Source organism: Hyla sarda, chromosome 12 (assembly GCF_029499605.1).
Source record: "Hyla sarda isolate aHylSar1 chromosome 12, aHylSar1.hap1, whole genome shotgun sequence".
Classification (NCBI taxonomy): Eukaryota; Metazoa; Chordata; class Amphibia; order Anura; family Hylidae; genus Hyla; species Hyla sarda.
In genome coordinates, this window is record NC_079200.1 from 21,671,179 (window position 1) to 21,743,267 (window position 72,089).

At 45.6% G+C, this 72,089-nt stretch overlaps 1 protein-coding gene across 4 annotated transcripts; it reads left to right on the forward strand.

Moving 5' to 3' along the window:
• Nucleotides 1-19,352: 19,352 nt before the first annotated feature.
• Nucleotides 19,353-36,354, forward strand: LOC130296310 (keratin, type I cytoskeletal 47 kDa-like). 4 transcript variants are annotated; one of them, XM_056547706.1, is made up of 9 exons: nt 19,353-19,413; nt 31,615-31,743; nt 31,881-31,963; nt 32,981-33,137; nt 33,888-34,049; nt 34,182-34,307; nt 35,005-35,225; nt 35,957-35,991; nt 36,164-36,354. In XM_056547706.1, exons 1-9 carry the CDS (start codon nt 19,363-19,365, stop codon nt 36,304-36,306), a joined length of 1,107 nt encoding a protein of 368 aa, XP_056403681.1. In that variant the 5' UTR covers nt 19,353-19,362; the 3' UTR covers nt 36,307-36,354. The 4 variants fall into 4 exon arrangements, with proteins under 4 accessions (XP_056403681.1, XP_056403679.1, XP_056403682.1 ...); XM_056547704.1 differs by lacking the exon at nt 19,353-19,413 and adding an exon at nt 26,903-27,154; XM_056547707.1 differs by lacking the exon at nt 19,353-19,413 and adding an exon at nt 28,741-28,790.
• Nucleotides 36,355-72,089: the final 35,735 nt, after the last annotated feature.

Below are 72,089 nucleotides of genomic sequence, written 5' to 3' on the forward strand. Positions count from 1 at the left end.
TGGGGAACGCCGGACGTGGACCTGTTCGCGTTACGTTGGAACAGGAAAGTCCCTCTCTTCGTGTCCAGGCTGCGTGATCCCCTGGCGCTCGCAGCAGACCCCTGGACCTCCTTCACCTTTCCCTACCTCTTCCCTCCTCTTCCGCTTCTTCCCCGGGTCGTCCGGAAGCTCAAGGCGGAGGGGGTCTCGGCCATTCTGGTGGCTCCAGACTGGCCCCGTCGCGTGTGGTACGCAGACGTGGTCTGCCTCGTGGCAGACGTTCCCTTCCGTCTTCCGGACCGTCCCGACCTTCTCTCCCAGGGACCCCTCTGCCACCCCAATTCACTTCCGCTGCGTTTGATGGCGTGTCGGTTGAGACCGCGGTTTTGAGGGCTCGCGTTATCCGGACTATGCTCCGTGCCCGTAAGCCCTCGTCCTCCAGGATTTACCACCGCACCTGGTGGGCGTATTTCCGCTGGTGTGAGGCCCGTTCACTTTCTCCCACTTCCTTCTCTCTGGCTAATCTCCTGTCCTTCCTACAGTCTGGACTGGAGACGCGCCTTGCCCTAAGTTCCCTTGAGGGGCAGGTTTCAGCCCTGTTGGTCCTCTTTCAACGCCCTCTGGTGTCTGACCTTCATATTCGCACCTTTTTGCAAGGTGTGGCCCACGAGGTCCCTCCTCTTCGGTCCCCCACTGCGCCTTGGGACCTTAACCTTGTTTTGGATGCCCTTCAGCGCACTCCGTTTGAGCCTCTGGCTCAGGTTTCTCTCTGTTTTCTCTCTTGGAAGGTGGCCTTTCTGGTCGCAGTCACTTCTCTGCGCCGTGTCTCGGAACTAGCCTCCTTCTCCTGCCGTTCCCCCTTTCTGGTTCTTCACCAGGACAAGGTGGTTCTTTGGCCGGTGCCCTCTTTCCAGCCTAAGGTGGTGTCTGCCTTCCACCTGAACAAGGATATCGTGTTGCCCTCCTTTTGTCCGTCTCCCTCCCATCCGAGAGAGCGCCGCCCTCACAAGTTGGACTTGGTCCGGGCTGTGTGGACCTATTTGTCGGTCACCTCTTCCTTTCGGCGTAGTGAATCCCTGTTTGTGCTCCCCGATGGGAGGCGCAAGGGGCCACGAAGTCCACGATCTCCCGCTGGATCCGTTCCGCCATTTCAGAGGTGTACCGCTGCAAGGGTCAGGTGCCTCCCTTCCACGTGACGGCTCACTCCACCCGAGCGGTGGGGGCCTCCTGGGCGGTCTGTCACGGGGCCTCGGCCCTGCAGGTGTGCAAGGCTGCGAATTGGTCATCCCTGCATACCTTTACCAAGTTTTACAGGGTTCATACTTTTGCGTCCTCTGATGCAGGCCTGGGCCGCAAGGTTTTGCAGGCAGCAGTTCGGGATTCAGCCTGATCCTTCTTCCTTTGGGGTTGGTTTGCCCTACCCAGGGACTGCTTTAGGACGTCCTAAACTTGAACTTACCGTAAATTCTCTTTCTCTGAGCTTCTATTGGGGGACACAGCACCCACCCACTGTTTTGTTCGCGGCCAGCTGGTTTCCGCCTTTCTGGGGCGGGGGTGTCTCCCTTTTTGGTCAGTTTTCCCTTCTCTGGATGTTGTGTTCAACTGTTTTCGGGGTTGGCTCTCCTTCTGCTTTGGGACTAAAACTGAGTTGCTCAGAGCCAGGAGGCGGGTATATCCTGCCGGGAGGAGCCAGTCTTCTTTTGTTTTTTGCTTATGTCAGCCTCCTAGTGGCAAGCAGCATATACCCATGGTCCCATGGTCCTGTGTCCCCCAGTAGAAGCTCAGAGAAAGAGAATTTACAGTAAGTTCAAAATTCAACTTTTTCCATAGACATATGTACTCAACATATGATGGTTTCAACATACAATGGTCCTCCCGAAACCAATTACCATCATATGTTGAGGGACCACTGTATATATATATATATAGGAAAATACCTTACCTTATATTCTTGACAGTAGTTAGATATGCATTATCTATCATTATTATAATTATTATTATTAGCATGTTTATGTTGTCAGCATACCATTTGTAACCAATTTAGTTGTCCTGCATCTATAAGGCTGCATTCACACCACATTTTTGCAATACAGTTCCTGTATCAGCTTTTTGATGAAAAACAGATTCCTCAAAACCTGACTAAACTGTATCAAATGTGTGTACACATTTTAACCCTTGTACAGTTAAAAACCATATACGTTTTGAAAAATAATGTCCGGTTGCATCCGTTTTTAAGAAAAAACGTATACGTTTTTAAATTTTCACTCCATTATGAATAAAGTTCCACTTGTTTGATTGAAATTCCAAGAAAAAAAAACTGTGCAAAGTCAAAAACCATATGGTGCAAACCAGATGGAACTGTACGCACATACGGTTCTTTACGGTTCCCATTGACTCCCATGTTTAAAAAATACGCGTATACGGTTTAAAACAGTTTTCACCCGGACCAAAAACCGTGGTAGGCTATGATTTTGGGTACAGGGAAAAAAACGGACAAAACCGTACAGGATGCAAAACGGATGCAACCAGATGCATCGTTTGGCATACGGTTTTCAATACGGTTCCATACGGTTTTCACATTGAAAACGTATACGGGAACTGTATTGCAAAAACGTGGTATGAATGCAGCCTAAGTTAGCATGTATGTAATCTGGTGGCCTGATGGCATGAATAGAGTCTACAGTTATGTCTTATCTAATAGATTTAGATAGATAGAACTGTAAGTCTAGACAATTTACTGATGATCTATTCATTAGTTAAACTCAGGAGGGACCATTAATTTCAGATTGAAGACTTGGGAAAATCCCGAGATGTCTGTTATGAGTTTATGCTATATGTTGAAATCTAATCCAGCAAACTATATTTATTGGCCATTAGTTGGAGAGATTAATTGACATGATGGGGGAGATTTATCAAAACCTGTGCAGAGGATAAGTTGTCCAGTTGCCCATAGCAACCAATCAGATCGCTTATTTCATTTTTTACAGGCCTTCCTAAAAGTGAAAGAAGCGATCTGATTGGTTGCTATGGGCAACTGGGCAAATTTTCCTCTGCACAGGTTTTGATGAATCTCCCCCGATATATCTATATCTTAGGTAATGGCTGCAAATTTTTCAGAAAATATTTTAGCAACTCATAGACAAGAGTGCCCTCTCTGGTCAGTGAAATAATTACATCTGGGCGAGACAAGAGCCTAGTACGTTTTTGTTCTAGAGACATGATTGGTTAATTTCTTATCTGATCAAGATAAGGGAGCCTTCTTTAACCCCTTAAGGACCCGGGGTTTTTCCATTTTCGTTTTTTCCTCCTTACCTTTAAAAATCATAACTGTTTCAATTTTGCACCTAAAAATCCATATGAGGGCTTATTTTTTGCGCCACCAATTCTACTTTGTAATGAAATCAGTCATTTTACCCAAAAATCTAATGCGAAATGGAAAAAAAAAATCATTGTGAGACAAAATTGAAAAAAAAAATAAAAAATACGCCATTTTATAACTTTTGGGGGCTTCTGTTTCTACACAGTACATTTTTCGGTAAAAATGACACCTTATCTTTATTCTGTAGGTCCATACGGTTAAAATGATCCCCTACTTATATAGGTTTGATTTTGTCGTACTTCTGAAAAAAATCATAACTACATGCAGGAAAATTTATACGTTTAAAATTGTCATCTTCTGACCCCTATAACTTTTTAATTTTTACGCGTATGGGGTGGTATCAGGGCTCATTTTTTGCGCCGTGATCTGAAGTTTTTAGCGGTACAATTTTTGCATTGATAGGACTTATTGATATTCATGATATAAAAAGTGACCAAAATGCACTATTTTGGACTTTGGAATTTTTTTGCGCGTACGCCATTGACCGTGTGGTTTAATTAACGATATATTTTTATAATTCGGACATTTCTGCACGTGGCGATACCACATATGTTTATTTTTTATTTACACAGTTTTTTTTTTAAATGGGATAGCTATAACAATGCACACACTGATCTTTTACATTGATCACTGGTTTCTCATAGGAAACCACTGATCGATGATTCTGCCGCTTGACTGCTCATGCCTGGATCTCAGGCACTGAGCAGTCATTCGGCGATCGGACAGCATGGAGGCAGGTAGTGATCCTCCGGCTGTCATGTAAGCTGTTCGGGATGCCGCGATTTCGCCGCGGCGATCCCGAACAGCTCCCTGAGCTAACCGGCATGGTTATACTTTCACTTTAGACGCGGCGTTCAACTTTGAACGCCGTATCTAAAGGGTTAGTAGCGTGTAGCACCGCGATCAGTGCGCTATTAGCCACAGGTCCTGGCCGTTGTTAGAGGCCGGGTCTGACCCGCTATGACACGGGGCCACGCCCTGGGTACGCACACAGGTACACCCTGGGTCCTTAACAGGTTAAACTGTAGTGGTGAGGCGAGGGGGGATCATCATCCTTGGTTCCTTCTTTGGAGAGCATCCCGGATTATCTTTCTGTGACTGCTGAGTGAACAGGCTGATCCCATCCAACTTGCTTGACCCACTGGCATTTCTACTTTGTGGTAACTATAAAAGAACTTTAAAGAGTAGCTCCCACCATCCTATTTTTTTTTTTCTGTCCCTGCCTATTGCCAATCTATCCCTAACCCCCTCCCTGCTTTTAATTTTAATTTTTACTATATTAAAAATGCTTTTTGTCTGCCTGGCAGTGTGCTCACTACCAGGCAGACTTCCCCAGCAGGCCGCCCTTAGTTCATCTGCACAGGGTGCCTCCAGCTGTTTCATCACTACAACTCCCAGCTTGCCCTGACATCTATTGGCTGTTAGGGCATGCTGGGAGTTGTAGTATTGAAACAGCTGGAGGCACCCTGTGTAGATAAAATATTAGTTACATGCGGCGCTAGCCCGTCCCCTCCGTCTCCCTCCCCCCCCCCCCCCGCGCCATACCCCGTTCCTTCCATCACAACCCCCCCCCCCCATTACACTTACTGCAGAGTCCGGCAGTGGGCGTGCAGGGACAGCGGCGGCGACGAGGCGGAGGCGGCGATGAAAAAGGACCGATGCCCGGCCGCATCAGTCCTTTTTCAGGCGTGACGTCACGCCAGGCTGCAGCCGGCCACTAGGAGGGAGACCCCTAGTGGCCGGTTTTCAAATGTAAATGAAACTATTTTAATAAAAAAAAAATAATAATAATAAAAGTATATTAGAGATATGTTGTAGTACATACGTACTACAACATATCAAAAAATAAAGTTGGTGACAGTGCCCATTTAATATCTTTAGATTTTTGTTGGCTATTCTATAGCAGGGAGAGGTTGTACTTAGGTTAATTTATATTTTCCTACCCATAACTTGTGGATGAATTTATAGATTTCTGTCCAGGTATAACTTTAGTGAATCTGCAGACACTGACATCTATCTGAACAGAAACATTTTAATTGTACTTTTGATTTATATTTCAAAGAAATAGCCCCAAATTATAGAATTAGTAAGGGAAATTCCCCTCTGCATAGCCACCAATAATTTATATGTTATCATTTATCATGGCAAAGTTTCATTCATAATATCTCTAAGCGAAAAAATCACTGTTGCATGTATTAACATATCTTGTATTTAATATCCTCATTCCTTATGTATATCAACTGCATATATACTATATACTGTTGATATCTCTGCTGCCATCTTGTGGTAAATTTTGAATACCGTTGTGAACTAGGGCAGTATACTCCCATCTAGTGGTCAAATTTAGGTATTACTGGGACTTTGTATTGTATAATGACATCATATTGAGCTGCATATTCCATCATATTTTATATTTCTATATTTTAATTAATAAATTGTATATCTATTTTTACATATTTTATTGTTGATGTCTTATTTGTGCAACGATATTCTATCTTCCAAATCTTAATGAATAATAGAGGTATTTATTGTGTCGGCCTCTGAGGATCTCACTTGTTTAAATTTTTTTTATCCACGGTCCTCATATTTTTATTTTTGGAGATAACGTTTATTACTTTATCTTCCTCGCGTATAAATTATACGATAAAAGGATAGGAGATACGATGTCTGATCACGGGGGTTCCGCCGCTGGAACCCCAACAATCTCTGTGCAGCACCCAGCGTTCGTTTAGAACGCTGGGTGCAGGCAACTTGGGTCGTGATATCACAGCCACACCCCTCGTGACATCACACCACACCTCCTCAATGCAAGTCACCACCCACCACAATGCAGAACCCAGAATCAGACCCCACTATAATACAGACCCCAGAATCACCACCCACTGTAATACAGACCCCAGAATCACCACCCACCATAATACAGACCCCAGAATCACCACCAACCATAACACAGACCCCAGAATCACCATCCACTATAATACAGACCCCAGAATCACCACCCACCATAATACAGACCCCAGAATCACCACCCACCATAATACAGACCCCAGAATCACCACCCACCATAATACAGACCCCAGAACCACCACCCACCATAATACAGACCCCAGAATCACCACCCACCATAATACAGACCCCAGAATCACCACCCACCATAATACAGACCCCGGAATCACCACCCACCATAATAAAGACCCCAGAATCAGACTCCACCATAATACAGACCCCAGAATCACCACCCACCATAATACAGACCCCGGAATCACCACCCACCATAATACAGACCCCAGAATCACCACCCACCATAATACAGACCCCAGAATCAGACCCCATCATAATACAGACCCCGGAATCACCACCCACCATAATGCAAGCCCCAGATTCAGACTCCACCATAATACAGACTCCAGAATCTGACCCCTCCAGAATCAAATGCCACCATAATACAAACCCCCAGAATCAGACTCCACCATAATACAGACCCCAGAATCAGACTCCACCATAACACAGACCCATGAATCAGACCCCACCATAATACAGAATCACCACCCACTGTAATACAGACCCCAGAATTAGACCCCACCATAATACAGACCCAAGAATCAGACCCCACCATAATACAGACCCAAGAATCAGACCCCACCATAATACAGACCGCAGAATCACCACCCACCATAATACAGACCCCAGAATCAGCCCTCCTTATATAAAAAAAGATGCTAGAATCAGACCCCACCATAATACAGACCCTCCCCGCCCTTACATGATACAGACCCCATGCAGGTAGGTAGCTATATAGGTAAGTAGCCAGGTGGCTAAGTAGGTGGGTATGTCACCAGGAAAGTAGTAGCCTGAGAGTAGGCTTTAGAGTAGCTTAAAGGATAACACCAGGATGTACAACTTATCTCCTATCCTAAGGATAGGGGATAAGTGTTAGATCGCGGGGGGTCTGACCACTGGGTCCCCCAGCGATCTCCCGAACGGCGCCCCCGCTCCCTGCATGAAAAGAGCATTTTTGACCACGCAGAAAGCGGCGGCCAACATGCCCCTTTGTCAGAACATATGGGCCAGAATTATTTTAAACAATCATACTGTATGGCGTCCATTTTAATTGTTCAAGCCAAAAACTCCATGTTGTGTAAAGTTGATTCTCAGTGTTAAATTCCAGAATGTCACATGATGGCTTCAAGTGTGACGCGTCCCTTTGTCTGCGTTTATAGAAACTACTTTATGGCTCAGATAAGGACATTGGAATTCAGGTCACATTTAACTCAGGAGTATATGTTATATATATATATATATATATATATATATATATATATATATATGAAAATACTTTTCCTTATATTCTTAATAGTAATTAGGTATGCTTTATCTATCATTATTATTATGATTATTATTAGTGGCATGTTTATGTTATGTGGTCAGTATACCATTTATAACCTATTTTGTTTTCCTGCATCTATAAGTTAGTATGTATTTAATTTGGTGGTCTGATTTCATCCCATGAATAGAGTCCACAGTTATTTCTTATCTGACAGATTTATAATTGTAAGAATAGACAGGACTGAGATTCTATTCATTATTCTAAACTTGGGAGAGATCATTAATGTCAGATTCAGATTGAAGACTTGGGAAATCCCGAGATGTCTGCTGTGAGTTTATGCTACACGTCAAAATCAAATCCAGCTAATTATATTTATTGGCCATTAGTTGGAGAGATGACATGATATATCTATATCTTAGGTAATGTCTGAAAATTTTAGGAGAATATTTTAGCAACTCATGGACAAGGGTGCCCTCTCTGGTCAGTGAAATAATTACATCTGGGCGAGACAAGGGCCTAGCACATTTTTGTTCTAGAGACGTGATTGGTTGGTTTCTTATCTGATCAAGATAAGAAACTTTGTTTTAAACTGAAGTGTAAAGGGAGGATGGGCAATTGATTGTTCCTTTTTTTTTTGGAGAGATTCCTGGATTATCTTTCTGCTGAGTGAACAGGCTCATCTTATCCAATCTGCATATACCCACTGGCATTTCAACTTTGTGGTAACTATAAAAGAACTGTAATATCTTTTTGATTATTGTTGGCTATTCTATAGCAGGGAGAGGTTGTACTTTAAGGTAATTTATATCTTCCCATCCACAAATTTTGGATGAATTTATAGATTTCTGTCCAGGTACAACTTTAGTGAATCTGCAGGCACTAACATCTATCTGAACAGAATCATTTTTATTATATTTGTGATTCACATTTTCCAAAAGAAATAGCCCCAAATTATAGAATTAGTAGGGACATTCCCCTCTGCATAGCCACCAATAATTTATATGTTATCATTTATCAAGGCAAAGTTTCATTCATAATACTGTATTTATCGGGGTATACCACGCACCGGCCTATAACACGCACCCTCATTTTACCAAGGATATTTGGGTAAAAAAAGTTTTTTACCCAAATATCCATGGTAAAATGAGGGTGCGTGTGTGCGCGTGTATACCCCGATATACCCCCAGGAAAGGCAGGGGGAGAGAGGCCGTCGCTGCCCGCTTCTCTCCCCCTGCCTTTCCTGGGGTCTAGAGCGCTGCTGCCGGCCCTTCTCTCCCGCTGGCTATCGGCGCCGCTGCCCGTTCTGTCCCCCTGACTATCGGTGCCGGCGCCCCATTGCCGGCGCCGATAGCCAGGGGGAGAGAAGGGGCAGCGGCACCGATTGCCGGCGCCGCTGCCCCGTTCCCTCCCCCCATCCCCGGTGGCATAATTACCTGGTTCGGGTCCGCGCTGCTGCAGGCCTCCGGCGTGCGTCCCCGGCGTCGTTGCTATGCGCTGCACGGCACGGCGCATGACGTCAGTGCGCCGCGCCGTGCATAGCAACGACGCTGGGGACGCACGCCGGAGGCCTGCAGCAGCGCGGACCCGAACCAGGTAATTATGCCACCGGGGATGGGGGGAGGCAACGGGGCAGTGGCGCCGGCAATGGGTGCCGCTGCCCCTTCTCTCCCCCTGGCTATCGGCGCCGGCACCGATAGTCAGGGGGACAGAACGGTCAGTGGCGCCGATAGCTAGGGGGAGAGAAGCGGGCCCCAGGGAAAGCAGGGGGAGAGAAGCGGGCAGCGACGGACTCTCTCCCCCTGCCTTTCCTGGGAGTGTATCGGCGTATAACACGCACATAGACTTTAGGCTAAAAATTTTAGCCTAAAAAGTGCGTATTATACGCCGATAAATACGGTATCTCTAAGCGGGAAAATCACGGTTGCATGTATTAACATATCTTGTATTTCATATACTCATTTCTTAATGTATACCAACTGCATATATACTATATACTGTTGATATCTCTGCTGCCATCTTGTGGTCAATTTTGAATACCATTGTGAACTAGGGCAGTATACTCCCATCTAGTGGGCAAATTTAGGTATTATTGTGACTTAGTATGGTATAATGACATCATATTGATCTGCACATTTTATCGTATTTTATTTTTTTATATTATAATTAATAAATTGTATCTATTTTTACATATTTTATTGTTGAAATCTTATTTGTGCAACGATATTCCTATCTTCCAAATATTAACGAATAATAGAGGTATTTATTGTGTCGGCCTCTGAGGATCTCACTTTTTTTATTCACGATCCTCATTTTTATTTTTGAGAGATAAAGTTTATTATTTTATCTTCTTCTTGTATAAATTATACGACACCTTCCATGCAGCTCTATGGGAGAGTCGGAGCGCCGCTTTCAGCAATCTCCGGCTCTGCCATAGAATTGCATGGAGGGGGCCGCAGCTTCGTGCTGTGGGCGAAAACGCTCATTTGATGCAGTAAGCCGGGGCTCCATGCGGCAGATCACAGGGGGCCCCAGTGGTCGGACTCCCCGCGATCTAACACTTATCCCCTATCCTTAGTATAGGGGATAAGTTGTACATCCCGGAGTTATCCTTTAAAGCGGCGCTCGCTTGGAGCCCCGCGTGCCACTCTCCGCCCGAAGCCCCGCATGCCACTCAAAAGCACCCCGCGTGCCAAGGGTTGCCGACTCCTGTCCTATACCTATAAGAAGACCTATACATATTCAGAGGAGAAGGTACATTTTTGGAGACTTTGCAGAGAAAGGCAAGAAGAAGGGTTAAATCTCAGTTCTAATGATGGGTTGGTAAGGACTGGATGTTTATCAGTTAGAAGAGATGAGAAGTAGTTGGTACTCAGAATCGAGGCCACAGGTGGTTGGATGGATTGGTCAAAGGAACATAATGAGATTTTTGGAGAATCACATTCCAAAGATAATGGGATCCACTCTGCTCCGGAGAGGGGATCATTGTCCTGTATATGTGGAATAACGTCATCCATCCCTCCGCACTTCATACAGAGCCTGGAGTTACAATACGATAATATAGTATAACTTAATAATTACAAAGTCTGAAATAGTCTCAACCCAAGTGGTTGTATCGTATCTCGTATTTCAGATATGAGATGAGGAGGACTGAGAGCGCAGTGATATGTCACATGCTGGGATCAAGTGTCCCTATCATAAACATCTTTAGGTCAGGTTTCCACACAGGTTTTTTTCTGTCATTTTTTGAAAAATTGCCACTGCAGTTTTTGTGCCAAAGCCAGAATGTGGTGTCCCAGCACCAGAGGCTGTCCCGTGGTTTTGGACTGTGTCAGGCAGCCTGGCAGCACAAGGTGTTGGGCCCACTAAAGTTCTGTTACATCACGTCTCCAGTCATGGACACCCGCAAGTTTCCGACACTGGAGACACAGCCCTGGATCCCGGAATACTCAGTCCAGAGGGCAAGAGCGGGTACACTGAAGAAAAGGTCAGTGATGTACGAATACTCAGTCCAGAGGGCGAGAGCGGGTACACTGAAGAAAAGGTCAGTGATGTACGAATACTCAGTCCAGAGGGCGAGAGCGGGTACACTGAAGAAAAGGTCAGTGATGTACGAATACTCAGTCCAGAGGGCGAGAGCGGGTACACTGAAGAAAAAGTCAGTGATGTACGAATACTCAGTCCAGAGGGCGAGAGCGGGTACACTGAAGAAAAGGTTGGGCAGCAGCAGGAGGTGAGGCCTGTGCCTCCTGCTGTTGCATAAGTGCAACTCCCAGCAGGCACAGCCAAAAGATATGCTGGGAGTTGTAGTTATGCAACAGCTGGAGACACACAACTACAACTCCCAGCATGCTCTTTGGCTGTCTGTGCATGCTGGGAGATGTAGTTATGGAAGAGCTAGTGGCACTTTTTTCCACTCGCTCTTGCATAACTGCAACCCATAAAATGGGGTTACAAATTTTGGGGGGAATTTTCTCCTATTACTCCTTGTAAAAAGGAAAATTTGGGGTAACACCAGCATTTTAGTGAAAAAAATGAAATTTTTCATTTTCACGTCCCACTTTAACGAAAGTTCATCAATCACCTGTGAGGTGTTAAGGCTCACTGTAGCCCTTGTTACATTCCTTGAGGGTTGTAGTTTCCAAATAGTGTGCCATGTGTTTTTGTTTTTTTGCTGTTCTGGAAGCATGGGGGCTTCCTAAATGCGACATGCCCCCCAAAAACCATTTCAGCAAAATTTGCTCTCTAAAATCCCATTGTCACTCCTTCCCTTCTGAGCCCTGTAGTGCACCCACAGACCACTTTACATCCACATATGAGGTATTTCCATACTTGAGAGAAATTGGGTTCCAAATTTTGGGGGGCTTTTTCACCTTTTACAGTTTGTACAAATCAACAAAATGGGGCTACAAGAACATGTTAGGGTGGTTTCACACCACGTTTTGTACTTACGGTTCCTGTATACGGCTGGGAGGTGGGGCTTAATCGAGGAGCCCGCACTCAGCCGTATAGGGGAACCGTATTTAATGCATGTCTATGAGCCGACCGGAGTGAACCGCAGCCTCTGGTCGGCTGCATTTTCAGCCGTATGCGGTTTCCAGACCGTAGGCAAATACGCGGTCGACCACGTTTTTGCCTGCGATCGGGAAACCGCATACGGCCAAAAACGCGGCCGACCGGGGGCTGCGGTTCACTCTGGTCGGTTCATAGAAATGCATTAAATACGGTTCCCCTATACGGCTGAGTGCGGGCGCCGCGATTTAGCCCAGCCGTATACGGGAACTGTAAGTACAAAACGTGGTGTGAAACCACCCTTAGTGTAAAAAATTAAGATTTTGCGTTTTCTCCTCCATTTTGCTGCTATTCCTGTGAAACACCCAAAGGGTTAACAAACTTTCTGAATGTCATTCTGAATACTTTGAAGGGTGCAGTTTCTTTCTTTTTTTTTTTTTTAAGTATTTATTTAATTTTTGGCATTTTAAGTAACAAACATCACCAGTAAGGTGAGAAACAATGTGAAACACAAACAACAGCCCCCACAGGTCCCAGAGACCGATTCCAGCAAAGTGACAGGGATTCAAAGTATGCACAAACATTCGCCAGTAGGACAGAAGGTTGCGTCCGAGACCCAACCGGAGGAAGCCCAATGCAGACAGACAAACATACACACCCAAGCACACAACCCATCAGGGAGCAAAACTGCACCTGAACCACATGCCGAAGCTGAAGATACCTATAAAAGGCATTTCCAGGGATGCTATTACATTCCTTCATGTTCGAAAAGGATAAGAAAATCTGATCCTCCCCAAACAAGTGGATCACAAACTTGACTCCATGAGAACCCCAGAAACTGGCCTCCTGTAACCCATGTTGGTGAGGTAAATGTACATTCCACCACAAGGGTGCCCTAGGAGATACCAGAGGCTGCGGAAATTTACTCGACACTACGGACCACACTTTAACTATAGTTGGAAGGAGAATAGGAAAGGAAGAGTGATAGGGATACCTGTAGAGTGAGTTAGTGAAAGCTTCATAGGATCCCACAATTGCTCCAGCCAAGCATGTCGCAGAGTTTGACAGATCCAGATCGATCCACTACGCTGCATAGACCAGTTGGGAGGCAAGAAAATAGTTACATACATCAGGGTCAGCTTAGCCGCCACGCCGTTTAGGAGCCTGAAGAAGAGCCCGACCAAGTCTGGGAGGTTTTCTCTGCCAGTAGAAGGATTCCAGAGCACCACATAATGTATTGAAATATTTCCTAGGGGGGATCAGGGGAGCTAAGTGAAAAATATAAAGGAATTTAGGGAGGTAAATCATTTTAAATATATTGATCCTGCCAGCTAGGGAGAGAGGGAGCGAGGACCATGCAGTCAGCCTCTCTTCACAGTGGAGCATAAGAACGGATCTAAGTTTAGGGACATATAGTCCACCAGGAATGCAGTCACCTCCACCCCAAAGTATCTAAAACGAGCTACCACCTGCACCCCTGCCGGAAAAGAGGAGGGAAGGGGGACACTAGACGAGAGCACCATTAGGGAGGACTTAGCCCAGTTGACCTGAAAGTCTGAAATCGAACCAAACCGGTCAAGTAGCTCAATAAGGGACAGGAGAGAACCCCAAGCATCCGCTAAGTACACCAGTGTCATCTACATAAAGGGAAACCTTCTCTACAATAGACCCCTGGGAATACCACAGATAGTAGGGTCCCTACAGATGGCTGCTGCCAAAGGCTCCACCGGCAGCGCAAAAAGGAAGGGAGATAGCGGGCATCACTGCCTTGTCCCACGGCCCAGGAGAAAGGGAACAGAAACATCCAAGTTAGTTTGAATACGGGCTCTAGGGCTATCATATAAAAAGCGAACCCAAGCACAGAATCAGGGACCAAACCCAAACACCCCTAGCACCTCCCACCGACAGGGCTATAGCACAGATAGGGCTACAGCACTACAATCAATGCCTCCTGCATAGAGTCTGGAAGAAAATCTGCAACAGCTATCGAGTGAAACAATTTTAGGAGTATAGGGGCCAGTCGCTCCTCATTCATCCTATACCAATCGATTATCATCCCATCTAAACCCAGGATCCTCCCATGAGGAAGATCACGTATGGCCTGTTCCACCTCTTCAACTGTAAAGGGGGCATCTAACGCCTCTGCCTGAGTGCGATTAAGCATGAGAAGGAATAGGTCATGTAAAAAACAAAAGTTCCCCTTGACAGGGTTTAGAAGGGGCAGTGTACAAAGAGGAGTAAAAGTCCCTGAAGAAAAAATTAATCAACTGGGGATCATTCACCACAGAACCATCCCGGCCCCTTATACAAGGGATAGAGGCAGCAGGACGACTAGCCCTCACCAAATACACCAACAGTTTACTATTCTTGTCCCCAAACTCAAACAGGGCAGCTTCCCTATCCGCCAACCGCAACTGGACCCTATCCCTCTGGACCACCAAAAGAAACCTCTGAGCTTTGGCCCACGCCCTCTCACTATCAGGAGCTGGATCCCTAATATATGCCACCTACAAGGCACTAACTTCCTGCAACAGCCTACCCTCCATAGCCGACCTAATTTTCCTCTGACCCGCAACACCTGCTATAAAGGCACCCTAACCGTGACTTTGTATGCACCTCATTGAACTAAGGGGTCAGGATAAGAAGCATTATGCTCCCAATACTCGGCATGGGCAACCCCCAGAGCCTCCACAACTGCCTCGGCCGGCAGCCAGCCAGGGTGCATGCGCCAAATACGGGAAGGGGGGACTAGGACCTAGGTGGAGAACTACCAGTACTGCAGAGTGGTCTGAGATCCCCCTAGTGGTGGCAGCAGCGGTGTCCCCAGGCTCACTTGTGGCCATCATCCTACCATCATCTCGGCACCAGCCTATAAGTTTCATCTTGCCTCTTTGCTGAGTGCCATATCTGGGCTCCTATTCCTATCACTTCTTCAACACCAGCTTACAGCACCATCCCTTACATGAGTAGGATACATCATTGGCCCGGGTTTTATGTATTTTAGCCCTTCCTTTTTGCAGTCCTTATCTTCATTCATGGACTCTATGTACCTTCAGGCCTCTGCCTTGTAGGATTAGAGGACTACATCTGGTTGCCACGCTCGCAACAGCTTGCTACGATTGTCGGCGTGAATCCCTCACAGAAGTCCAATCAGGGTTACATTTACATAAGGCTATACAATCAGTATTATATATGAATTTATGTGTGCAACCCTTCCTCTGTCGCTTGTGACCTACTTTGTGACTCAGTGACCCACTCGGACAAAACACTGACGTTGACCGTGGTCTACACATCGCTTTATACGTCAGACTGGCTGACACCTACCAACCCAGTGTACTAACACTGCATTAACATAATTAATATCATTTGTTTGTATATATGCATTGTTTTCTCTAATACGATTATCTTATGTACCCTATTATGGTCTCCTCTTACTCCCTGATGAGCCCTTGCAACAATGGGCGAAACGTGTTGGCAAGAGAGGTTCGCCACTTCACTGTGTATATGTATATAATTTACTTGCATTATATCGAGAGCCTAACTGGTGACTTTCTACTTATACTTGTATTTACATTTATTCACCAAGGGATACTTTATCAAATTGTGGTGTAGGAAACATCACTTACCATCTGGAGGAGGTCCTCGGACGCCAGAGCGAGATCAATTCGAGAGAACGACCTATGGGCCGCAGAGTAAAAAGAAAAGGAGGACGCAGTAGGGTACTTCTACCTTCAGAGATCGGTCAGGCCCAACGCCAAGCGCCAGGTATTAAATGAGGAGGAGCCAGGGTCAAGCATAGGATCAGGAATCACATTGAAATCACCTATGAAAAGGATAGGATCAGAGGGAAAAGACAACAATTTGTTAGTAATGAGCTCCAGCACAGAGACCTGAAAAGGAGGGAGGCACAAAAACAGAAACAAGAACAAAGGAGAAAGAACCCAGAGAACAATGTAATACCACAGATCCCCCAAAGTGGTCACATGCTGCCTAGCATAATAAGAGTAGGAGGCATGGTAACCCTTCGCTATCCAAACCCTTTTCAGGGCAAGAACTTTCTGACCCATAATATGAGTCTCCTGTAGACAAATAATGTGAGGAGACTGGCGTTTCACAAAGTCTAGACATAAGGCCCTTTTAAACTTAGAATTAAGGCCCTGAACATTCCAACTAACCACTATCAGAGTCCCCATCATGAAAAATAACACTATAGACGAACATGAAAAACCAAAGGAGGACCAGGACAAGGAAGGGCAGAGCCCCGGGACCACACACACCACACGCAACCAACAAAAAGACAAACAGGGCACAGACGCAAAACATGTAGACAAAGGCAACAAGGCATAACCAAAACATTACCAAGAAAACTCTGTCTAACACTAAATGAGGCATAGTAAACACCTATTCCCTAACACAGTGCAGACCTAGACCCTAAATACAACTACTACGGAACATAAAAAAAAGCCAATATTTACCTAGTTGGCACAAGGTGTTGTCATAATTGTTCTATGTATATATGTTTAATATGTTATTGTGCCTTTAAGAGTGCTACCCATGAGACCCTGCAGTGAACCCCATGTGACCCTGCCTGCCAATGAGACCCCAAAAGTCTCCCATGTATTGTGAGATACAGGGGAGGAGCTAGTCTCTAGTTTAGTGGCTCCTGAGCAACAGCTTGGCTCAAGTGTGCTGTGTGTTGTGTGCTCTGAGGAGAGGCCTACTTCTACTTTAATCTCTATCCTGGTCATCCTGCAAGAAAATACGTGTAAGAAATTCATGCCTCTGCGGAGAAAGCTACAGTATATTGGCAGGACCCTAGCTACCAGAATTCACTCATTAAACTACTACAAGTTTCAGAACAGCAACAGGGCTCCCAAAGGGTTGCGCTGCACTCTTGCACCAAAGGCCAGTTGTCTATGCAATTCCACCTGCATCTGCTCAGTAAAGACAGTTATCCGTAACCTGACGTCTGTGTATTTATTCGCTCATCGGGTCTGGCCCAGGAAAAGCTGCCTCCAACATCAGACCGTGTATAGGATAATGGTGCCCTGGCGTCACAAAGTCATCAGGTATTTCCACCAACACCACCCCGTGTCTCCACAAGAAGTGTATTCAAAAGTAATGGGAAATATAGAGGAATGACTTATACTTCTCCTTTATACTGGATCCACTTCTGACTTTGGCTCAAAAAATGCCAGAAAAAACCTGTGTGGAAACCTAGCCTAATATTGACTACCAAAAAGAACTGATCATGCGCACTTATATGACTTCACCTGACCTATCAAAACCACAATCAGTCAGTTGTCCATATCATGACTTGGAACACTCCTGTGCCTTCATAGCAACCTATACATTTTGGAGGTAGAGGATAAGAATAAATTGATAACTAATGGACCTTAGACATCTTATCCCCTATTCAGAGGATAGGGGATAAGATGTCTGATCGCGGGGGTCCTGCCGCTGGGGATTCCCACAATCTCCCTGCTGCACCCGGCGTTCGTTTAGAGCGTCGGGTGCAGCGCTGTAGGCTCTTGACGTCACAGCAGCACCCCCTCAATGTAAGTCTATGGGAGGTGGCATGAAGGCGGGGCGTGACTGTGACGTCACAAGCCTCCACCCCGCATCGCCAATCATCTGGCACGGAGCAAAGTTGGCTCCGTGCACCGGATGTTTGGGATGCCACAGCCGAGATTGCGAGGGTCCCCAGTGCACAACTGGAATCCCAAGACAAGCAAAGCAATTCCCTAAATATAGAAACAAATTCTAAACTAAAATCAGCAATATTATGTCTAACAGAACTACAGTGACCCCCCGACATGCGATGGCCCCGACATATGATAAAATCGACATACGATGCTTTTATATGTCGGGGCCATCGCATTAACTGCTATCCGACAGCGCAAAATGCTTAAGCTGCTGTCTGATAGCAGTGTAATGTGCCCCAGCAGGTTCGCTTACCTATTCCCGCTGCTCCTGGTCCACTTCGCGATCCTCCGCATCTTCTCCAGGGTCCGGGCCTTGCTTTCCGACGTCGTTATTACGTCACTACGCACGCCGCGCTGGTGCAGCAGCGTTATAACGTCACCAGAAAGCGAGGCCCGGACCCTGCAGAAGATGCGGAAGCAGCCGGAGGATCCCGAAGAAGACACCGTAGCAGCGGGACAGCATCGGGAGCCCCTTGGACAGCATCTGGAGTGGTGAGGACCTGGTCCGGAGTGGCGGGGACAGGTGAGTACAGCTTCCTATACTTTACATTGCACGGATCCCTCAACATACGATGGATTCGACAAACGATGGGTCGTTTGGAACAAATTACCATCGTATGTTGAGGGACCACTGTATTGTCTTCTAAGTTTGATAAACAAACCAAAAGACTAAAATATAACTATTATTGTAATTATAACAAGGTCTCATCTTTAATGGCTATGAGGGTCAAGGGTTTGAACATGAAAACTAGAATTCCCCACTTAATTCACCCTCAAACGAAAGGAAAAATTCAACACCCACAGAATATAGCGGATGCCTTTAGTAAATATTACGAATCACTATACAACTTGTCAAAAGATGACCTAACACCTCAACCCAATTCTGAAAACATAGACTCCTCCTTGAAAGAGTGCAACCTACCTAAATTGCCTCCTCAATGCATTGAAGATTTAACCTCTTCAGGACACAGGGCGTATGGATACGCCCTGCATTACGAGTCCTTAAGGACCAAGGGCGTATCCATGCGTCCGTGGGAAATCCGGTCCCCACCGCTAGCCGGTTGGGGACCGGAGCCGCATGCCTGCTGAAATCATTCAGCAGGCACCCTGGCACATCGCCCAGGGGGGTCCTGAGACCCCCCCATTTCGGCGATCGGAGAAAATCGCATGTCAATTCAGACATGCAATTTTTCTCCAATTCCGGGCTGATTGCTGGTCTCTGGTGACCCGATCACCCGGAAAATAGGGCTGATCAGAGCTGTCAGCAACAGCCCCGATCAGCTTAAAGGATAGGAGTGAGGTCGCAAAGCTGCGATCTCCTCCTATCCCCTGCCATTACTCAGAATGGAGTTCTGACCAATGGCAGCGCAGGACAGGGGGTTCCCATGGCAACCCCCGTTCTGCCCGCCCCTGGATGTCAAGGGGCTCTGGGAAGAAGATGGAGGCCGTACCTGCAGGAGAAGATGCCTGGGGACACAGGGATCTTCGCTGGAGCCTGCTGTATCTTTGCTCAGGTAGGGAATCAACAGTGGGGGGGGGGGGGGGGAATTGAAAGTGAAAGTAAATCGAGCTTTACTGTGGCAACCACTAGGGGGGCCAAACTGCAACTCTCAGCATGCCCAGACAGCCAAAGGCTGTCTGGGCATGCTGGGAGTTGTAGTTTTGCAACATCTGGAGGGTCACAGTTTGGAGACCACTGTTACAGTGGTGCCCAAACAGTAGCCCTCCAGATGTTGCCAAACTACAACTCTCAGCATGCCTCGACTGCCCAGGCATGCTGGGAGTTGTAGTTCTGTAACATCTGTCTCTTCAGATTTAGCAATTTTCATGACATTTTTGAAAATTGCTGCTCTACTTTGAAGCCCTCTAATTTTTTCAAAAAGCAAAAGTCGGTCCATTTTATGATGCCAACATAAAGTAGACATATTGTGTTTGTGAAGAAAAATAAAATTTATTTGGAATATCCATTTTCCTTACAAGTAGAGAGCTTCAAAGTTAGAAAAATGCAAAATTTTCAAAATTTTCATGAAATTTTGGGATTTTTCACCAAAAAAGGATGCAATTAACGCCGAAAATTTACCACCAAAATAAAGTAGAATATGTCACGAAAAAACTATCTCAGAATCAGAATATTCGGTAAAAGCGTTTTCGCGTTATTAATTCGTAAAGTGACGGTGGTCATAATTGCGAAAAAGGGCTCAGTCCTTAAGGTGAAAAAGGGCTGCGTCCTTAAGGGGTTAAACAAACCCATATGCTCAAAAGAGATCTCTGAAGCTATTGCCTCCATGAAACTAAACAAATCTCCTGGCCCTGAGGGCTTCACCTCAGATTACTATAAAACATTTGAACCTGTAATCCTCCCCCACTTAGAACAGTTAATTAACGAAGCTAAGATAAAGGGATCCTTTCCTAAGGAATCCCTGGAGGCCATCATAGTTACACTCCCAAAACCAGGGAAAAACCCAGATTGGCCAACCGACATTGCGGTCTATAAAACGGTGCGCATGTGCGTGGTCCTTCTGTCGATGACCTTGGCGGTGCACGCTGCAAGCGGAACTCGCTGGCTGAAAGTCTGCAGTGTGAATAAGCCCTAACAGAGAATCTGTCAGTCTGTATTATGCTTTGAGTCGCAGACGTGGGCATAGAAGGCGATTAAACAAACGATATCTGTCTCTTAGCTGATGTCTGTTTGCAAAGATATAAAATCATGTTTTCTTTCTAAGTTCAAGTGTCATAGAGGCTGCATTAAATACTGTGTGTGCGCGTTACCTGACGTTTTTCCATGAAGTTCCATTGAACTGAAAAACAACAAAAAGAAGGCTGTTCTTCAGCAATCTTTTATGCCATAAAATGGCCAAAATACTGCCGTTCTTTGGTACCACATGTATTATGAGTTTAAAGGTGAACTCCGCCCCTAGACATCTTATCCCCTATCCAAAGCATAAGGGGATACGATGTCTGATCGCAGGGGACCCCTGTGATCTCCCTGCTGCACCCAGCGTTTGTTTAGAGCGTCGGGTGCAGTGTCGGAGGCTCATGACATCACAGCCGCACCCCGCTCGTGACATCATGGCCATGCCCCCTCAATGCAAGTCTATGGTAGGGGGTGTGACTTGTATTGAGGGGGTATGGCCGTGACATCATGAGTGGGGCGTGGCCACCATAAGCCTCCGCCCCTCATCGCCAGTCATCCGACATAGAGCAAACTTCGCTCCGTGCACTGGAAGTCTGGGGTGTCACAGCCGAGATTGCGGGGGTCCCCAGCGGCAGGACCCCCCGCGATCAGACATCTTATCCCGTATCCTGTAAAGAGGAAAAGTTGACCAGTTGCCCATAGCAACCAATCAGATCACTTAATTTTTTAAAAAGGCTCTGGAAAATGAAAGAAGAGATATGATTGGTTGCTATGGGCAACTGGTCAACTTTTCCTCAGCACAGGTTTTGATAAATCTCCCCCAAGATGTCTAGGGGCGGAGTACCTCTTTAAGAGCACAACACTTCTTTCTTTTTTTATTTATTTTTTATTATTCTTTATAATTTTTTTAATTCTACTGGTGCCAGAAAGTTAAACAAATTTGTAAATTACTTCTATTAAAAAATCTTTACCCTTCCAGTACTTATTAGCAGCTGTATGCTTCAGAGGAAATTCTGTTCTTTTTGCATTTCTTTTTTTGTCTTGTCCACAGTGCTCTCTGCTGACACCTCTGTCCATATCAGGAACTGTCCAGAGCAGGAGAAAATCCCCATCGAAAACCTATGCTGCTCTGGACAGTTCCTGACATGGACAGAGGTGTCAGCAGAGAGCACTGTGGACAAGACAAAAAAAGAAATTCAAAAAGAATAGAATTTCCTCTGTAGCATACAGTACTGGAAGGGTAAAGATTTTTTAATAGAAGTAATTTATAAATCTCTTTCAATTTCTGGCACCAAAAAAAAATAAAAAAGTTTTCCACCGGAGTACCCCTTTAACTAAGGTTGCACTGTATAAGACAGTTTATTTAAGCTGGTGTGAACACTGGTCTAAGTATTAGTATTAGTAAATCCCTCCCAATGAGTTTTTCCCTACATGTCTACCAGATGCTTATGAAACTAGATTAGATAGGAATCATTCAGGTTCATCCAGTTCCTGTTACCGGAACCCATTACTTAGGTGGAGTCACCTTCTCAGACCCCTTACTATGGGAGATGCCTCCAGGCCGCTTACAGATTCCTACATGCATTGTGCTTCTAAGGCTTCGTTCACACTATGAGCATTCATCCGTTATATAATGTCTGTTTTCTGTGTAAAAAACGGATTTATAACAGATGAAATAACGGGTGCTAACGGATGAATAAATATCCGTTCCCTCATGTACGGCCATAACACCTCTGCCTACAGACTCCCACAGCCAGGACTACTACTCCCATTATGGAACAAACTTGTTTCCATGATGGGAGTAGTAATTCCCCGGCTGCGGGAGTCTGCAGACAGCTGGGGAGGTTACATTAGTGTTTGTACTACTACCCCCATCATGGAACAGAGTCTGTTCCATGATTGGGGTTGTAGTACAGGGGGTGAGGGATTGATCACACAGGGTCTCACTTCTGAGACCCGATGCGATCAGAAGTTATTAAGCAGGGGAACGGGCGGTATGCTCTGCAACCCTGTGATGTATGATGTGTTTTAACTTCCATTTTATATAGCTCTGCAGGGGGGGGGGGGAGACATATAGCCTATATATCTAGCCCCCCACAGAGCATTAATAAAGATATGACCCCCCACCAGCGCATTTATAAATATATATTCCCCGCCGGCGCATTAAATATATATCCCCCGCCGGCGCATTAAATATATATCCCCCGCCGGTGCATTAATAAATTAACGGATGTTTCTAACGGATGTTTTGACTGATGAATTTTATAGTGTGAAAGGGGCCTAAGAGATGTTCAGGGTAGCTGCCTTTTTGTTGTGTATCCTGTTCGTCTAGTAATTCTTGTACCGTCTGAATAGCCTCTCCCTCTCAGATTGTGAGTTGAAGCTACCAGTGTCCATTCCGGTATGTCTGGAACGAAGTTTAAAAAAAGAAAAGAAAAAAAAAGCAGTTTCCTGGTGAAGCGGGACAGCCTTGGGACAGTATTTAGCCTCGGCACAGTATGGTAGCCCAAGACTCAATACCTCCAGCTGTTCTCTAGGTAATAAAGCAACAGTAACACTTTAAAGAAGTACTCCGCCGGTAGACATGTTATCTCCTGTCCAAAGGATAGGGGATAACATGTTTGATTGCAGGGGTCCGATGGCTGGGGCACCCTAGTCTCCACCGCTGCACCTAAGTCATCCGGTGACGGAGTGAACTCCGCCCCGTGCTGGATGACTGGCAATCACAGGCGCCACGCCCCCTTCATTCATGTGTACACAGCCGTCACATCCCCTCCCTTAGACATGAATGGAGGTGGCATGGCGTGACGTCACGATCGCGGACAACCTAACAACCAAAATTATAGTCCCTGGATAAGGGAAAGGCACCAGACATAACAGTCAACAAACTACCCTAAGGTACTGTAGCCTCAAATACCCTAATCCACCCTAATGCCCCAGGTTTCCGTGACAGCAACGCCACAGCATCGGCCTGGAGATCGGCCTGGGGGGTCCCCCCGCAATCAAACATGTTATCCTCTATCCTCTGAATAGGGGATAACATGTTTATTGGCAGAGTACCGCTTTAAAGGGGTTATTCCAATACGAAAATGTATCTGATCGCTGGGACCACCCCCAATCATGACAAAAGAGGGACCTTACCCCTCTAGTGAATGAAGCAGCAGCCAATATGTATGCTATATTTGGAAATCCTGATAAAAAGTAAATGGAGGGATGACCAAATTATGATTTTTCCCCAATTCAGCATGCACCTGGTATGACAGTTTTTCAGGTGTTTCCCTATAGAAAACAAAAAAGACAAATGAGGTGAAAGAGGGTCACAGGAGTATTGCCACATGTGGCAGAAATTCGGCAAATTTTTCACAACAGAAAATCCTCATTTAGGTGTTTTTTGTATTTTGCCACCCATTTCAATGGGTCTGCAAAAAAATCCACAATAATGGCAGATTTGCCATATTTCTGCGAACCCATTGATATCATGCGTAGCAGAATTTGCTGTGGATTTCCATCATTGTGAAGTGGAAGCTGTCCTTGTTAGTGTAACCTAAGGACACATTCACACTACGTACCGTATATACTCGAGTATAAGCCGAGTTTTTCAGCATGATTTTTCGTGCTGAAAACGCCCCCCTCGGCTTATACTCGGGTGAACTCTCCATCTGTCAAGTGGTCTTCAACCTGCCATCGGCTGTCCGGGCATGCTGGGAGTTGTAGTTTTGAAACACCTGGAGGTCCACAGATTGAAGACCACTGCGGCCTTCGTCATCATCCAGACCCCCCTCTTTAGTTTTCTACTCACCTCCCCTCAGTGGGAAGGAAGGGTGAGCTGGTCCGGGCCATCTATGCTGCAGGGACCGTGTGGTGTGGAGGGTTCGTCTTTCCAGGCTGTCCATTTTCCCCCGGAGGCCCTCTTCTCAGCTGCGGGCCGGCCCCGGACTAGTGACGTTGCCTTGACGACGACGCACAGGGACGTCTGTGCGCAGCAGACGTGCCTGCACATGAACGTCCCCGTGCGTCGTCGTCAAGGCAACGTCATTAGTCCGGGGCCGGCCCGGAGCGGAGAAAAGGGCCTCCCGGGGAAAATGGACAGCCCGGAACGACTATCCCTCCCCACCGGATGGTCCCTGCAGCATAGATGGCCTGGACCAGTTCACCTTTCCTTCCCACCGAGGGGAGGTGAGTAGAAAACTAAAGGGGGGGTCTGGATGATGACGAAGGCCGCAGTGGTCTTTAACCTGCGGACCTCCAGGTGTTTCAAAACTACAACTCCCAGCATGCCCGGACAGCCGATGGCTGAATGGATTGACAGGCGGTGATGATGAAGGGGGGGGGGGGGATGATGACAGGGGGTGAAAATGACAGGGTGATGATGACAGGGTGATGACATCCGTCACGCCCCCTCCCATAGACTTGCATTGAGGGGGTGTGGTGTGACGTCATGAGGGGGCGGGGCTATGATGTCACAAGCTCCCGGCGCCAGCTCCAGCGTTCGGAACAGTTTGTTCCAAACGCTGAGCAGCGGAGTACCCCTTTAAATGTGGTCCGGGCCGGCATGAGATTGTCCAAAAAATTTAAATGATAATTTAAAAAAAGCCACTGACCACCGCAGAAAGCTAACCATACCATACTACATTCAAGTTATAAGTCTAAAGGAGATGGGCGAAAACTGTGACTTTTTTCACCCATTGCGCACATTTGCAACAATTTACTACCAAAAAGCAGGGTAAGACCAATGATAAATTCCTTTTGGCACTCCCAATAATGGATGCGGACACACGTGAAAGGGGACAAAACACTCCCAATAGGGGACAACCAGGCTTATGTGCTGGCCCTACCTTGTACAAAGGGTACAACCAATACTCAAATAAGGGGCCCAGGCCACCTTTGCACCCCCCTGTGGCAGCCCCACCACAGAAGCAGAAGACCGCTGTTTAAATAGTAGTTTCCTGCTTCTGTACGTCCGGCCACATCACCCCCCCCATCCCCCTGTGCCATTTCTTTCCCCCTTTTATCCCACCTGTGCAATTTAATCTCCCTTTATCCCTGCAACTTTATTCACCCCTGTGCCTTATCATCCCCCCTGTGTAGAGGAAGAGTGGTGCACCTGAGCCTGCTGGCCAGGTAAAAAGAAGAACAGGGGGAGGAGGGAAGGGGAAAAGAGGTGAGGCACAAGGGGTGAGCGGGGGATGATTTGGAACAGGACACAGGGGGATAAAGGGGAAATGAAATGGCATGGGGCAGATGAAATGGCACAGGGGGGTGGTAAAGAGGGTGGGATGAATTTGCACAGAGGGTAATAAAGAGGAAAGGAAATGGCACTGGGGGGGGGGTTAAAGGGGAAATAATGTGGCACAGGGGCTAAGGAGGGGATGATTTGACACAAGGCACAAGGTTCAAGGAGGAGGAATGAAGTGGCATGGAGGGATCAAGAGGGGGGAATAAAATGGTAAGGGGGGGGGGGGGGGACAAGAGGTGATTAAATAGCACTGGGAAATTCTACTGTAATGTCGCTTTTGATCATGTTTTATAGGTAATTACACTCTGGAGTAAGTACAGGACAGTATTCCGTCATTTCCATCCCTTTTTCCCCCTCTCTGTCCCTGCCTATTTCCCATCTATCCCTAACCTCCTCCCTGCCTAATTGTTTTTTTTTTTTTTTTACTATATAAAAAATGCAGTTTTGTCTGCCCGGTAGCGTGCTCACTACCAGGCAGACTTCCCCAGCAGGCACCACGTCACTGATGCCTGCTGGGGGGGACTTCCGCCCTTAGTTCATCTACACAGGGTGCCTCCAGCTGTTTCATCACTACAACTCCCAGCTTGCCCTGACATCTATTGGCTGTCAGGGCATGCTGGGAGTTGTAGTGGGGAAAAACTGGAGGCACCCTGTGTTAAAAACAATACATGGCCGCGGCGCAACCCGAACCTCGCTACCCCTCCCCTGAACCCCGCTACCCCCCTTAACCCCCCCACCCCCCCCACATACTGCCGCCAAGGAAAGGAATGTGCATAAATGAAATGGCGCAACCAAAGGAGAAAAAAACGCCCTGCGACAACATTTTTGCGCCAAATTAACCCCAGAAAACAAGGGTAAAGTGCTTCATAAATACCCCCCCCCCCCCCCCATTGTTCCTAAAGGCAGAGTAAGGATAAGATCTGGTGTCGCAGGAATTTCTAGGACTCATGAGATCACGTCATGCCCGTATAACTGCAGGAATGTCCTTTTGTGTACATGTTGTCATGCAGGTTTTGTCTGTGCAGATAGGGTGTCCCCCTTCCCCCCTGCTGCTTGGGTATATAAGACGGGAGAGAGGGGCTACTGATTCAGCTCATCCTCCTGCACAGTCTCTGCTTGTCCAGTCTCTCTTATCCCCAAGAAAAAGATGAGTTTCTCTAGCCGCAGCATCTCCCACTCTAGCCTATTCAGTGAGGCTGGCATACAGAGGGCACGCAGTGTGGCAGGAGGTGCTGGTAGCATCAAAATGTCCTCTGCAAGTGTCTCTATGGCCAGTGCGGGGGCCACATATTTCAATGGGGGTCTGGATGTTTCTTCCCTTAGTAACAACAGAAAGGACACCATGAACAATCTGAATGACCGCTTGGCTGTCTATCTGGAAAAGGTAAGAACTGATCTGTTTGTAGAATATGAAACCCTTAGGCTAGGTTCAGACTACGGAATCTCCGACAGAAATTCAGTCGTAAAATTTCCGTCCGAAATTCCGCTTGCTAAAATGTCTAGTGTAGTGAATGGTTTTCCGTTCACAAATTCACACTTCGGAATTTGTGAAGCGGAAAATCCGCTTAGTAAATCCACTTAGAAATTTCCGCCTGAAGAAAGGGGTTGCTCTTTCTTCAGGCGAAATTCCTCGCGGAACATATTGCAGTCTATCGGAGACTGCAGTGTCCGCGCGGTCCTAGCGCCGACTTATTCAGTCGGCGCAGGCGGAACTCAGAATCTCCGGGCGGAAATTTTCTGCCCGGAGATTCCGTAGTCTGAACCTAGCCTAAGGGATGGAGATCTAGCCGGTGGCACTAGGACCGCGCGGACTACATTGTTGTTCCCATAGATGGCAATGCATTTCTAAGCAGATCTCCCAAAAGATCCACCCAGAAATGCATTGCAGTCTATGGGGGGGCAACATTGCAGTCTGCTCGGTCCTAGCGCCGCTGGCTCGATCTCCAGCAGAAATTCTGCCCTGAAATTCTGTAGTGTGAACTTAGCCTTAGGGTTATTTAGTTTAGAAAACTGAAGGCTGAGGCTAGGTTCACACTGCGGAATTTCCGGGCAGAAAATTTCAGCCTGAAGATTCCGAGTGCGCTAGGACCGCGCGGACACTGCAGTCTCCAATAGGCTGCAATGTGTTCCGCGAGTATTTCCGCCTGAAGAATGAGCAACGCCATTCGTCAGGCGGAAATTTCCATGCGGATTTTCCGTTCACAAATTCCGCATCACAAATCCTGAAATGTGAATTTGTGAACGGAAACCCAATCACTACACTATACATTTTAGAAAGCGGAATTTCTGCCTGCAATTTCAAGGCGGAATTGCAGGCGGAAATTCCGTAGTGTTAACCTAGCCTTAGGGGCAACCTAATAACTATGTATAAATATATCAGGGGGCCGTACAGAGATCTCTCCCATGACCTATTTATACCCAGGACTGTATCTATAACAAGGGGGCATCCTCTACGTCTAGAGGAAAGAAGGTTTCTACACCAGCACAGTCGGGGGTTCTTTACTGTAAGAGCAGTGAGACTGTGGAATTCTCTGCCTGAGGAGGTGGTCATGGTGAACTCTGTAAAAGAATTTAAAAGGGGTCTGGATGCATTTTTGGAGAATAATAACATTACAGGTTATGGATTCTAGATTTATAGGGACAGAACGTTGATCCAGGGATTTATTCTGATGCCATATTTGGAGTCGGGAAGGAGTTTTTACCTCTAGTATGAGGGTTTTTTTGCCTTCCTCTGGATCAACTCAGTAGGGACTCATTAGGGTTATAGGTTGAACTTGATGAACTCTGATCTTTTTTCAACCTTATGAACTATGGGGGAGATTTATCAAAACCTGTGTAGAGGAAGAGTGGTGCAGTTGCCCATGGCAACCAATCAGATCGCTTCTTTCATTTTTCACAGGTCTCTTTAAAAATGAAAGAAGCGATCTGATTGGTTGCTATGGGCAACTGCACCACTCTTCCTCTACACAGGTTTTGATAAATCTCCCCCTATGTTACTATGTTGTAGAGCTGCATGAATGGTTGGCATTGCCCTAAGTATTCTGTAGGAATACAAGAAATGTCCAATGTCCACTTCTGTTCCCTTCCCCAACTTGTGCTGCAATAGGCTCCTGCCAGGCAGTAGGGCAGTGTTTGCCAACCAGGGCGCCTCCAGCTGTTGCAAAACTACAACTCCCAGCATGCCCGGACAGCCTTTGGCTGTCCGGGCATGCTGGGAGTTGTAGTTTTGCAACAGCTGGAGGCACCCTGCTTGGGAAACACTGCAGTAGGAAGCCCTGTATGATATGTCTATACTAAAAGTTATATTCGGGAACCCAGACCTGTTCCCTGGTGCCTGAGGGAGGCCATTCACCCATATGTCAAATATAAAAACATTGGGGGAGATTTATCAAAACCCGTCCGGAGGAAAAGTTGCCCAGTTGCCCATAGCAACCAATCAGATTGTTTCTTTCAGTTTTAACAAGGCCTGTGCAAAATGAAAGAAGCGATCTGATTGGTTGCTATGGGCAACTGGGCAGCTTTTCCTCTGGAAAGGTTTTGATAAATCTCCCCCATCTGTATTAAAAAATGGCGCATAATGATTGGGGCCCATGGACTTTATATTTCGACTTAGCTGGGATCTGCGTCATGGTATATCCCCTCACCTTATCTCCTATCCACACCCTAATGGCCCCAACATTCAATGGACAAAAGTCGGACGAACCTGCTGTATGGGCACCTTAAAGGGGTACTCCATTGGAAAACTTTTTTTTTAATCAACTGGTGCCAGAAAGTTAAACAGATATGTAAATTACTTATATTAAAAAAAAATATCAATCCTTCCAGGACTTAAGAGATGCTTTATACTACAGAGAAAGTTATTTTCTTTTTGAATTTCTTTCCAGTCTGTCCACAGTGCTCTCTGCTGACACCTCTGTCTGTATCAGGAACTGTCCAGGGCAGGATAGGTTCGCTATGGGGATTTGCTTCTGCTTTGAACAGTTCCTGACATGGACAGAGGTGTCAGCAGAGAGCACTGTGGACAGACAGAAAAGAAAAGAACTTTCTCTGTACTATACAGCAGCTGATAAGTACTGGAAGGATTATTTTAAATAGAAGTAATTTACAAATCTGGATAACTTTCTGGCACCAGTTGATTTAAAGGGGTTATCCAGGAAAAAAAAAACTTTTGTTTATATATCAACTGGCTCCAGAAAGTTAAACAGATTTGTAAATTACTTCAATTAAAAAAATCTTAATCCTTCCAATAATTATCAGCTGCTGAAGTTGAGTTGTTCTTTTCTGTCTGGCAACAGTGCTCTCTGCTGACATCTCTGTCTGTCTCGGGAACTGCACAGAGTAGAAGAGGTTTGCTATGGGGATTTGCTTCTACTCTGGACAGTTCCCGAGACAGGTGTCATCAGAGAGCACTTAGACAGAAAAGAACAACTCCACTTCAGCAGCTCAACAGCAGATCTGTTCAAAGGGGTACTCCACTGGAAAAAAAAAAAAAAACTTTTTTAATCAACTTGTGCCAGAAAGTTAAACAGATTTGTAAATTACTTGTATTAAAAAAATCTTTATTCTTCCAGTATATATTAGCTACTATACTACGGAGAAAGTTCTATTCTTTTTGGATAACTTTTTTTTTCTTTCTGTCCACAGTGTTCTCTGCTGACACCTCTGTCTGTATCAGAAACTGTCCAGAACAGGAGCAAAATCCCCATTGCAAACCTATCCTACTCTGGACAGTTCCTGATACAGACAGAGGTGTCAGCAAAGAGCACTGTGGACAGAAAAAAAAAAATCCAAAAACAAATGAACTTTCTCTGTAATATACAGCCACTAATAAGTACTGGAAGGAAAAAGATTTTTTTTTTTTTTGTTGTAAAGTAATTTACAAATCTGTTTAACTTTCTGACACCAGTTGATTAAAAAAAAAATATTTTCCACCGGAGTACCCCTTTAACTTTCTGGAGCCAGTTGATATATATAAAACATTTTTTTCCTGGATAACCCCTTAAAGGGTACCTCTCATCAAAAAAACTTTTGAAATATTATAGATTAATGTATGCAGAATAACTTTACAATTGCATGTTATTAAAAAATATGCTTCTTTCTCTATAATTTTCCACTTTGAAGAAATGACCACTAGGGGTCTCCCTACCAGTCCTGGCAGGAAGCATTTCAGACTCATGCTGGAGTCCTAAACACTACGAGCTGCCAGTCTGCTTTGTTCACAAAGGAGAACACTCAGAGCTGCCAGCCTGCTTTGTTCACAGCCTGTTTGGCTGTGAACAAAGCAGGCTGGCAGCTCTGAGTGTTTAGGACTCCAGCATGAGTCAGAAATGCTTGCTGACGGGACTGATCGGGAAAAATACAATAGAAAGAAGCATATTTTTCATTAACATGCTATCGGAAAGTTATTCAACATTCATTAATCTAAAATATATCAAAAGTTTATTTGATGATGAGAGGTACCCTTTAAAAATAAATTGTTTTCCACCGGAGTACCCCTTTCACTTTCTGGAGCCAGTTGAGATATATAAAACATTTTTTTTCCTGGATAACCCCTTAAAAATTTATTGTTTTCCACCGGAGTACCCCTTTAACTTTCTGGAGCCAGTTGATATATATAATATAGTTTTCTTCCTGGATAACCCCTTTAAAATAAATTGTTTTCCACCGGAGTACCCCTTTAAGAAACATTATATAAATTGATCCTGAATCGACTGAATGAAGTGTGCAGCTCCCGCGTGGCGTCTCGGGCCCCCTCTGAGGAAGCCATAATATGTCCTGTTGACCACTACTACTAATCTATAGTTACAGATTTTGCTCAATCTAACATTTTCTTGCATTTTTTAGGTTCACTCTTTGGAACGAGCAAATTCCGACCTAGAAGCTAAGATCCGTGACTTCTATGAGAAACAGTCCGCCATCCAAGCTTATGACCCAAGCGGATTCTATGAGACCATTAACAAGTTACGGATTCAGGTAACATGACATCATCATGTTGTTGTACCTCACGGTACCATTAAGCTTATTTAGTATGTTTGCATTCCCTAGATTGCATTATGTTTTTTTTTTTTTTTAAGCTAATTCATCATTTCTTTTATTGTTTCTCATCCTAGATCCTAGATGCCACCACTGATAACGCCAGGCTGGTGCTTCAGATTGATAACGCAAAACTGGCTGCGGATGACTTCAAAATGAAGTACGTGACATAAAGGCCCAATATCTTTAAAGGGGTACTCCTGTGGAAACCTTTTTTTTTTATTTATTTTTTTAAATCAACTGGTGCCAGAAAGTTAAACAGATTTGTAAATTACTTCTATTAAAAAAAATCTTAATCCTTCCAGGACTTTTTAGGGGCTGTATAATACAGAGGAAATGCTTTACTTTTTAGATTTCTCTGATGTCATGACCACAGTGCTCTCTGCTGACCTCTGCTGTCCATTTTAGGAGCTGTCCAGAGCAGAATATGTTTGCTATGAGGATTTTCTCATGCTCTGGACAGTTCATGACATCAGAGAAATCTAAAAAGTAAAGCATATCCTCTGTAGTATACAGCCACTAATAAGTACTGGAAGGATTAAGATTTTTTTTCAATAGAAGTAATTTACAAATCTGTTTAACTTTCTGGCACCAGTTGATTTAAAAAAAAAAAAAAAGTTTTCCACAGGAGTACTCCTTTAACTATGTATTTAAGTTTGTAAAGCCTTAAAGCGGTACTCCGCCCCTAGACATCTTATACCCTATAAGATGTCTGATCGTGGGGGTCCCACTGCTGGGGACCCCCTGTGATCTCCCTGCTGCACCCGGCGTTCGTTTAGAGCGTCGGGTGCAGCGCAGGAGGCTCGTGACATCACGGCCACGCCCCCTCAATGCAAGTCTATGGGAGGGGGAGTAGGGGGGCCAAGATTGGATAGGGGATAAGATGTCTAGGGGCAGAGCATCCCTTTTAAGGGGTTATCCAGGAATTCAAAAACAGAGCTATTTTCTTTCAGAAAACGCTCCCCGTCTGTCTCCAGGTTGGGTGCGGTTCTGCAGCTCAGTTTCATTATAGTGAATATAGCCAAGTTGTAATACCACACACAACCTGGGGACAGACGTGGAGCTGTTTTAAGAAAATAAATTAGCTGTGTTTTTCTATTCATGGATAACCCCTTTAGGACTGCTTGTTTAGAGCATCACAGAATGATCTTCAAATTTTTGCCCTTTTGCCTTGTAGGTTTGAGTCAGAACTGGCCTTTAGGCTTGGAGTGGAACATGATATAAGTGGTCTGCGTAAGGCCCTCGATGAGCTGACTGTCAACCGATCTGATCTGGAGCTGGAGATTGAAAGCCTGAGGGAGGAGCTGATCTTCCTGAAGAAGAACCATCAGGAGGTATAGCTATCCATGACCATGGCCTGAAATTTTTATTAAAGGGGTACTCCACTGAAAAAAAAATTTTTAATCAGCTGGTGCCAGAAAGTTAAACAGATTTGTAAATTACTTCTATTAAAAAATCTTAATCCTTTCAGTACTTATGAGCTGCTGAAGTTGAGTTGTTCTTTTCTGTCTAAGTGCTCTCTGATGACACCTGTCTCGGGAACTGTCCAGAGTAGAAGCAAATCCCCATAGCAAACCTCTTCTACTCTGTGCAGTTCCCGAGACAAGCAGAGATGTCAGCAGAGAGCACTGTTGCCAGACAGAAAACTCAACTTCAGCAGCTGATAATTATTAGAAGGATTAAGATTTTTTTAATAGAAGTAATTTACAAATCTGTTTAACTTTCTGGAGCCAGTTGATATATTAAAATACATTTTTACATTTTAAGTCTGGGCAGTTCCTAAAATAGACAGAAGTGTCAGCAGAGAGCACTGTGGTCAGACAGAAAGGAAATTCAAATAGAAAAGAACTTCATTTGGAGCATACAGCAGCTGATAAGCACTGGAAGGATTAAGATTTTTTAATAGAAGTAAATTACAAATCTGTTGAACTTTCTGGCAGCAGTTGATTTAATAAAAAATGTTTTTCAGTGGAGTACCCCTTTAACAATATTCCATCATCTCTTTTTTCATGTTTCTACTGTGTAACTTCTTGTTTGAGACAAGACGTTCTTAGTGACCTCGTCACAATTTTTCCTTCTTGTAGGAACTGGATGTTCTCAAGGGAAGGATCGGAGGAAAGGTCAATGTAGAACTGGACTCTGCTCCACCCGTAGACTTGTCTAAGGTCATTGCAGAAGTCAGACATCAGTATGAGGAAATGATGGAGAAGAACCGTCAGGAGATGGAGTCCTGGTACAGGACACAGGTATGATGACTCTCAACCAATATCCAACATGACTGCTTGTGATTGGCCAGAATGAGTGCCGAAACTTTCAGCAATAAGTGAACTTATCTCAGTCCTACTAATTCCTGGCTTCCATGTTTTTTCCCCCAACAGAGTCAAAGCCTCAGTACGGAAGTTGCCGTGTGCCAACAAAGTTTTGAAAGTTCTAGGACCGAAGTTACGGACCTGAGACGTTCAGCCCAGAGCCTGGAAATTGAGTTGCAATCTCTACTGAACATGGTGAGTCTGCAGATCTTCTAGTGTCTGATCAGGGCGGAATCTATAAGGTTGACTCTCTTAAAGGGGTATTCTGGGTTTATACATCTTAACCCCTATCCAAAGGATAGTGGATAAGATGTATGACGGCAGGGATCCCGCCGCTGGGAACCCCCACGATCTCGGTGCAGCCCCCGGCATTCTGTGCCCCGGGTTCTGCCTCAGAGACAGGGACGTGACATCATAGCATGGCCCCTCCATTCATGTCTATAAGAGGGGGTGTGACGGCCCTCCCACAGACATGAACGGAGGGGGCATGTCCGTGACATCACGTCCCTGTCTCTGAGGCAGTACCTGGGGCACAGAATGTCAGGGGCTGCACCGAGATCGCGGGGGTCCCCAGCGGTGGGACCCCCGCGATCATACATCTTATCCCCTATCCTTTGGATAGGGGTTAAGATGTATAAGCCTAGAATACCCCTTTAATACTATGTCTTCATGCTAAGGCTCCTTTCCACATGCTGATTATTGGGTAAATGAGCATTCCTTGGAGAGTTCCCAATAATCTGCACCTCTACACACCTACACGAGGGTATGATTATCCAGGCGGTTTTGAGCTGAAGAAGGTCTGGCAAGGATGGGATGGTCAAAACTCTTCCACTCAAGACATCGTCGTCCTATTTTTAGGTTATAATAATAATTCTCCCTTTCTGTACTCCAGAAACAATCTCTGGAGGGCACATTAGTCGAGACAGAAGGTCGATATGGAGCAGAACTTGCGACGATCCAGAATTTGATCTCCCAGATCGAACTCAACCTGCAGCAAGTGAGATCAGACTACGAGAACCAGTCTCTAGAGTACAGAAGACTACTCGATATCAAGACAAAACTGGAGCAGGAAATCGCCACCTACAGGAGACTCTTGGATGGGGAGGATGTAAGGTAAGGAGTGACAACAAGCACTATGAATATCTATCTATCTATCTATCTCATATCTATCTATCTATCTATCTCATATCTATATATCTCATAAATATATGTCTATCTATCTATCTATCTATCTCATATCTATCTATCCATCTCAAATCTCTCTATCTATCTATCTATCTATCTATCTCATATCTCTCTATCTATCTATCTATCTATCTATCTCATGTCTATCTATCTCATAAATATCTATCTATCTATCTATCTATCTACAGCAAAGTAGAAATCACGGCAGCACTCCAAGAAGTACAATGAATGGTGGCTTTATGATCACCAAAGTGTACAGCGACGTTTCGGCCACCTCACGTGACCATCATCAAGCTTAATGATGGCCACGTGAGGTGGCCGAAACGTCGCTGTACACTTTGGTGATCATAAAGCCACCATTCATTGTACTTCTTTTAGTGCTGCCGTGATTTCTACTTTGCTGTACTCAGAGGGACCTAGGACCAGGGTCCTACCACCGCTTGCACCCACCTACACATCGCTGTTGATTGTCTATCTATCTCATATCTATCTAATTTGTATCTATGTATCATTTCATGTCTATTTATTTATTTATTTATTTAATATCTATCTATTGTCTTCCGGGATCTCTGTCAATAGTTGAAATAATTCTTAGTTTTCTTTTTAATATTATGGGTACAAAGAAAAAAAAAAATTTTTCTTCTTTTTTTTGTCAACAGCATCCAAGCCGCTTCACAATTGGAAACCCAGAAAAGTAAGTAATCTCCGCCATCAACAATGATCAGTTATGTATATTATTTTATAGCTCCAAGAATTAAGAGATATAATTCTGCCTGCAGCCATCACTAGGGGGAGATTATTTTCAACCATTTTTAATACATGTCATCCTGGATTGATCCAATTTTTACCTTGAATTTTTTATTTAGGCGTCAAAATTGTCAGCAAGGAAGAAGCCCAAAGTTCAAGCACAACAACAATCAAGACTGTGAAGACATATGTTGAGGAAGTGGTAGATGGAAAAGTAGTGTCTTCATCAAGTTTACAAGAAGTGTCTGAGATCAAAAAATAGAGGGTTGAGTCTCCAATTGTGATGAAATGTTATCAATAAATTCTCTGATCATCATGTCTGTCTGTTCGTCCTATGTTCTTTTTATACCTTATGTTTTACTGGGTCACACGTTGGCGGTACTATTTACAAAGTGTGCAAAACATTTACCTCCTCCAGGGGCATGATACTCAGGGGCAAGATACTCAGGGGCATGTTAATCCCGCCCCCAAGGAGTCAGAATAAGGTCTAGACAAGGTGCTCACATCTCCTTATGGACAGTGCACCCCTAGAAAGATACTACTGAGTAACAGTACACATGACCAACACTGGGCTTAATCAAATTATACAGATACAGTGACCCCCCCCGACCTACGATGGCCCCGACATACGATAATTTCAACATGCGATGGCCTCTCACAGGCAGCATCAACATACGATGCTTTTGTATGTCGGGGCCATGGCATAAACGGCTATCCGGCAGCGCAGACTGCTTCAGCTGCCACCGGATAGCCGTTTACGGTGCCCCGTGTGGTCCGCTGACGATCACTTACCTGTCCTCGGGGCTCCGGAGCGTCCTCTTCGGGATCCCCTGCATCGTCGGCGCTCTCCATCGACATCATCACGTCGCTGCGCATGCCGTCCCGTCATCCAATAGGAGCGGCGTGCGTAGCGACGTGATGGCGGCGATGGAGAGCGCGGATGCCGGGGAAGGGGAGGCCTTGCCGGAGTGTTGGGGACACCTCGGGGATGCGGCGACAGCGATGGACGGCGACATCCCGGGCAGCGGTGACGGTCCGGAGCGGCGGGGACAGGTGAGTACAACTTCCTCTACCAGTGGTCCACAACCTGCGGACCTCCAGATGTTGCAAAACTACAACACCCAGCATGCCCGGACAGCCGTTGGCTGTCCGGGCATGCTGGGTGTTGTAGTTTTGCAACATCTGGAGGTCCGCAGGTTGTAGACCACTGTCCTATACTTTACATTGCACGGATCCCTCAACATACGATGGTTTCAACAAACGATGGTCCGTTTGGAACGGATTACCATCGTACGTTGAGGGACCACTGTATTGTAGAGAACCTTGCCACACTCTTCTGGTATTCTTACAATGATTCGCTTGTCTGTAGAGAGAGGTTTCTGCTGCAATAAGCTCCATTTATGCCACAGACAAAGCGGCCTAAAGGTCTCCATACACTTGGCTGAACTTGCCAACTTTCTAAAGTGTATGGTGGCCTTCCAACTCTCCCCCGACAGATGATGTTGGGGAGAGAAAGTTGGGGCTTGTTGGATTTCAACTGCCCAGCCCTTTTGTTCGTGAAACGATAAGCTGCCACCAGTGTTGTCTGGCAATGGCTTACCCTTCCTGCATGCGGACCATCATAGGGAATCAAGAGAGATAGCCATTTCTCCCAATCCCACAGTTAAGGTGGAATGTATATGACCATCTTATAGGGGTACTCTGCCCCTAGACAACTTATCCCCTATCCAAAGTATAGAGGGTAAGATGTCTGATCATGGACGGGTCTGTCCAGTGGGACCCCCGCAATATCTGTCAATATCTGTCACCTTAACATTTATGTTCAGAACACCGGCTGTGCTAGGCTGCGGGCAGCCGTGGTTGTCACGTCCCTTCCATTAATGTCTATAGAGGGGGGCGTGATGGATGTTGTTGCTCGTAATCCGACATGGAGTGGAGTTCACTCCGTGCATCCGGATTACGGGGTGCTGGCCCGGAGATCGCAGGGGGTCCCAGCAGCCAGATCCCCCCGCGTTCAGACATCTTATCCCCTATACTTTTGTATAGGGGATTAGATGTCTAGGGGTGGAGTAGATCAGGGGTGGGAAACCTTATTTCCGCTGAGGGCCATATGGCTATCCATGCGATCATTTGCAGGAAATAAACAATTATCAACTTAAAAATGAAAGTGAAATGTGACACTAGTATACGGATAAGATGGGATCAGGCCGTTCACATGAGGTGATTGTCAGAGCTCAGTGATCTCTGCACAGGTCACAGAGCATGGCTAGAAACTCTCCCATAGACACCAATAGGGCAAGCTCCAGCCAGTTGTGTCTATGTCCATGGTGCTTGTATTAACGTGTATGTCTGAATACTTTTCAAAGCCGATCGGTCAAGATGGCTGCCCCCCCCCCCACCCCCCATAATAATTTACTAAAAATGAAAGAAATACAAAATAGAAACAGGTTAGAAAAGAAGAGCGTGTTTCAGCATCTTATCAGGAAAAGCCGCCTATGTGATAGATTGAGTGTAAGCGATGCAGCCTGCGGCCCTGCTGTACATATTCATGGCACGTGGCTGTAATCTCCCTGTCACTGTGAAGCCTCTGGGGATGATGTTTACTGCTCGGAAGTTGTGAGATTTCTGCCATACAGATTATCTTGTCGCTCAGCGGTAATAACCCTGCAGTTTCCCGTATCCTGACAGATCCAGCCTTACCAGATTTTTGGAGGCTGAGGTGTGTGTGGCGAAGCCACGAGGTGTCTCAGGGTGCGAAGGTTAATTGTATGGGGCAGATGTTGTAGCCCAGGGGCAAGGTGTTATTAACCCCTTAATGTTCGTGACGCCAGGTAGGTTTTCCCGGTAACCACCCGAACGGTAGTACCGCTATCCCAATGTTAGGCAGGGTAATAATAGTCCAAGGCCAGGTCAGGGTTAACGGTAGCTTTACTGAGATAGACAGATGGAAACAGTCTTTACAGCTAGGCCAGAATCCCAGAGAGGTGGCCAGTAACACAGAAGGACCTCGCAGCTTGCTGGGACTTGTAGTGAATTTGACAGACTTTAGGACAGCCACGCTGACTATAATAGACTTGACTATAGACTTAACTTGACTGTAGGTAGTGACAGCAGAAATAGACGACTTCACTTACAGGCATGGGGCTGTAGGTGGCTTGAGGCCTCCAGATGTGCTGGACACTGGCTCTGAGACGTCTGGTCGTTACTGTGCCTCAGGATCTAAGAGAAGGATTGTAATGGCTCCCACTCTTATAAAGGGGGGCTGAGCCAGAAAACCATAGGTCAAGCTGCAGGTCACCTGATTAGCTGGTGCTCTTTGGGTAACAAACACAACATGTGAACCCATTATCATATGACTACTCAAAGGTCCTTAAAGGTCCTTTATACATAACACACGTACAGGGCTGCCATCAGAATTTATGGGGCCCCTTACATGGCTTAAGGCCTCCCCCCCCCCACTTTGAAATTATGGGTAGATAGATATGCGATAGATAGATAGATAGATAGATAGATATGAGATTGATAGATAGTTAGATAGATATGAGATAGATAGTTAGATAGATAGATATGAGATAGATAGATATGAGATAGATAGAGAGATAGATATGAGATAGATAGATGAGATAGATAGATATGAGATAGATAGTTAGATAGATAGATGAGATAGATAGATATGAGATAGATAGTTAGATAGATAGATATGAGATAGATAGATAGATAGATAGATAGATAGATAGATATGAGATAGGTAGATTTGAGATAGATACATAGATAGATATGAGATAGATAGATAGATATGAGATTGAGAGATCGTTAGATAAATATGAGATAGATAGTTAGATAGATTTGAGATACATAGATAGATATGAGATAGATAGATATGAGATTGATAGATAGTTAGATAGATATGAGATAGATAGATAGATAGATATGAGATAGATAGATAGATTTGAGATACATAGATAGATATGAGATAGATAGATATGAGATAGATAGATTTGAGATACATAGATAAATAGATATGATATATATATATATATATATATATATATATATATATGAGATAGATAGATAGATAGATTTGAGATACATAGATAGATAAATATGGCCCGCAACCAGTCCTGGCATTTAGTGAGAAGGGGCCCTATTGGGGGAGAGAGAGATAGATAAATAGATATGAGAAAGACAGATGATAGATAAATAAATAAAAAGATAGGTATTAAAATGTTTCCCAAATAGGGTGCCTCCAGCTGTTGCAAAACTACAACTCCCAGCATGCACACACAGCCAAAGACATGCTGGGAGTTGTAGTTTTGCCACAGCTGAGGGCACCCTGGTTGAGAAACAATGAGATAGAGGTAAATAGTCACATTGTTTTTCAACCAAGGTGCCTCCAGCTGTTGCATGAGATATTGCCTATTTATCTACTTCTAATCCCCAAATTACAAACTCCCCCCCCCCCCCCCTCTCCAGTAAGTAACTTACTATGATAGATGGGTGCCTTCCTTAGGCATGGGAAGTCTTCCAATTACCAGTGGCAACCGAGTGTCAGGGTCTTGGAGAAGGAAAAACAAATCACGTGATCCTGCTCCACCAATAGTGTGAGGGGAGGGGCGGGGTGTCCTTCTCTGCTCTTGTAGCAGTCAGTCAGCAGTGTCGGCCCCTGCGCTGCTATTACAGGTATAAGATGCCACAGGTTTTAAGAAATAATGTCTCTGGTAGCTGTGGGCCTCCTCTGTTTGCCCCTGGAAGCAGGAGACCGCTTTATACAGCAGCCTCCTGCTTCTGTACTGGGGCTGCAGGCTGCTGAGGGGGGGTGCAGCTGGGGCCCGGGCCCCCTGGGAGCTCGGGACCCTCACTGGAGTACTGGCTGTACCCCCCCCCCCCCCTGATGGCGGCCCTGCCACATAACACTAAACATAATATATATTACTATGGGGGAGACGCTGCAGGAGGGCCCCCAGGACACAGAGGGACTCAACCTGACAGGGCCTAAGTACTGTACGGGACCATATCACGTACTGGGATATCACATGTGCATTATGAGGTTCTGCAGCAGCTGGGATATAGGACTATATGATACACACCCGAGGTGACGCTATTCTTTCCCTTACCTGTGTCAAGGTTTCAGTTTGTTGCTCTGGTTCATTTTATAGAGACATGCAGGACATGAATCAAGTGGGATACTCTGCGCACAGGAAGCATCAACATGTCTGCAAATTCAGTGTAATGGTAGTATAACGGCAGTATATACACTTACTGGCCATTTTATTAGGTACACCTATTTATTGCTTGTTAACACAAATAGCTAAAGAGACAATCACATGACAGCAACTCAATACATTTAGGCATGCAGATGTGGTCAAGGCAACTTGCTGAAGTTCAAACTGAGCATCAAAATGGGGCATGAAGGTGATTTAAAGGGGTACTCCACTACCCCAGCGTTTGGAACATTTTGTCCCGAACGCTTGGAGCGGGCGGCGGGGGTCGTAACATCACGGCCAAACCCCTTGTGACGTCACATCACGCCCCTTCATTGCAAGTCTATGGGAGGGGGCGTGGCTGCCGCCACGCCCCCTCCCATAGACTTGCATTGAGAGGGCGTGGCATCACAAGGGGCATGGCCGTAATGTCACGACCGCCCGCACCCAGTGTTCCAAATGGATGCTGGGTGCTGCCCAGAGATTGCGGGGTTCCTGTAGCTGGGACCCCCGCGATCTCTGGGCAGGACCCGGCGTTCATTTGGAACACTGGGTGCGGGCGGCGGGGCTTGTGACATCACGGCCATGCCCCTTGTGATGTCACGCTAGGGGATAGGGGGATAAGATGTCTTTAAGTGACTTTAAAATGCATGGTTGTTGGTGCCAGATGTGCCGGTCTGAGTATTTTTGAAACGGCTGATCTACTGGGATTTCCACGCACAGCCATCACTAGGGTTAACAGAGAATGGTCCAAAAAAAGAAAAAATATCTAGTGAGCAGAAGTTGTGTGGATGAAAGTGCCTTGTTGATGTCAAAGGAGAATGGGCAGACTGGTTCAAGATGACAGAAAGGCAACAGTAACTCAAATAATCACTTGTTACAACCAAGGTAAGCAGAATACCAAAATATGTCCAACCTTAAAGCAGATGGGATATGGCAGCAGAAGACCCTACTGAGGGCCACTCCTGTCAGCTGAGAACAGTACCCTTAGTAACAATTGAGCCTGGTATAAACACCAGAGCCTATCTAAGTATTGTTGCTGCCAATGTCCATCCCTTTATGACCAAAGCGGATCCATCTTCTGATGACACTTCTAGCAGGATAATGCCCCATGTCACATGACATCATCTCATACAGGACAATGAGGTCACATGACATCATCTCATACAGGACAATGAGGTCACATGACATCATCTCATACATGACAATGAGGTCACATGACATCATCTCATACAGGACAATGAGGTCACGTGACATCATCTCATACATGACAATGAGGTCACATGACATCATCTCATACAGGACAATGAGGTCACGTGACATCATCTCATACATGACAATGAGGTCACATGACATCATCTCATACAGGACAATGAGGTCACGTGACATCATCTCATACAGGACAATGAGGTCACGTGACATCATCTCATACAGGACAATGAGGTCACATGACATCATCTCATACAGGACAATGAGGTCACATGACATCATCTCATACAGGACAATGAGGTCACATGACTTCATATCATACAGGACAATGAGGTCACATGACATCATCTCATACAGGACAATGAGGTCACATGACATCATCTCATACAGGACAATGAGGTCACATGACTTCATCTCATACAGGACAATGAGGTCACATGACATCATCTCATACAGGACAATGAGGTCACACGACATCATCTCATACAGGACAATGAGGTCACATGACTCCAATGGCCTCCACAGTCACCAGATCTCATCCAATAGAACACCGCTGGCATGTGGTGGAACCGGAGATTCTCATTATGGATCCAACAAATCTACAGCAACTGTGTGATGTCATCATGTCCATATGGAGGAACTGTGTGATGTCATCATGTCCATATGGAGGAACTGCGTGATATCATCATGTCTATATGGAGGAACTGTGTGATGTCATCATGTCCATATGGAGACACTGTGTGATGTCATCATGTCCATATGGAGACACTGTGTGATGTCATCATGTCTATATGGAGGAACTGTGTGATGTCATCATGTCTATATGGAGGAACTGTGTGATGTCATCATGTCCATATGGAGGAACTGTGTGATGTCATCATGTCCATATGGAGGAACTGTGTGATGTCATCATGTCCATATGGAGGAACTGTGTGATGTCATCATGTCCATATAGAGGAACTGTGTGATGTCATCATGTCTATATGGAGGAACTGTGTGATGTCATCATGTCCATATGGAGGAACTGTGTGATGTCATCATGTCCATATGGAGGAACTGTGTGATGTCATCATGTCCATATGGAGGAACTGTGTGATGTCATCATGTCCATATGGAGGAACTGTGTGATGTCATCATGTCCATATGGAGGAACTGTGTGATGTCATCAAGTCCATATGGAGACACTGTGTGATGTCATCATGTCCATATGGAGGAACTGTGTGATGTCATCATGTCCATATGGAGGAACTGTGTGATGTCATCATGTCCATATGGAGGAACTGTGTGATGTCATCATGTCCATATAGAGGAACTATGTGATGTCATCATGTCCATATGGAGGAACTGTGTGATGTCATCATGTCCATATGGAGGAACTGTGTGATGTCATCATGTCTATATGGAGGAACTGTGTGATGTCATCATATCCATATGGAGGAACTGTGTGATGTCATCATGTCTATATGGAGGAACTGTGTGATGTCATCATGTCTATATGGAGGAACTGTGTGATGTCATCATGTCCATATGGAGGAACTGTGTGATGTCATCATGTCCATATGGAGGAACTGTGTGATGTCATCATGTCCATATGGAGGAACTGTGTGATGTCATCATGTCCATATGGAGGAACTGTGTGATGTCATCATATCCATATGGAGGAACTGTGTGATGTCATCATGTCCATATGGAGGAATTGTGTGATGTCATCATGTCCATATGGAGGAACTGTGTGATGTCATCATGTCTATATGGAGGAACTGTGTGATGTCATCATGTCCATATGGAGGAACTGTGTGATGTCATCATATCCATATGGAGGAACTGTGTGATGTCATCATGTCCATATGGAGGAACTGTGTGATGTCATCATGTCCATATGGAGGAACTGTGTGATGTCATCATGTCCATATGGAGGAACTGTGTGATGTCATCATGTCCATATGGAGGAACTGTGTGATGTCATCATGTCCATATAGAGGAACTGTGTGATGTCATCATGTCCACATGGAGGAACTGTGTGATGTCATCATGTCCATATGGAGGAACTGCGTGATATCATCATGTCTATATGGAGGAACTGTGTGATGTCATCATGTCCATATGGAGGAACTGTGTGATGTCATCATGTCCATATGGAGACACTGTGTGATGTCATCATGTCCATATGGAGACACTGTGTGATGTCATCATGTCTATATGGAGGAACTGTGTGATGTCATCATGTCCATATGGAGGAACTGTGTGATGTCATCATGTCCATATGGAGGAACTGTGTGATGTCATCATGTCCATATGGAGGAACTGTGTGATGTCATCATGTCCATATGGAGGAACTGTGTGATGTCATCATGTCCATATGGAGGAACTGCGTGATATCATCATGTCTATATGGAGGAACTGTGTGATGTCATCATGTCCATATGGAGGAACTGTGTGATGTCATCATGTCCATATGGAGGAACTGTGTGATGTCATCATGTCCATATGGAGGAACTGTGTGATGTCATCATGTCCATATGGAGGAACTGTGTGATGTCATCATGTCCATATGGAGGAACTGTGTGATGTCATCATGTCCATATAGAGGAACTATGTGATGTCATCATGTCCATATGGAGGAACTGTGTGATGTCATCATGTCCATATGGAGGAACTGTGTGATGTCATCATGTCCATATGGAGGAACTGTGTGATGTCATCATGTCCATATGGAGGAACTGTGTGATGTCATCATGTCCATATGGAGGAACTGTGTGATGTCATCATGTCTATATGGAGGAAGTGTGTGATGTCATCATGTCTATACGGAGGAACTGTGTGATGTCATCATGTCCATATGGAGGAACTGTGTGATGTCATCATGTCCATATGGAGGAACTGTGTGATGTCATCATGTCCATATGGAGGAACTGTGTGATGTCATCATGTCCATATGGAGGAACTGTGTGATGTCATCATATCCATATGGAGGAACTGTGTGATGTCATCATGTCCATATGGAGGAATTGTGTGATGTCATCATGTCCATATGGAGGAACTGTGTGATGTCATCATGTCTATATGGAGGAACTGTGTGATGTCATCATGTCCATATGGAGGAACTGTGTGATGTCATCATATCCATATGGAGGAACTGTGTGATGTCATCATGTCCATATGGAGGAACTGTGTGATGTCATCATGTCCATATGGAGGAACTGTGTGATGTCATCATGTCCATATGGAGGAACTGTGTGATGTCATCATGTCCATATGGAGGAACTGTGTGATGTCATCATGTCCATATAGAGGAACTGTGTGATGTCATCATGTCCATATGGAGGAACTGTGTGATGTCATCATGTCCATATGGAGGAACTGCGTGATATCATCATGTCTATATGGAGGAACTGTGTGATGTCATCATGTCCATATGGAGGAACTGTGTGATGTCATCATGTCCATATGGAGACACTGTGTGATGTCATCATGTCCATATGGAGACACTGTGTGATGTCATCATGTCTATATGGAGGAACTGTGTGATGTCATCATGTCCATATGGAGGAACTGTGTGATGTCATCATGTCCATATGGAGGAACTGTGTGATGTCATCATGTCCATATGGAGGAACTGTGTGATGTCATCATGTCCATATGGAGGAACTGTGTGATGTCATCATGTCCATATGGAGGAACTGCGTGATATCATCATGTCTATATGGAGGAACTGTGTGATGTCATCATGTCCATATGGAGGAACTGTGTGATGTCATCATGTCCATATGGAGGAACTGTGTGATGTCATCATGTCCATATGGAGGAACTGTGTGATGTCATCATGTCCATATGGAGGAACTGTGTGATGTCATCATGTCCATATGGAGGAACTGTGTGATGTCATCATGTCCATATGGAGGAACTGTGTGATGTCATCATGTCCATATGGAGGAACTGTGTGATGTCATCATGTCCATATAGAGGAACTGTGTGATGTCATCATGTCCATATGGAGGAACTGTGTGATGTCATCATGTCCATATGGAGGAACTGTGTGATGTCATCATGTCCATATGGAGGAACTGTGTGATGTCATCATGTCCATATGGAGGAACTGTGTGATGTCATCATGTCTATATGGAGGAACTGAGTGATGTCATCATGTCCATATGGAGGAACTGAGTGATGTCATCATGTCTATATGGAGGAACTGTGTGATGTCATCATGTCCATATGGAGGAACTGTGTGATGTCATCATGTCCATATGGAGGAACTGTGTGATGTCATCATGTCCATATGGAGGAACTGTGTGATGTCATCATGTCCATATGGAGGAACTGTGTGATGTCATCATATCCATATGGAGGAACTGTGTGATGTCATCATGTCCATATGGAGGAATTGTGTGATGTCATCATGTCCATATGGAGGAACTGTGTGATGTCATCATGTCTATATGGAGGAACTGTGTGATGTCATCATGTCCATATGGAGGAACTGTGTGATGTCATCATATCCATATGGAGGAACTGTGTGATGTCATCATGTCCATATGGAGGAACTGTGTGATGTCATCATGTCCATATGGAGGAACTGTGTGATGTCATCATGTCCATATGGAGGAACTGTGTGATGTCATCATGTCCATATGGAGGAACTGTGTGATGTCATCATGTCCATATAGAGGAACTGTGTGATGTCATCATGTCCATATGGAGGAACTGTGTGTTGTCATCATGTCCATATGGAGGAACTGCGTGATATCATCATGTCTATATGGAGGAACTGTGTGATGTCATCATGTCCATATGGAGGAACTGTGTGATGTCATCATGTCCATATGGAGACACTGTGTGATGTCATCATGTCCATATGGAGACACTGTGTGATGTCATCATGTCTATATGGAGGAACTGTGTGATGTCATCATGTCCATATGGAGGAACTGTGTGATGTCATCATGTCCATATGGAGACACTGTGTGATGTCATCATGTCCATATGGAGGAACTGTGTGATGTCATCATGTCCATATGGAGGAACTGTGTGATGTCATCATGTCCATATGGAGGAACTGCGTGATATCATCATGTCTATATGGAGGAACTGTGTGATGTCATCATGTCCATATGGAGACACTGTGTGATGTCATCATGTCCATATGGAGGAACTGTGTGATGTCATCATGTCCATATGGAGGAACTGTGTGATGTCATCATGTCCATATGGAGGAACTGTGTGATGTCATCATGTCCATATGGAGGAACTGTGTGATGTCATCATGTCCATATGGAGGAACTGTGTGATGTCATCATGTCTATATGGAGGAACTGTGTGATGTCATCATGTCCATATAGAGGAACTGTGTGATGTCATCATGTCCATATGGAGGAACTGTGTGATGTCATCATGTCCATATGGAGGAACTGTGTGATGTCATCATGTCCATATGGAGGAACTGTGTGATGTCATCATGTCCATATGGAGGAACTGTGTGATGTCATCATGTCTCTATGGAGGAACTGAGTGATGTCATCATGTCCATATGGAGGAACTGAGTGATGTCATCATCTCCATATGGAGGAACTGTGTGATGTCATCATGTCCATATGGAGGAACTGTGTGATGTCATCATGTCCATATGGAGGAACTGTGTGATGTCATCATGTCCATATGGAGGAATTGTGTGATGTCATTATGTCCATATGGAGGAACTGTGTGATGTCATCATGTCCATATGGAGGAACTGTGTGATGTCATCATGTCCATATGGAGGAACTGTGTGATGTCTTCATGTCTATATGGAGGAACTGTGTGATGTCATCATGTCCATATGGAGGAACTGTGTGATGTCATCATGTCCATATGGAGGAACTGTGTGATGTCATCATGTCCATATGGACCAAATTTTATCCTGTGACCAGCACCTTGCAGCCCTTCCGCTCCACATGAGGTTTCTGTCCTCCCCGTGTACGCTTTAGGACACCTTCATTACAGTGAATGAAGGCAAAATGGGGTCCAACCCCGTACTAGTAAGGTGTACCTAATAAAGTGTCCAGAGTAAGACATAAAATGCAAAGCACTAAAAAAAAAAGGGGATAATAGTAGGGGATGCCAGTAAAAATATGTGTGGATTTTTTTGCAGTGCATTTATCCTACAATTATTCCTTTTATTTATAAAGTGATTTTTTTTTAATTCTTTTTGACAATTTGCAATTTTCCAAGCATTACTGGATGCGGTTACAATGTATGGGAACTGTAGTAGGTTCTGTGCTGATGACCCGATCTGCCTCCTCATTTGGATGTAGTAATTCTCACTATCCACAAGGTGGTGCACTTTCCACTTCTGGGAATGACATAGTAAACAGGTCTTGTGTTCTGACTGCATCTGTAGGAAAGTGATCATAATCCACAGTAAATCCAAGGTAGAAAAATTCGCTAGTGCAAACCTGGACATCCGTGTCTGACTAATACCCCACTAACAATTTATTTTCTTTATTTATGGAGCATAATATGCAGTGCTGTACAGTGATCGCCACATTGCTTTTAATCTAAAGTCCATATAAAGTATGTTTTTGGGGTGTGGGTGAGAATGTGCAAACTCTATGCCAAACTGTGGCCCTCCAGATGTTGCAAAACTACAAATCCCAGCATGCCCAACAGTAAACTTTCAAGGTATTACATAACGACCTACAAGGGGTCAATAAAATCCCAGCTATTAAATGATCTAAAAAATGTACTCCACAAAGCAAATGGTTCAGTGGGGAGATGCCTAAAACTTATCCTTTATTGGGGTATCTAAAAAACACCACACTAGTGCTCAAAATTAAATCAACAACCCAAAAATCATATTATTAATGGTTAAAACTGACCGGGTTTAGTCATGCTTGTCACCGGGCTTGTTGTTGCCCATAGCAACCAAAACTCGGTCCTCAACATTTACCGGTGATAAAACCATATTCAGATCTATATTATCACCATAGACTATTGACCATTTGTGGCTCTCAACGTGTTTCTACCACGATTACGTGGCGTCCTCAGGAGAGACCAACTAAATAGCCAGTTACTAGGTCAATCCAAATGTTATATTATTCAGTGCAATCCGGCGGGAATCATATGCTTCCAATGTCCTATAATGAAAAACAATATAACATACCGTATTTTTCGTCCTCCGGCGTATAAGACGCACCCAATTTTTATGGGCAACATCTAAAAAAAATAAAGATTTTGAACCCAATAGTGGTCTTCAACCTGCGGACCTCCAGATGTTGCAAAACTACAACTCCCAGCATACCTGGACAGCCAACGGCTGGGAGTTGTAGTTTTGCAACATCTGGAGGTCCGCAGATTGAAGACCACTGCATAGGAGGTAATACTCACGTGTCCCCGCCGCTCCGGACCCGTCACCGCCGCCCTGGATGTCGCTCCATCGCTGTCGCCGTGTCCCCGTCGCTCCAGAACGTCTCTGCTGCCGGCCGGGTATCCTTGCTCTCCGTCGCCGCCATCACGTTGTTACGCACGCCGACGCACGTACGCGACGACGTGATGACGAGGAAGGAGAGCGCCGGCGGTACAGGGGATTCCTGAACGGAGAAGACACCGAGGAGGCAGGTAAGATCCCCCCCGGCTAACCCGGCTATTCAGTCGGGCTGTTCGGGACCGCCGCGGTGAAATCGCAGCTCGACTGAACAGCCAGGTTAGTGTCACTTTCCCTTCAGACGCGGCGGTCAGCTTTGATCCCCACATCTGAAGGGTTAATACAGGGCATCACCGCGATCGGTGATGTCCTGTATTAGCCGCGGGTCCCGGCCGTTGATGGCCGCAGGGACCTCCGCGATAGGGGTGTATTCGCCGTATAAGACGCACCGACTTTTTCCCCCCAGTTTTGGGGAAGAAAAAGTGCGTCTTATACGGCGAAAAATACGGTACCTAGTGTCAGTATCTATTCCTACAAACAGGCTGTGTAGAGCTGTAAATCACGTTTTACTCACAGGTCCTATTCCCTTACAGTGGTAATCTATATACATAACCTATATACACATATACATGGACCTGTGAATATTTGTTTCCATTTGCTCGAGTACCTGTAAGGGAAGACACTCCGCTAGGTGGTACTTACGATTCCATGCCTGGTCAGGATCTCACGGACGGAGCGCTAACCTGCAGTGGCGGGGAGAAGTATAGTTACAGCGGCTGCCTTGCTCTTCCGTGCTAAAGTACTCACTTCATACTCTTCCGTAGCGATCTCTGCCCAGGAACTCCAGGTCCGATGGTGCGGCGATAGCCTCACCGGCGATGTGCTTCTGGATGATGCCGGAGTCCCGCCAACAGGGGTAGCCGGCCAGTAGTCATCGCTCTCCGGTAACGGAGGCACACACCTGTATCCTGTTCGTGGACACTATAAGTTGTGGTGTCGGGTGAGGGTAATGCGTAAATTAACCTTTTTGTGACGCCAGGGCGTGGTTGACCTGTACACCACCCGAGGTTGGGCCAGCTTCTCCTGGGCCAGGCACAGGGCAATAAGTACTTTGACGCAAGGTTACGGGGAAACTGACTTTACTGAGGCAGGATAGATGGTATCCGTTATGAGATATGCTTTGTCCTGAAGAAGTGCCCATTCCGGGCCAGAAACGCGTAGATTTGTGCCTAAGTAAAAAGTTTATACATATATACAGTGCTCTATGTCTTAAATGAACATCTTCTGGATCCAGCGTTGTATCAAGTTCCATTTTTTGCTGCTCACTTATCCAACTTGACTGACTTGACTTGTATAGAATTCCCGGGACTTTAGTGCTTACCGCTTGGCTTTGACCTTCACCTGGGTATCGGGGTTATCCTTTTGCAGATGCGTGGTTGCTGGATTAGGCTAGGTTCAGACTACGGAATTTCCGCCTGCAATTCCTCTTTGAAACTGCAGGCGGAAATTCCGCTTGCTAAAATCTATAGTATAGTGAATGAGTTTTCGTTCACAAATTCACACTTCGGAATTTGTGAAGCGGAATTTGTGAACGGAAAATCAGCTTGGAAATTTGCGCCTGAAGAAAGGGGTTGCTCTTTCTTCAGGCGGAAATCCGCGCGGAACACATTGCAGTCTATTGGAGACTGCAGTGTCCGCGCGGTCCTATTCAGTCAGCGCCGGCCGCACACGGAATCTCCAGGCGAAATTTTCTGCCCGGAGATTCCGTAGTCTGAACCTAGCCTTAGACTTGAGGCCTCCTCAGAATCACCTCACACTTCATACTTCTCCAAATTGTACCAAGACTCTCTCCTCTCCGGAACTCTGGTCACACTATATACGGAGCAATTCAATTTAGAGCACTCCCATTGGGCAGATAAGTTACATGGTTCCCCAACACATTAACCATTGCATAACAGTTTATGATATGGAGTCCTGAGGGTGACTTTATCTTACTTGACTTGATGGCGGCTGCAGGACTGGACTTTGAGGTCTCCAACACTCTGGACACACACACTAGACAAGACTGCACTGGACCTCAGAAGAAGCAAGAGAGAGAGAAGCTCCACCCAGGACTTATATGGGGGAGACCAGCAGGGAGCCCATAGGTCACTCTGGGGCTCAGCTGGTCACTGGTACCTCCTGGGTAGCAATCACATGGTACATTTTATTAAAGGTATAACACATCTTTTAATATACAACATATATACAAATGGGGAAACAACTACAGGGGCCCTGGGGACACTGAGGGACACTGCCTGACAGTAACGTATAGCGAAAACGTAGTGTGAATCCAGCCTTAAAGGGGAACTCTGGCGGAAACAAGTGGAAAACAAATGTTTTCAAATCAACTGGTGCCAGAAAGTTAACCAAATTTGTAAATTACTTCTATTAAAAAAAATCTTAATCCTTCCAGTACTTATCAGCTGCTGTATGCTCCAGAGAAATTTGTGAAGTTCTTTCCAGTCTGACCACAGTGCTCTCTGCTGACACCTCTGTCCATGTCAGGAACTGTCCAGATTAGAAACAAATCCCTATAGAAAACCTCTCCTGCTCTGGACAGTTCCTGACACGGACAGAGGTGTCAGCAGAAAGCACTGTGGCCAGACTGGAAAGAACTACACAACTTCCTCTGTAGTTTACGCAGCTGATAAGTACTGGAAGGATTAATATTTTTTTTAATAGAAGTAATTTACAAATCTGTTTAACTTTCTGGAGCCAGTTGATTTGAAAATATTTTTTTCCCCACCAGAGTTCCCCTTTAAAGGGGTTGTCCACAGATTGGTGGGGGTCTCAGCATTCGGACCCCCACCGATACCAGTAAGGACATGTCAGAAATTTGTTAAAGGGTTTGTCCACAGGATAAGCGATAAATGTCTGATGACAGGGGGTCTGACTGCTGGGACCCCCTGCGTTCCTTAGAATATGACCTCCGCTCTTAGAGTGTGTGCACGCCGTAGGCGACATAGTACAGCACTCTGGCATTTCCATCGCTCCCATAGCCCGTGCCGTCTGCAGTATGCACTCTCTCTGCTCTCTCTATGATGCACAGAGAGCCTGGCCCCATTCCGGGGATCGCTGGGGTCCCCCCCCCATAATCAGACCCTCATCCCTTATCCTCTGCAGGTGCCAAGGTTCTTATTTTTTTAAATCTTCTTGCGTAATCTCCCGTTGTCCACTAGGTGGCAGAATTGTATTACTTTTTAGTCCGGTATTTCCAACAACAAGCTCATAGTCAGACATAGGTGTCATTTTTGTGTGGACCTGTTGGTATATATATATATTGAGGCACATATAAGTAAAGTATATGACGCACATGACATTTATTTCTGGCCATCTCCTGATCCCCCCCCCTGATCTCCCTCCTGACATCTACTTTTAGAAGGTCTTCATACAGATTTGATCACTGGTCTCCTACTGTGGACCTCCAGATGTTGCAAAACTACAACTCCCAGCATGCCCGGACAGCCAACGGCTGTCCGGGTATGCTGGGAGTTGTAGTTTTGCAACATCTGGAGGTCCTCAGTTTGGAGACCACTGGCTTAGATGGTTGCCAACTGCTGTCCGGGCATGCTGGGAGTTGTAGTTTTGCAACATCTGGAGGTCCTCAGTTTGGAGACCACTGGCTTAGATGGTTGCCAACTGCTGTCCGGGCATGCTGGGAGTTGTAGTTTTGCAACATCTGGAGGTCCTCAGTTTGGAGACCACTGGCTTAGATGGTTGCCAACTGCTGTCTGGGCATGCTGGGAGTTAGTTTTGCAACATCTGGAGGTCCTCAGTTTGGAAACCACTGGCTTTAATGGTTGCCAACGGCTGTCTGGGCATGCTGGGAGTTGTAGTTTTACAACATCTGGAGGTCCTCAGTTTGGAGACCACTGGCTTAGATGCTTCTCAAAGGCTGTTGGGGCATGCTGGGAGTTGTAGTTTTGCAACATCTGGAGGTCCTCAGTTTGGATACCACTGGCTTAGATGCTTGTCAATGGCTGTCCGGGCATGCTGAGAGTTATAGTTTTCCAACATCTGGAGGTCCTCAGTTTGGAGACCACTGGCTTAGATGGTTGCCAACTGCTGTCCGGGCATACTAGGAGTTGTAGTTTTGCAACATCTGGAGGTCCTCAGTTTGGAGACCACTGGCTTAGATGGTTGCCAACGGCTGTCCGGGCATGCTGGGAGTTATAGTTTTGCAACATCTGGAGGTCCTCAGTTTGGAGACCACTGGCTTAGATGGTTGCCAACTGCTGTCCGGGCATGCTGGGAGTTGTAGTTTTGCAACATCTGGAGGTCCTCAGTTTGGAGACCACTGGCTTAGATGGTTGCCAACTGCTGTCCGGGCATGCTGGGAGTTGTAGTTTTGCAACATCTGGAGGTCCTCAGTTTGGAGACCACTGGCTTAGATGGTTGCCAACTGCTGTCTGGGCATGCTGGGAGTTAGTTTTGCAACATCTGGAGGTCCTCAGTTTGGAAACCACTGGCTTTAATGGTTGCCAACGGCTGTCTGGGCATGCTGGGAGTTGTAGTTTTACAACATCTGGAGGTCCTCAGTTTGGAGACCACTGGCTTAGATGCTTCTCAAAGGCTGTTGGGGCATGCTGGGAGTTGTAGTTTTGCAACATCTGGAGGTCCTCAGTTTGGATACCACTGGCTTAGATGCTTGTCAATGGCTGTCCGGGCATGCTGAGAGTTATAGTTTTCCAACATCTGGAGGTCCTCAGTTTGGAGACCACTGGCTTAGATGGTTGCCAACTGCTGTCCGGGCATACTAGGAGTTGTAGTTTTGCAACATCTGGAGGTCCTCAGTTTGGAGACCACTGGCTTAGATGGTTGCCAACGGCTGTCCGGGCATGCTGGGAGTTATAGTTTTGCAACATCTGGAGGTCCTCAGTTTGGAGACCACTGGCTTAGATGGTTGCCAACGGCTGTCTGGGCATGCTGGGAGTTGTAGTTTTGCAACATCTGGAGGTCCTCAGTTTGGAGACCACTGGCTTAGATGGTTGCCAACTGCTGTCCGGGCATGCTGAGAGTTATAGTTTTCCAACATCTGGAGGTCTTCAGTTTGGAGACCACTGGCTTAGATGGTTGCCAACTGCTGTCCGGGCATACTAGGAGTTGTAGTTTTGCAACATCTGGAGGTCCTCAGTTTGGAGACCACTGGCTTAGATGGTTGCCAACGGCTGTCCGGGCATGCTGGGAGTTATAGTTTTGCAACATCTGGAGGTCCTCAGTTTGGAGACCACTGGCTTAGATGGTTGCCAACGGCTGTCTGGGCATGCTGGGAGTTGTAGTTTTGCAACATCTGGAGGTCCTCAGTTTGGAGACCACTGGCTTAGATGGTTGCCAACTGCTGTCCGGGCATGCTGGGAGTTGTAGTTTTGCAACATCTGGAGGTCCTCAGTTTGGAGACCACTGGCTTAGATGGTTGCCAACGGCAGTCTGGGCATGCTGGGAGTTGTAGTTTTGCAACATCTGGAGGTCCTCAGTTTGGAGACCACTGGCTTAGATGCTTGTCAAAGGCTTTCGGGGCATGCTGGAAATTGTAGTTTTGCAACATCTGGAGGTCCTCAGTTTGGAGACCACTGGCTTAGATGGTTGCCAACGGCTGTCTGGGCATGCTGGGAGTTGTAGTTTTGCAACATCTGGAGGTCCACCGTTTGGAGACCACTGGCTTAGATGCTTGTCAAAGGCTGTCGGGGCATGCTGCGAATTGTAGTTTTGCAACATCTGGAGGTCCTCAGTTTGGAGACCACTGGCTTAGATGCTTGTCAAAGGCTGTCGGGGCATGCTGGGAGTTATAGTTTTGCAACATCTGGAGGTCCTCAGTTTAGAGACCACTGGCTTAGATGGTTACCAATGGCTGTCTGGGCATGCTGGGAGTTGTAGTTCTGCAAGATCTGGAGGTGCTCAGTTTGGAGACCACTGGCTTAGATGGTTGCCAATTGCTGTCCGGGCATGCTGGGAGTTGTAGTTCTGCAAGATCTGGAGGTCCTCAGTTTGGAGACCACTGGCTTAGATGGTTGGCCGTTCCCTTCAAAACAGAAGCCTGAATCCTGCTGCGTGTCCTATGCTTGCGTTGGCGACCTGACCAGTGACCACGTTTCGTGGACTTGCGTCTCTCAGAGTAACGCTGGATTGGTTGTTCTGGTTGGTTGCTATCGGCAAAAAAGAGAATCTTATTATAAGAACGCTTGATAAATCTCCATTTTGTGAGGGGATAACAGGTCGGTTTAGTTTTGGTTTCGTTTTAGTTTCCTGTTGCTAGGTGTTGGAAGCCCATCTCATGTTGCTAGGGGGCCACATGAATGATGGTTAGGCCCCTGAGGGGCACAGAATCAAAACGAAAATGAACTACTCAAGTTACCCGATAAAAGTGGCGGCTGATGGAAGATTGAGGCAACGTTCATGACCCATCACGACCATTGCGGCCCATTATTTATAATGGTGGTGTCCATAATCCTAGCGGTAGCTACATAGGCAAACACTGTGCAGTTTATGGCTACAACTGTGGAGCTGTAAGTTCATACCGATATAAATGTATTCTACCTACAGAGGCGTAACATGAAGCTCCATGGCCCTAAAACAAGATGCCCCCGAATGCACCCCAAAGCCCACATCACCATCATCATTATCATTTCTATGTTCTAGTCAGGACAGACTTTCCATAATGCCAGTCTATGGTAATACCACCTACGGCCTCTAGATGGTGATATAGGCACAAGAATTGTTCTAATAGCGTGAACAGTCTCGTAGTAAATATTTCTGGCCAGTAGGTGTCACTGTAGGACTGTAAGAAATTATTGGCAATGCTGTCACACCTGGGGGAAGAAGCAATTTCCTATATACAGTGGTCCCTCAAGTTACAATATTTAATTGGTTCCAGGACGACCATTGTATGTTGAAACCATTGTATGTTGAGACCATAACTCTATGGAAACCTGGTAATTGGTTCTGAAGCCCCAAAATGTCATCCAAAAATAGGAAAAGGTGAGGATTAACCCCTTAACGACGCAGGACTTATATTTACGTCCTGCGCTGGCTGCCGCGATATGAAGCGGGGTGGCGCTGCGACCCCGCATCACATCGCGTCGGTCCCGGTGCTCATCAATGGCCGGGACCCGCGGCTAATACCACACATCGCCGATCGCGGCAATGTGTGGTATTAACCCTTTAGAAGCGGCGGTCAAAGCTGACCGCCGCTTCTAAAGCGAAAGTGAAAGTATCCCGGCTAGTCAGTCGGGCTGTTCGGGACTGCCGCGGTGAAATAGCGGCATCCCGAACAGCTTGCAGGACACCGGGAGGGCCCTTACCTGCCTCCTCGGTGTCCGATCGGCGAATGACTGCTCCGTGCCTGAGATCCAGGCAGGAGCAGTCAAGCGCCGATAATGCTGATCACAGGCGTGTTAATACACGCCAGTGATCAGCATAGGAGATCAGTGTGTGCAGTGTTATAGGTCCCTATGGGATAACAGTGATCAGTGTAAGAGATCAGTGTGTGCAGTGTTATAGGTCCTTATGGGATAACAATGATCAGTGTAAGAGATCAGTGTGTGCAGTGTTATAGGTCCCTATGGGACCTATAACACTGCAAAAAAAAGGTAAAAAAAGTGTTAATAAAGGTCATTTAACCCCTTCCATGATAAAAGTTTGAATCACCCCCCTTTTCCCATAAAAAAATAAAACAGTGTAAATAAAAAAAATATAAACATATGTGGTATCACTGCGTGCGTAAATGTCCGAACTATAAAAATATATCATTAATTAAACTGCACGGTCAATGGCGTACGCGCAAAAAAGTTCCAAAGTCCAAAAAAGCGTATTTTGGTCACTTTTTATACCATTAAAAAATGAATAAAAAGTGATCAAAAAGTCAGATCAAAACAAAAATCATACCGATAAAAACTTCAGATCACGGCGCAAAAAATGAGTCCTCATACCGCCCCGTACGTGGAAAAATAAAAAAGTTATAGGGGTCAGAAGATGACATTTTTAAACGTATAAATTTTCCTGCATGTAGTTATGATTTTTTCCAGAAGTGCCACAAAATCAAACCTATATAAGTAGGGTACCATTTTAACCGTATGGACCTACAGAATAATGATAAGGTGTAATTTTTACCGAAATATGCACTGCGTAGAAATGGAAGCCCCCAAAAGTTACAAAATGGCGTTTTTTCTTCGATTTTGTCGCACAATGATTTTTTTTCATGTTTTGCCGTGAATTTTTGTGTAAAATGACTAATGTCACTGCAAAGTAGAATTGGCGACGCAAAAAATAAGCCATAATATGGATTTTTAGGTGGAAAATTGAGAGGGTTAGGATTTTTAAAAGGTAAGAAGGGAAAAACGAAAGTGCAAAAATGGAAAAACCCTTAAGGGGTTAAGGAAAAATAAATAGATAAGTAATATAGATAAAGCAAATCCTTCCATATAAAAGTAATAAAGATCTGCTGGGAGCTGTGATCACTGTCTGTAGATGTAGAGGACAGGAGCTTCTTCAGGATCCTGTACAGAACACACTGGCCCCTCATTTACTAAAGTCCAACCGACTCTTTTTCTCGGTTATTGCGGCTAAATTTTAGTCGCAAAGTCTGTGCGACTAGTTATGCGACCAAATTTTTGTTGCACAACCGACATTTTAGAAAACACTCAGAGTGTTTTTTCTCACTCCGAAATGGGCGTGTTTTATGCAAAAATGGGCGTTTTACCAACAAAAACAAAAAAAAATACTCGGAGTACTTCCAAAATCACTCGAGAAAAAGTGTCAGTTTACCTCCCACAATAACCGACAGCCAAGAGGACGAAGAGCGAAATTCCAAAAATGGAGTCATTTCTAACAAGGGACTGTTTGCCGTTGTGGTTTGTGTGAAAGTAACTTGTTTTATAATCGGAAAACATTTTGTACAGTGAAATATTTATGAATAAAGTATTTAATGTTTGGATGATAATTTTTTTTTTTTTTACATTATAACACCTGAATAATTTTAATTAATGAAATGTAATTGTTTATAAACAAACTAGTCCAAAACCTTTTGACTCACACAAATACATTTTTATTTATCAATGCTCTTTAACCCCTTAAGGACGCAGCCCTTTTTCACAATTCTGAACACCGTCACTTTACGTATTAATAACTCTAAAATGCTTTTACCAAATATTCTGATTCTGAGATTGTTTTTTCGTGACATATTCTACTTTATTTTGGTGGTAAATTTTGTCGTTGCTTGCATCCTTTTTTGGCGAAAAATCCCCAAATTTCATGAAAATTTTGCATTTTTCTAACTTTGACGCTCTCTAATTGTAAGGAAAATGGATATTCCAAATAAATTTTATATTGATCCACAAATACAATATGTCTACTTTATGTTGGCCTCATAAAATGGACATACTTTTATTTTTTGAAAAAATTAGAGGGCTTCAAAGTAGAGCAGCAATTTTCAAAAATGTCATGAAAATTGCAAATTCTGAAGGGACAGATGTTACAGAACTACAACTCCCAGCATGCCTGGGCAGTCAAGGCATGCTGAGAGTTGTAGTTTGGCAACATCTGGAGGGCTACCGTTTGGGCACCACTGTAACAGTGGTCTCCAAACTGTGACCCTCCAGATGTTGCAAAACTACAACTCCCAGCATGCCCAGAGAGCCTTTGGCTCTCTGGGCATGCTGGGAGCTGCAGTTCTGCCTTCCTAGTGGTTGCCACAGTAAAGATCACATTACTTTCACTTTCATTTCCCCCAACCGTCGTTTCCCTACCTGAGCCGGGATCTCTGCAGTCTCCACGATGATCTTCGGTCCCCACGCCATCTTCAGGTAAGGTACCGGTCTCCATCTTCTCCCCCCATTCTGCTCGACATCCAGGGGTGGGCAGAACGGGAGGTTTCCATGGCAACCCCCTGTCCTGCGCTGCCATTGGTCAGAACTCAGTTCTGACTAATGGCAGGGGATAGGAGGAGATTGCAGCACTGCGACCTTGCTCCTATCCTGCAGGATGATCGGGGGTGTCACTGACAGCTCCGATCATCCCTATTTTCACCAGAGACCCGATCAGCCCGGAAAAGCAGAAAATCGCATGTCTGATTTGACATGCGATTTTCTGCGATCGCCGACATGGGGGGGGGTCTCAGGACCCCCCCTCGGCGATGTGCCGGGATGCCTGCTGAATGATTCCAGCAGGCATCCCGGTCCGGTCCCCAACCAGCTACCGGCAGGGACCGGAATTCCCACGGGCGTATGCATACGCCCTACGTCCTTAAGGACTCGAGATGCAGGGCGTATGCATACACCCCACATCCTGAACAGGTTAAAGGAGATGTCCGGTGCTCACTTTTCTTATTTTATCCGTTCCGGCCAGTGATAGGCTGAAGCTCCGTGTGACGTGCCAGGCTAACAGGAAGTAAGAAGAATACAGCCGGGGACCGAACACCTGTACCGGAGCTCCGGGGGAGCCTAGGCAGGCAAGAGAAAGCTTATTTTCTTTTTTTTTTTGCAGCCCGAAACGGATATAATAAGAAAAATGAGCACCGGACATCTCATTTAAGGTCCAAAAAAGTTTGTATTATGTGTTTGAAGTTTGTGCGACACAATTGACTAGTGCGACACAAAAAAAAAAATGTGCGACACAAAAATAACCGACATGTGCGACAGATTAGTAAATAAGCCTGGAAAAAAATGGAGTGATATAGAAAACACTCCACAATAAACACTCCACTTTTAGTAAATGAGGGGCCACTATGTCTTGAAAAGTGTAAAATGGAGCCGCCCTCACCTGGAGCAGTTATTCCTGGCACAGAAAAAGAGTAGTACATAACATGTAATACCTCCCTGTACTGTAGGGGGCGCTACCAGACAGCCAGTCAGTGCATGCACTTCAGTAATACAGGGGTTTTACCAATGAATGTCCATTCTGATTGGTCGGTTCTTCCAGCTATTGACACGTTTCACAGATCTGGACTGTCCGTACATTGTATGTTGAGTCTGGTTTCAAATTACAATGATCCAGAAAAGACCATTGTATGTTGAAACTATTGTATGTTGAGGCCATTGTAAGTTGAGGGATCACTGCATGTATGTGTGTATACATATATATATATATATATATATATATGTGTGTGTATGTGGATATATATATATATATATATATATATCCACTGTATATCCACTGTATTTCCAGGCAGACCTACAGTACTTACGTGTTTGCGCTTGGATTTTGTCATAAAATGTGCCAAGATTTATCGCAACTTAATGGCGCAAAGCATGACATCACATTATAGACAAAAATTCACCAAAAAGTGTAATCCGCTCTGCATAGCTTAACTATTTGAAGTGCTCATCATAAAGGGGTAGTCCAGTCCTGAAAAACGTATCTCCTATCTTAAGAATAGGGGATACGTTTCAGATCACGGGGGTTTCCGACCACTGGGACCCCCTGCAATCTCTCGTACGTGCCCTCGGCTCACTGGAGAGAGAGCGCGTGTTGACCACGGCAGGAAGCGGCGGCTGACACGCCCCCTCAGTACATTCCTATGGCAGAGCTGGAGATTGCCGAAGGCAGCGTTCCGGCTCTGCCATAGAGTTGTATTGAGGGGGCGTGTCAGCCGCTGCTTCGTGCGGTGGTCAACGCGCCCCCTTCCCGCGGGCTGCCGGGGCCCCGTACAGGAGATCGCGAGGGGCCCCAGCGGTCGGACCCCCCGCGATCTGAAACTTATCCCCTATTTTTAGGATAGGGGATGCGTTTTTCAAGACTGGAGATCTCCTTTAAGAGGGGGTGTTGCTTAGCGACAGGGGGAAGAGAATCTTTACCCAGGATTGTAGGTTTAGTCCAGCAATTTCAAGGAAATCATAAAAACATACTAGCCGCATTGGTTATGAGGACACCTGGCAAGATGAATAGGGAAGGAAGTGGGATTTATGTAATTTAGTTTAATATGCGTGAAAAGTAAACACATAAAATATATATATACTAGCTTAATACCCGGCGTTGCCCAGTTTTTCCTTCCTAATCCTTGTTGGGGAGGAAAATCAACAAAGGAGGAAGCTTTTGACTTCATATCCCATCCTCATATCCCAACCTCCTATCCAGTCCTCCTATCCCATCCTCCTATCCTTTCCTCCTATCCCCTCCTCCTATCCCCTCCTCCTATCTCGACCTCCTATCTCGACCTCCTATCCCGACCTCCTATACCGACCTCCTATCCCGACCTCCTATCCTGTCCTCCAATCCCGACCTCCTATCCCGACCTCCTATCCCTACCTCTTATCCTGTCCTCCTATCTTGACCTCCAATCCCGTCCTCCTATCCCATCCTCCTATCCCGTCCTCCTATCCCGTCCTCCTATCCCGACCTCCTTTCCCAACCTCCTATCCCAACCTCCTATCCCTTCCTCCTATCCCGTCCTCCTATCAAGACCTCCTATCCTGTCCTCCTATCCCATCCTCCTATCCCATCCTCCTATCTAGACCTCCTATCCTGTCCTCCTATCCCATCCTCCTATCTGGACCTCCTAACTCGACCTCCTATCTGGACCTCCTATCCCGTCCTCCTATCCCGTCCTCCTATCCCGACCTCCCATCCCTTCCTCATATCCCGACCTGTAATATGTGTCCCAGGTATTGAAATATCTCCAGCTGTACAGAAGTTATGTGGGAACATACATTTCCCATTGATTTGCATGGGACTTTAAACAAAAACCCCGCCCCTCACAAATGGGGGTAGTTAAGGGTTGAATTAACTATTCTATATTTTAAGTGGACGTATAAGTAACATGTGACCAAGTATTATGGAAATATCTCCAGCCGTTTGGAAGTTATGCAGTAACATATATTTCCCATAGACTTGCATGGGACTTTAAACAAAAACCCCGACCCTGGCAAATGGGGGTGAGTAAGGGTTAAATCACATATCCTATGTTTGTTGTTGACATATAAGTAACATGTGGCCAAGTTTTATGTTAATATCTTTAGCCGTTTGGAAGTTTTTGTGGAACATACACACATACATACACACATACACACATACATACATACACATACATACATACACACATACATACACACATACATACATACACACATACATACACATATACACACACATACATACATACATACATACACACATACATACATACACACATACATACACACATACATACATACACACATACATACATACACATATACATACACACATACATACATACACACATACATACACATATACTTACATACATACATACATACATACATATACATACATACATACATACATACACATATACACACATACATACACATATATACACATACATACATACACACATACATACACATATACTTACATACATACATACACATATACATACATACACACATACATACATACATACACATATACATACATACATACATACATACACACAGACATACATACACACATACATACACATATATATACATACATACATACATACACACATACACACATACACACATACATACACACATACATACATACATACACACAGACATACATACACATATACATACACACACACATACATACATACATACACACATACATATACATACATACATACACACATACATACACACATACACACATACATACATACACACACATATACATACACATATACATACATACATACACACATACATACACACACACATACATACACATATACATACACACATATATACATACATACACACATACACACATACATACATACACACATACATACACATATACATACACACATACATACACACATACATATATACACATATACATACACATATACATACACACATATATACATACATACACACATACACACATACATACATACACACATACATACACATATACATACACACATACATACACACATACATATATACATACACATATACACACACATATACACACATTGAGTTTTATATATGGAGATGTAAAAAAACATACAGCACTATCCATATTCTTGTTCTGTGTTTTCAACACAGAACAAGAATGTAGAAAGTGATCTATTTTTTTTATTTTTACCCACAGTTCTTTGGTGCAGATCTCCTAATTTTGGCACTGGGCGTAGTGAAAAGTACATTTTACAATTTACTACCTTGTTCTAGCAGGGATCATACTGTGTCGTACATTATTGTAGTGCTCCCCCTAGTGGGTATTCTGTATACTGTATGAGCTAGTTTGCTAATATATGAGCCAATGGTTGACTTAAGACCAGTGTATGAAATGCTGGTCTTAGTAAAATCCCCCATAAAACGTATGGACATAAACAAAATAAATGAATGTGCGGACAGCCAAATGCTGGTAGTAGTTTTACAACAGCTGGAGGCACCCTGGTTGGGAAACACTGCTCTAAGATATCTGCATTTGGCTAGGAATACGCAGTGACTTTGTTGTCTTGATGAGCCCTGCTTGTCCTCAGTGTACAGAGCCCTGCTTGTCCTCAGTGTACAGAGCCCTGCTTGTCCTCAATGTACAGAGCCCTGCTTGTTCTCACTGTACAGAGCCCTGCTTGTCCTCAGTTACATAGTTACATAGTTAGTACGGTCGAAAAAAGACATATATCCATCAAGTTCAACCAGGGAATTAAAGGGTACAGAGCCCTGCTTGTTCTCGGTGTACAGAGCCCTGCTTGTCCTCAGTGTACAGAGCCCTGCTTGTCCTCAGTGTACAGAGCCCTGCTTGTCCTCGGTGTACAGAGCCCTGCTTGTCCTCAGTGTACAGAGCCCTGCTTGTCCTAACTGCACAAAGCCCTGCTTGTCCTCAGTGTACAGAGCCTGCTTGTCCTCACTGCACAGAGCCCTGCTTGTCCTCAGTGTACAGAGCCTGCTTGTCCTCACTGCACAGAGCCCTGCTTGTCCTCAGTGTACAGAGCCCTGCTTGTCCTCAGTGTACAGAGCCCTGCTTGTCCTCAGTGTACAGAGCCTGCTTGTCCTCACTGCACAGAGCCCTGCTTGTCCTCAGTGCACAGGGCCCTGCTTGTCCTCAGTGCACAGAGCCCTGCTTGTCCTCAGTGTACAGAGCCCTGCTTGTCCTCAGTGTACAGAGCCCTGCTTGTCCTCAGTGTACAGAGCCCTGCTTGTCCTCAGTGCATAGAGCCCTGCTTGTCCTTAGTGCACGGAGCCCTGCTTGCCCCCAGTGCACAGAGCCCTTTTTGTCCTCAGTGTACAGAGCCCTGCTTGTCCTCAGTGTACAGAGCCCTGCTTGTCCTCAGTGCACAAAGCCCCGCTTGTCCTCAGTGTACAGAGCCCTGCTTGTCCTCAGTGCACAGAGCCCTGCTTGTCCTCAGTGTACAGAGCCCTGTTTGTCTTAAGTATACAGTACCCTGCTTGTCCTAAGTGTACAGAGCCCTGCTTGTCCTCAGTGTACAGAGCCCTGCTTGTCCTCAGTGTACAGAGCCCTGCTTGTCCTCAGTGCATAGAGCCCTGCTTGTCCTTAGTGCACGGAGCCCTGCTTGCCCCCAGTGCACAGAGCCCTTTTTGTCCTCAGTGTACAGAGCCCTGCTTGTCCTCAGTGTACAGAGCCCTGCTTGTCCTCAGTGCACAAAGCCCCGCTTGTCCTCAGTGTACAGAGCCCTGCTTGTCCTCAGTGCACAGAGCCCTGCTTGTCCTCAGTGTACAGAGCCCTGTTTGTCTTAAGTATACAGTACCCTGCTTGTCCTCAGTGTACAGAGCCCTGCTTGTCCTCAGTGTACAGAGCCCTGCTTGTCCTCAGTGTACAGAGCCCTGCTTGTCCTCAGTGTACAGAGCCCTTGTTACGCCGAGCGCTCCGGGTCCCCGCTCCTCCCCGGAGCGCTCGCCACATCCTCGCTACTGCAGCGCCCCAGCCGGGATGCGATTCGCGATGCGGGTGGCGCCCGCTCGCGATGCGCACCCCGGCTCCCGTACCTGACTCGCTCTCCGTCGGTCCTGTCCCGGCGCGCGCGGCCCCGCTCCCTAGGGCGCGCGCGCGCCGGGTCTCTGCGATTTAAAGGGCCACTGCGCCACTGATTGGCGCAGTTGTTCTAATTAGTGTGTTCACCTGTGCACTCCATATATATACCTCACTTCCCCTGCACTCCCTCGCCGGATCTTGTTGCCATTGTGCCAGTGAAAGCGTTTCCTTGTGTGTTCCTAGCCTGTGTTCCAGACCTCCTGCCGTTGCCCCTGACTACGATCCTTGCTGCCTGCCCCGACCTTCTGCTACGTCCGACCTTGCTCTTGTCTACTCCCTTGTACCGCGCCTATCTTCAGCAGTCAGAGAGGTTGAGCCGTTGCTAGTGGATACAACCTGGTTACTACCGCCGCTGCAAGACCATCCCGCTTTGCGGCGGGCTCTGGTGAATACCAGTAGTAACTTAGAACCGGTCAACTAGCACGGTCCACGCCAATCCCTCTCTGGCACAGAGGATCCACCTCCTGCCAGCCGAATCGTGACAGCCCTGCTTGTGTACAGAGCCCTGCTTGTCCTCAGTGTACAGAGCCCGGCTTGTCCTCAGTGTACAGAGCCCTGCTTGTCCTCAGTGTACACAGCCCTGCTTGTCCTCAGTGTACACAGCCCCGCTTATCCTCAGTGTACAGAGCCCCGCTTGTCCTCAGTGTACAGAGCCCCACTTGTCCTCAGTGTACAGAGCCCTACTTGTCCTCAGTGTACAGAGCCCTGCTTGTCCTCAGTGTACACAGCCCTGCTTGTCCTCAGTGTACACAGCCCTGCTTGTCCTCAGTGTACACAGCCCTGCTTTTCCTCAGTTTTTTTTAATTAATGTATATTACAAATATACATATAATGGGATTTTCTACATTATATAAAAAGTTTTTGTTAATGACAGGTACACTTTAAAGGCTTGTCCACATTACGGACATTCCGTGCGGTCCTAGCACAGGCACAGCCTACAGTCTTCGGAATGTCCACACGGATATTTTCTGTGTTGGCATTCCATAGTGTGAACATAGTCTTAGGGGATTACACACTTATTATATGTACTGTTCCTACTTACAACACCATGAAGAGCTCTGCTTTTTTTCCAATGTAGATGAACTAAACCAAAGAGGATGGGGTATGGGTCCATTTAGGTTTCCTGTCTAATATCCAGAGCCGAGAATGGCTACAAACCACTAATTTCAGCGGGTATCAAGCAATCCCTCATTTCCCCTGCGGAGGCGCTGCAGATAAACCGAACACTTGCTGCCACATTACACTGCAGACAACAACTGATCATTGCTTATTTCAGGGGGACATTTCTAGGTGTTATAGGTGTCTACAGGAGTGCGTGACCACTCAGGGTATATCACTTGTCACTACTGTAGGTGACACCACCGGATCTAAATATAGGCACACAGAACCCTAGATCTCACTCTATAGAATTCCATGCTTACTGATTAGACAAATGTTATGGGAGCATTGTATAAGAGTGTTATTTGGGGGTATGTTATTATAGGGCACCAACCAACCTAAAGCTGGCCCTGTGGGTATGTAAAGAATGCAGGGCCTCAATCATGTAACTGCAACCTGAAGGATTGTAAACCTTTGTGCGTACTTTAGAATTTGCTTGGGGTTAAGTAAACCAAAGGAGCCGGATAACTCAGTGATTTATGGCAGGTCATAAAGGGTACAATGGAGGATTTCTTTCAGGGGGAATTCTTCTATATGGACCTTCAAGTGCTACTTGATCGTCATTCTCTTCTTTCACGTTCTTAAAAACTGAATTTAGATTTTTCTTAGAAAGATTTGATTCTGGGAAACATGGGTGACCCCTGTTACAGTCCTCACAAACATTCTCCTGAATATCACGTAGTAGGCAGCAATATGTGGCCGAGGGACATCAGAAGGGCCGTGGAGTCACTAGTCACATGACGCTCTGCTCTTTGCAACGCTCATATGACCAGCGACTCCACGTTACTAGGACATGGAGTCACAGACCATGAACATGTAAATTGTGCTGTCAGGGACCCGTCTCAAGGGCCCAATTCACATAATATAACAGTGGATCTTCTGGGGGGACATATCTCCAGACCAAAGTAATGTATTTGTCAGGATCCGGATTGGTATACAGCGAGGACACTGGTGGTGGATCCTCTGTGTCAGTGGGGTGATGGCGTGGGCCATACTAGGGGAACGGAGTCTAAGGGGTTACTGGTTTTCACCAGAGCCCGCCGCAAAGCGGGATGGACTTGCAGCGGCAGGTATCCCCCAGGTCGTTCCACCCGATAGCGACTCAACCCCAACTGACTGCTGAGTCAGGCGCGGTACAAGGGACAAGGCAAGAGCAAGGTCGGACGTTGCAGAAGGTCAGGGCAGGCAGCAAGAGTCGTAGTCAGGGGCAACAGCAGAAGGTCTGGGTACACAGGCTTGGGAACACACTAAATGGTTTCACAGGGCACAAGGCAACAAGATCCGTCAAGGACAGTAAGGGGAAGTGGGGTTTTATACACATGGCACAGGTGCAGGTACTGATTGGGCCAGGCACCAATCAATGGTGCACTGGCCCTTTAAATCTCAGAGAGGCGGCGCGCGTGCGCGCTAGAGAGCGGGGCCGTGCGCGCCGGGACTGAACAGTCAGAGGACGGGGCAGGTGTGGAGATTGGGATGCGACCCGCGGGCGGGCGCATCCCACTACGCGGATCGCATCCCCGCCGGTGACACTAGTGCAGCGCTCCCGGTCAGCGGGTCTGACCGGGGCGCTGCACAGAGACGAACGCCGCGAGCGCTCCGGGGAGGAGCAGGGACCCGGACCGCTCGGCGTAACAGTATTTTAGTAAGTGACCCCTCATTGGGCTCCTGTTCACCCACACTATAACTCAGTGTATTGGGTTTAGTGTGGGTGAACAGACTGACCGTTTTCCTTTAAAGAAGAGAGGTTCTCCTAGAAGCAACAGAACTAAAGGGCTTCCCAAAGATTTATATGGATGATTTATTTATGGGAAGTTAAGTATTATCCTGTGCATATGTGGCGTGCGGGGGTGCAATGTAGGGTAGATGTTGTAACGCTGGGGACAGATGTTATTAACCCCTTCTTGTTGTGACCCCAGGGCATGGTTTAGCCTTAACCACCTGAAGGTAATACCGCTGGTCCTGGGCTAGGCACGGGGGTCATGAAGACATCGACGCCAAGTTATGGACAACAGTAGCTTTACTGAGAGTAGACAGATGATATTGGCTGTACTGCATAGACTGACGGTGACTATATAGAAGACTTGACTGACTTGACAATTGACATGAAGAAGACTTTGAGATTACTTGAGATGACTTTGTGGCTGCAGACTTTAGGCTTGAGGCCTCCAATGCTCTGGACACCCTGAGACGTCTGAACTGGACCTCAGGAACAAGAGCTAAGAGCTCCAAGAGAGAGATTGCAGCCCCCCCCCTGGTTTTATAGGGGAGCTTAGCAAGGATCCCATAGGTCACTTGGGGGGTCACCTGGTCCCTAGTGCCTCCTGGGTAACAAGCACATGGTCACAGTAATTAAAGAAACATTACACTTTTAACATATAACATATGCACATAGGGGATAACACTGCAGGGGGCCCTGGGGACATAAAGGGACTCTGCCTGACAGGGCAGGAGAAGGTTATGGGGAAACACCATCCCGTACTGGGCCACCACCCCTATCTATGTCACAATCATGATACCGCCAAGGCTTATTAGGTGTTATACAAGATCATTTTAGGGCATACACTATACATTTTGTCATTGGTAAAGGGCACCAAGGTCCTATTGTAATTGAAATTCCTTTATACATAAGTAAAGGGATAACCATGCCCATGCAGAATGCCCTATAAGGACATATGGGTAAAATATTGTGGTCCCACAGGCTCCTCAAGTAATGGGATTGTCCCAATTGGAGAAGAACCTCTAATACATAATACAAAACTTGATTGGGTCCAAAACGAAAGAGATGCAAATCTTCCCATTATAGTTATTTCCCCATTTGGCTTTCAAATACCAGTAGAAAATACTGAAAATGGCCAAAAATTTTTGTTACCAGACACCCCATAGGATAAAGGTAAAATACAATTTATTGGTCACTAGCAGAGTACTCGGCGTTACCTGGTCTTTCTACCTATACCTTGTGAGAGGGGAAAAGCAACAATGATGCTGCTGTCCTCATATCCCGATCTCATATCCCGTCCTCCTATCTCAACCTCATATCCCGACCTCATATCCTTTCCTTATACCCCAACCTCATATCCCGTCTCATATCTCAATCTCATATCCTGTCCTCATATCCCAACCTCATATCCTTTCCTTATACCCCAACCTCATATCCCGTCCTCATATCTCAACCTCATATCCTGTCCTTATACCCCAACCTCATATCCTGTCCTTATACCCCAACCTCATATCCCGTCCTCATATCCTGTCCTCATATCCCAACCTCATATCCTGCCCTTATACCCTGACCTCATATCTAGTGTTGGTCACGAATATTCGCAATTCGAATATTATTCGCGAATATCGCATATTCGCGAATTCGCGAATTTCGCGAATATAGCGCTATATATTCGTAATTACGAATATTCGTTTTTTTTTTGTTTTTTTTTCTTCACAGTACACATCACAGTGATCACCCCTCTCTGCTTCCAGCTTGTGTGGTGTAAAGAAGGCTGTAATACTACTGTGTGAGACTGGCGTGCAAAACTTCGCATATGCGCATTTTTGCGTACGTTAATTTTGTGTATGCTATTATTCACATATGTAATTTTCGCATACGCGGATTTTCGCATATGCGAAAATAAAACGGGAATATAACGAGTATGCGAATATTCGCGAATATATGACGAATATTCGTCCATATATTCGCGAATATTCGCGAATTCGAATATGGCCTATGCCGCTCAACACTACTCATATCCTGTCCTCATATCTCAACCTCATATCCTGTCCTCATATCCCAACCTCATATTCTGTCCTTATACCCCAACCTCATATCCCGTCCTCATATCCCGACCTCATATCCTGTCCTCATATCCCAACCTCATATCCTGTCCTTATTCCCCAACCTCATATCCTGTCCTCATATCTCAACCTCATATCCTGTCCTCATATCCCAACCTCATATCCCGTCCTCATATCCCGATCTCATATCCCATCCTCATATCCCGACCTCATATCCTGTCCTCATATCCCAACCTCATATCCCGTCCTCATATCCCATTCTCATATCCCGACCTCATATCCCGTCCTCATATCCCCATCCTCATATCCCATCCTCATATCCCGACCTCATATCCTGTCCTCATATCCCAACTTCATATCCCGTCCTCATATCCCATCCTCATATCCCATCCTCATATCCCGACCTCATATCCTGTCCTCATATCCCAACCTCATATCCTGTCCTTATTCCCCAACCTCATATCCCGTCCTCATATCTCAATCTCATATCCTGACCTCATATTCTGTCCTTATACCCCAACCTGATATCCCGTCCTCCTACCTGTCCTCAAATCCCATCCTCATATCCCGTCCTCCTATCCCAACCTCATATCTTGCAAATGTGGGTGGGGTAGGGTTAATTTAACTTTACTATACTGTATGTTTAGTTGACAAGTTGACATATAAGTAACGTGTGTACCAAGTTTCATACATTGACTTTTATATAATGTAATGGCAGAGCACTGTACAGCAATGAATGTTAACAAAAGATGTGTTAGGAAGGTTGTCCACTTTGTTCACACAATTCCTTCTGCTGTAATCCCCCCTTTATGTTGCTTATATAGGGGCAACATATTCTGTTGCACTGTACAGAGATCAACCACACCAGTCCCTATTTAGACTAGGACTACGCAGAGACACTGCCTGCGATTTGCTGTCGCCCAAGTTTCTTACAGTAGCGATTTGGTTGTTGAAAGAATAGCCAAATGTGACTTGAGGTGGAGAGTTTGGAGATAGGGGTGGCCACCTGGCCAGTATTTTACCAGCACAGCTGGTATTTGGTCCCCCTGCCGGTATTTTATATTAATATATCCAACCAATCCTCCAACTCCCCGAATGTTGCACCATATATTATACCAGTGTTACCCAACCAGAGCGCCTCCAGCTGTTGAAAAACTACAACTCCCAGCATGCTTGGACAGCCAACAGCTGTCCGGGCATGCTGGGAGTTGTAGTTTTGAAACAGCTGGAGGCACCCCTGATTGGGAAACACTGACCTATACTTTATACTACTATATAGTCCAACATGGGGGG

What these genes read in the sequence shown, in the direction of transcription:
- LOC130296310 (XM_056547704.1), top strand. Translation starts at nt 26,918, where the DNA reads ATGAGTTTCTCTAGCCGCAGCATCTCCCACTCTAGCCTATTCAGTGAG. An exon ending in TGGCTGTCTATCTGGAAAAG is followed by an intron (nt 27,155 to 31,614) that starts GTAAGAACTGAT and finishes TGCATTTTTTAG; the next exon opens with GTTCACTCTTTGGAACGAGC. An exon ending in ACAATTGGAAACCCAGAAAA is followed by an intron (nt 35,992 to 36,163) that starts GTAAGTAATCTC and finishes TTTTTTATTTAG; the next exon opens with GCGTCAAAATTGTCAGCAAG.